The sequence below is a fragment of the Pinus tabuliformis genome, chromosome 9 (genome assembly GCF_031772625.1).
Source record: "Pinus tabuliformis cultivar Carrire ecotype Pingquan chromosome 9, CPIR1, whole genome shotgun sequence".
In the NCBI taxonomy this organism is placed as follows: domain Eukaryota; kingdom Viridiplantae; phylum Streptophyta; class Pinopsida; order Pinales; family Pinaceae; genus Pinus; species Pinus tabuliformis.
The window spans coordinates 1,208,941,859-1,209,013,947 of record NC_142307.1 but is presented as its reverse complement, the minus strand read 5'-3'; the positions used below and the strand labels follow the sequence as shown (position 1 = coordinate 1,209,013,947).

Here is a 72,089-nt window from a genome sequence, read left to right as displayed (position 1 = left end):
TCCCGTCGTCACCAAAAATTCTGAGAAAATAGCTGATTTTAAATCAGCGATATCTCCCTCATCTGGACTCTGATTCGACTGATTTTTTTTTTTTCAAATCGGGTATTTTTTCACAAAGAATCTAGATCTGCAATTAGTTTTTGCTGATATTGCCCCAAAACATACAGATCTGCGCCGCAAACTGGCTGCCCCCAAAAAAATGCTTGCAACACCACTGATTTTTAGATCAACGATATCTCCTTCATCCGGACTCCGATTCGGCCGATTTTTTTTTGAAATCAGGTATTTTTTCACAAAGAATCCAGATCTACAATTAGATTTTGCAGATTTTGCCCCAAAACGTACGGATTTGATCTGAAAACTTGTCGCCCTAGAAAGTTCCTACAAAAAATTAAATTTAAAAAAAAAAAATAAATAAATTCTCCATTTTTGCCCAAGAAATTGCTCTGATACCACTTGTTATAGATCTGATCTAAAAATATAAGACAATGCAAATAAACTCAAGAAAAACAAGATCTGAATATAGATAAATGCTTCTTTATTAATTCAACCCTTAAGGTAGGGCAACACCATACATTCACTCCTTAAGGAAGCATAACACTCCACAAGCCATATGTCTGTTCATACAATAATCCTTCACACCTCTCCATGTGGAGTCTCTAGCCTCTATATAGGCCTCATACATACAATACCATGGGTCATTACCATGGTTCTCTCATACCATCGAACTAATACCACGGGCCCATTACATTATTAATAAATACTTGTGGTCCCTTACTTGATACGGGTTAACCACCTTATTTATTACTATGGCCCATCCCATTATTACACTATTACCTTAGGTACCTCCCTTTGTACCCCATATTATCCCCCCTAGATATATAACAAAAATAGTATCCTTTTTGCAAGTAGATGAGGTAATTTGATGAATTCTACAGGATAACACAGCTTTATTTCTGCAAGTAGGTTAGCCTTTGTCCATTCATGAATTGAGTAGTTATGGTTTTACACTTTGAGTCAATGGAATTTTGATTTTCATAGCTAGAAGTAATTTCCAATTGTCCTTTTATCAAACTTTCAATCTAATTCAGTAGGAGGAAGGGTCTTTGAGAACTTTTTGTTCTAATGTCAAACCTGAGGGTGGCATGAGTGGAATCCTATCTATTGTGCATATAGCACTGTCACCTCAAAGTTTGTATGAACCTCGGGTTGATAATTTGTGTTGAGGAGCCCTTGGGAGTTGCAACATTCTTGGTGCAATACCAGGGCTCACCAAGTACGAGAGGCAAGGGAATTCATTGATACCATTAGATTAATGGGAGGGTGAGAATTGTAACTGTCATCAAATTTGAATGTAAATGATGGATTTTTGCTATACATAGAACCTATTAGAGTGGAAACAGTGCACATGGACTTAAACATAACTTGTGATATGGTACTTGATGAATCTAAGTGTAATCGAATAATATCTATACTATATGATAAAGAATGGTGATTATAGGACCTAGAACCTATCAATGTGGAGATATCGTAGATGGTAGTATACTCCACACTATTTGTATTAGTTGGGGGTATACATGCTAACGAATATTAAGTGGGTCAATGGAAAAAACGTACTACTAGAACACAACAAGGTAACGTCATATAAGAGGAGTTATAGAGAATGGTGCATGTAATGCCCATTTATTTGTGTAAGGCACAAGGGTAGTTGGTGCACAACTTAGGTTATCTTTTCTATGCATGTTCCTTATAAGGAGGGGGAAGAGTTCCCTAATTTGATGGGGTTAGAATTATATGGGATGACATCGGTGGACGAAGGAGGTTTCATAATTTACCTAACATCAGTTGACTAGGAGTGATATGACCATGAATGCCATAAAGGGCATAAGGAACTCCCTAAGTGTGAGTGGTGATTGGAGAAGGTAAATTTTGTCTAGAGGTAATAGTACCCTTAAATTTTTGGCATGTAACTTAGTCATTGTAGTAAATTTTGGTGGTGGAGTATGTGCCACAAGTGACAGAAGTGACTAGGAGGTAGTATTGGAAAAAAATAATAAGTTAGTTGGAAGAACCATAGAATGATCAAGGAGCAGGGAATATAGATACCAACAATTTATGGGTATGTATGAGTGTAATGCACATATACACCATAAATGGAACAACAAAATGTAGCCTGAAGTTGGTTGTTCTTTCCTTACTTTCAAATGTTAGTGTTAGGATTTTTATTCGTGACCTTAGGGTTACCCCTAGTATTAGAAATTAGATTAGGTGGATTGGATCTTGGCCGATGTCGATTTTGATTTTGATTACCTTTATTCATTTTCTCGTTGTTTCTTCGATTGAAATTTTTTGTTGCACAAAATATTGAGTCTACTGGGAAGAAGGAGGTTTAACCAAATGAACATCAACCATGGATAAGGGGATTTGTCGAGGTGCGGGCCTTAGAGGAGGACTGACAAATGGGTATTATGAATTTTTAGTTGGATGGTCACCATAATAAGTATGAAGATTGTATGACATTAATGAACCACAATTGGTGTGTTAAACATTACATAAGGTGTGTTCACATGCTAGGAAGCTTTAGTCCTTGTATGGGACATTTTAGTAAGAGACCCAACATTACCATCTATGGCATGAGATTACCCTTGAATGTGTTACTCAAGAGGATGACATTCATGGGAATCAAGAATGACTAAGCATGAATATCTTGATTAGGAATATATGAGGTCAAAATTTTGTGCTTTAAGGATGGTCTGATCTTTTGCTTGTGGCATGGTCATGGACGCATCTTTGGTAATGAAAGGGAGGGGAAATTTTAATCAATCCATAAGGAGCTTGTATTTAATATTTATTTTACATGAGCTATATTTTATATGCCACTCGTGGATGTGATACACAAATATGTGTGGTAGAAATTTGATGAAAATGAGTGAGAATTCGTACTCCAATATCATGACAAACATATGATTGGAAGAAAAACAAGAAATATTCATTAGAGAAATTTTGAGGACTAAAATAGGCCTCCTAAGGAATATTATAAAATAGTAGTGGAAATAATAAAATGAGATTAGATTACCTCATCAAGTTTTGGAGGGAAAAAAGAAAATATATATATATATATATATATATATATATATATATATATATATATATATTTTCAACTTACCTCCATATGATTTTACTCAAATTTCGAATGGGAGAATTCGTTGGATGCATAATTTAACTTTTCATCCAAGGAGTTCCCATGTTTGCATACTTTCAATGAACCCTACTACACGAAAAATGTGAAATACATGGAAAAACGTGATTGAAAGTATGCAATAGGAGTACTCCTTAGATGCAAAATTAAATTTTGCATCCAATAATTTCTCCCACTTTTGAGTAAAATCGTAGGGAGATAAGTTGAAAATACGAGTTTAAAAAGGCAGTTTTTTTTTTTTTTTTTTTTTTTTACCTTTTTACTCCAAAAATAGTGAATCATCCCCCATGGTTGACATCAACATATTGAATCCTATTAGTTCTTATAAAGTTGATTTTTGTTGTACATTTTTGTTTTGAGGCCCATTTTTTACCTCAAAATTTCTCTAATTATGTCCTACTTGGTTGTTCTAGTGCGCTCTCATGGGGTAGCTACCAAATGGTATATCGAAAAACAAATCAAGGAAAACACCACCATTGAGTCCATAACATCATTAGAGAAATTTTGAGGTAAAAAATGGGCCTCAAAACAAAAATGTACAACCAAAATCAAGTTTATAAGAACCGATATGATTCAATAGGATGATGTCAACCCTGGGGGATGATTCACCATTTTTGAAGTGAAAAAAGTAAAAAAGATTATAAATAAATAAACTACTTTTTCAACTCTTATTTTCAACTTATCTCCCTAAAGTTTTACTCAAATTTCGAGCGGGAGCACTCATTGGATGAATAATTTAATTAATCATCTAAAGAGTAACCATGTTGCATACTTTTGATGGACCTTGCTACGTGAAAAATGAGAAATGAATGAAAAATATTATTGCAATCACGTTTTTTCGTGTATTTCTCATTTTTCGTGTAGTAGGGTCCATCGAAAATATGAAACATAGGTACTCATTGGATGAGGGATTGAATTTTGCATCCAAAAAGTGCTCCCACCTGAAATTTAAATAAAAGTGTAGGGAGATAAGTTTAAAATACGAGTTGAAAAAATAGTTTTTTTTTTTTTTTTTTCCCTCTAAAATTTGATGATGTAATCTAATCTTATTTTATTATTTCCACTATTAATTTATAATATTTTTTAGAAGGCCCATTTTAGACATCAAAATTTCTCTAATGAATATGTTGTGATGTTATTGGAGGAGCACCATAAGTGAAAGGACATGACATGATTAGATGGATATTCTCTCAATGGAACCTCACATTTTGGAAATTTAAAAGGTGGATCGGTTATCATGGGTGGCCACATTATGTTATCTAGGATAGGATTATTAATGAGTTTATCCAATTTTGGTCAACTCAAGTTAGCCATGTGCAGTAGGTTAAGTGGAAGGGGGTACAACCATCATAGATGGGGAGGCAACAAATGAGTTAAAGTGGGTATATCTCAAATAATGTAAGCTAGTAGAGAATAAGCTTGACAATTATAAGTTTGACATGGATGAACTCAGACAAGGAATTAAAAGAGATCCAACATGCCTTGTTAAGGGGACATAAAGGTCAAGGATTCCTCCTAATAAAGGATGAAACTCAAATTATAACTAGGCCTTCAGATTGCTTTTAATATATGAAGATGAAACCACAAAGTAGAGGAAAATTGCATGGCTTTTGAAGGAGAAGAGCATTTTTCCTCTCTTTTAAAGGAAGACACATGCTATAATACTAGAAGTGATCAAGTTGTCAAACTCCTTCCCTAGCTTTGCCAAAGAGGATAATCAAGCCTTGACAAAGGAGTTCGGGAGAAAAGCACTTTTGAAACTCTATAGAGCTTTCAAAAGGACAAATGGGTAATTCTTCTTAGGCTATTATGATTTTATAAAGGGAGAATTTCGAAGGGTGGTCAAAACAACAAGAACTTGAGGGAAAATGTTGGGAGCCTCCAATACAACATTTCTAGAATCGATCCCAAAAAAAGGTAATCCTACAACTTTCGAGAAGTTTAAGCTAATGTAATTATGCAATGGTATATACAATATTATTTCAAAGGTATTGCTAAGAGATTGAAAAGTGTTCTCTCAAATCAAATCTCCAGAGAACAATTTGGGCTCTTAGAGAGAAGGCAAATTTATGAGGTTGTTGGGGTTGCCCCAGAACACTTACATTCAATAAAAGTCAAAATTTAAAGATCGATGGTGATGAAAGTGGCTATCCAAAGTTTATGAGAGGGTAAGTTGACCTTATATTAGACTAATTCAATCTATTTAGGATTTTTCTTTTGCCATCAGTGTTTGTTTGGATAATGAGATGCATTTTATTAATATCTATTGGTGTATTATTAAATAAAGCAACAATCTCTTTCTTCGGATCAAGGAGGGACTCAAACAAGGGTGTCCGCTAGCCCCCTCTCTTTTAATAGATGAAGGATTAAGTAGGCTACTTAAAGAAGCAAAATAAAGTAGTCATATGAAAAAGGTTCATAATGAAGTATCATGTCATATCACACATCCATTGTTTGTAAATGATATCATGATTTTTTTATGAAAGCACCACAAGAATCATTGAGAAATTCAAAGGCATCATGGATTTATTCTGCAAAGCAACTAGGGATTATTAATATTGAAAAATCTATGATGACCTTATGGAGTATATTTGGGTAGAGGAAAAAACCTTTATTACTCAACTATTTCCTTATAAGATCATTAATCTAAAACGTAATATATTAAGCATTTAGGTTTCTTTTTGAAGCCAAAAAAATATAAAAATTTGATTGGTTGTGGTTGATAGCTAAAATGCAGAAGAAAATAAACACCTAGTGCAATGGATGGTTCTTCACAGGAAGTCATTTAGTTTTGGAAGAAATAGCTCTAGAAGTTATTCAAGTGTATTGGATAACATTTGGCTAGGTCTCAAAGGTATTTCCAAAATCATTAGGAAACGTTGTTATAAGTTTACCTAGTCTGGAGACCAAAAAAAAACATTGATACATACCTTTTAGAAAATGTTGGCAAATCAAAATCCAATGGAGGATTTGGCCTCAAATATATCTCTCTTTTTTAGTCGGGGTTTTGATTAAAATCTCTCTCAATCGCCAAAATAATGCCTTGATAACCTAGAAAATTGTTGTTTATGCTTTCTATCTAATTGGCAACTAGTTGAGTTGAAAATTTGGAAAAGGGGATAAAGTGTGGATTGGTGTCAACCCCTAGGTGGAAAGAAAAGGTATACATAGACTTCGCTTTTCAATGATTTAAAAGTTAAGGAATAAAGGTTATTTTTCTTTTAGACAAGCTACAAACTGAGTAATGTCCACTACTTGGCACCAACAATGGTTATCATGGAAGAAATTGGTTTGCGGGCTAAGTATGTAAAAGAATTGAAAACATATGCCAATCTCCCGATATGCAGCAACATTAAGCTCAAGGAAGAAGAGGATCAATTGATTCGGGCTTTAAATCAAACTAGAGCTTATGTTTCTATAATAGCATACAAATCACTAGCATGAATGAAAGGAAGACCGGTAGATATGGTGGTGGAAAATTGTTTGCAAACTAAAACACCCCAAAAAACAAGATCATTTCATGAACACAAGAAGGCTCCAAAAAGAAATCTTCTTCAGAAGATTAATTTTATAGGGCCATGATGGTGCTATCAATGTCACCAAGCAAAAGAGGATATAGTTCAACTCATGTTGGAATATCAATACTCTAAAGAGGTATAGAAAGAGGTGGAAATATTAACAAGAATATAGAATCTCTAGAAAGGACAAAGCCGTGAGACCCTACAGTAAAAAATGAAAGATACATTTTCCAAATATCAGAGCACTTCCACTTAACATATTCAAGGGAGTATGTCTTGCTATAAATCTAAAAAAAATTGAAGACAAAAAGGCACTTCCTCTAAAACATTTGTCCAATCCTTAAATATTTTAAATGCTTATCCATAGATGCAACAAAATATCTCATGTGCAAAGGGAAGTGGTTATAGACAAGGATATTTCCATGATATTTTGTTGATGGTGCCTCACAAAGGAACCCTCTAAGAGAGGCTCAAGAGGCATACTATACTTATCTTCAAATTACAATATTTCTTATAACATTGGAATTGGTCACGAAACTAAACTATTGACTTTTGTGAATAAATGGATTTAAAGCATATCCTAAAATTTGCATAAGAATATGGTGTGACCCAATTACACTTTTTTGGAGACTCAAAGGAGGTTATCCAATGGATGCACAAAGAAAATGCTCTTAAGGAAGTTCTCAATCCACTAACATCTCTCATATAAATATTTATCTCATATTTACAATAACAAGAGCAATGCTACAAATGAGCTCTCCAAAGATGGTGTGGGGCTAGAATGAAAAAATTTGATCATTTCCCATGTCGATAATAGACATACTACATAATATAATCATGAACCATGGGCCTAAATGTTACCATTATAGTTTCTATCTCAGTTTTGTATAATGGTAAGCTTTCACTAATCTTTAGATGAAATATTAATGTATTTTATGTCTATCATTTTATTCTTTTTGAATAATATATTGATGTAATTGAAGAAAATCTTATAGTTTTCGTTGATAATAGATTGAACATAAGAATTTCATGGAAAGGACTTAAAAGGGGCATCTGACAATTTCTTCTTTATTACTTATTAAAATAATGATTTTTTTCTTTAGAAAAAAATCAAATAAAACAAATTAAAAACAGTGTTCGATGGGGAACACTATTTGAGTTATATTAATTTACTATTCAAATCTTCAAACTTCTTTTTTTATTATTGAAGATTGTTGTACCTTGTTATTCATTAAGAGAGAAACAAATTTTACAACATATTATGAACAAATGAAGCCATGCTTCACCAAAAGGACTACATAGGCGGTAAACCCATATTTTCCAAACAACAAAACAACTCCCAGGAAGCTATAAGTATTTTCTAAATATCCATATAGAGATGGATACTACCAAATTAACTCTGGAGTATTAATGATTGTTTATGCAAAATTAAACTGCCTACTAAATCTAGCAAAACCAAAAAAAATGATGATCCAAAAAATGCACACAACAAACTAAGTTATCATTGTCCAACACAACATTTACAAAAACTATTTAGCCATGACTTTCTAAGTGAAAGAAAAATTGTAGACTCGATCTTGTCAATGGATTACTAAAACCATGTGATAAGAGCAAGTCTTCCCCTTCCTGTCAAAGTGGTGCCCTGTCATTCTTCATAAAAGATGAAATTGTTTTGCATGGTAAGTACCATTTTCGATAAGGAATCTTCTTGAGAGTTCCATTCTCTATGAATGTGCTGAAAGGAGAGATATTGAATTTATTTCCTCATCCATAATCATGTCCTTCTAGAATGACAATTTTAACACTCATCTAGTTGAGAGGGAGTGTTAAAATTGGCAACTAGGGCCAAATTCCATGTGGGTCATCTTATTAATGGCCGCTGATATTTTTCTTGGATCCCTCTCATCGAGAGGTGTAGGATTGATCGAAAGATCATCTGATTCCTATAAGTATTCATGGAGATATGAAATTATTTGTCTTATGGGACAATTCGTCAAGGTCGGCCAGCAACCAAATAAACCTCGCTTTAACATCTTCTCATTCTAGTAAGTATGATGACACACTTTCAAGCAAGTTCAATTATGAAAATGAATTAGCAACATTAGAATGTCATTTTCAACATATAAAGTGAATAGAATACTCATAGCTAATGGCAACCATCTAAGACGTTAGACACGCACCCGTTGATTCATCCCTACTAGAAAAATATTCCACATACCTACACATCTCCATTTGAACATCAAGTACATGAAGGGTAGCGCCAATCATGTTGCAAATTACGTCAATCACCCCCTGGTTGTGGTGCTAACCATTTTTATTGACTCTTGTGGGAATGAGACCTCTAGGTGACCATAATTATGTCAACCAAACAATTATACATTTAGAATCACCACATACTTGCAAATAAAAATAAAAATAAAAAATTGTAAGTTGCAGAAAAGAAAAGTGCCCAACAAGCAATTGATTTTTGTCTTAGTGTTCGTTCCTTATCTTATATTCAACCAAAACTGGAATGAATGAATTCCTGAGATTTTGATAAAGGAACTCCCACCACATATTCTTGCTTATTATGCACCATCAAAGACCCTGATAGATCAAAATTGTGATAGCAAAGGATATCTTATATTTATGGCAAATTTGGTTTTTGCCATTTTCAAATATTCCCTGAAGTAGCCCACAATCTTGTGTATTAACTATTCAATTTCGAAGGGAAGATCTTCAAAAATGTCTTTGTTTCGCACTTTCCAAATTTGCAAAACTATAAATATTAGAATTGTTTTTATGATTTCCCAGCTTTGTACCCCGCAAATGAAGACAGGGTTAGAAACAAAAAGAAGGCTCGGTGTCCTGTAGACTTAGGACATTTAAGGTGTCATTCCAAACATCCTTTGCAAAGGTGCAATGTACAAATATATGGTCCACATATTCCGACTCAGCGTTACAAAGATTACAAACATTTGGACCAATAAATCCCCTTCTTTGCAAGTTATACCACGTGAGAATATGATTACCCAGAGTGATCCAACAAAATCATCTAAGCTTTTTTAGGCAGGATCCACTTCTATAATTTCATGTATCTTTGTGATCTAGAGAGCAAGGGATTGAATCATATGCATTCCTAGTTGTTACCTAGCCTAATGAAGAATTCCAACTCCAGAAAATGGAGTCTTCTTCATTTAGTATGATCCCATTAGTATACAAGCCCCATACAAAGTGATCTTGTTCAACTACTAATTTCCCTTGAAGACCCAGATCAAAAGAGTTTTTTCAGTATCTAGAAGAGAATGTAAATGAGTATGATCTCTTAACATGGCTCATCTTATACAACCCCTGTGTGTTTAAGCCTGGGAAATCAGATCCGGAGAGAGTTGATAAAAATCAGCTCCTCCTATGAAGTGATCCTTTCTGAGGATATCTTCTTAACCTTTCCCACCTTCCAGGAAAACCACGAGAGGAGCTAAGGGAAAGAATCCAAAAGGCATTTCCAAATGATAGAGCCAAATTTATATCTCTTTCAGACATTGGATCTCGTCCAGTCAATGACATACCTGTTTTTAAAATATTTTTCCTTGATAATGAGATTTCAAAGACTGGAACCAGTGAATGCTATCCAGAGACTCTTCATAGAGAGGGCTAAGCCAAACCAGTGCAAATTTTTGAAGCCCCAACCCCCAAGGCACTTTGGTTGAGATAATAGTTCCTATCTAGCTAGATGTAAACTTTCCTTTTCCTTTTTTCCATCCATAGGAAATTAAACATCCTTTGTCGTATTTTCCTTATAATAGATTTTGGGATCTTTGAGAGCGTTAGCTAATAGACCAAAATGCTCTCCAACATCGACTTAACTAAAATCATTCTACCTCCCAATGATAACCACCTATAACACAAGTTACCTATTATGCTTTCTACCTTTTTAATTAACCAGGACCAGTCTTCCAACTGGACACAGATAGATTTCAAGTAATAGCTCTGATATATGAATCCTTTCTCTAATTCTTCCACTTTATAGGTCAAAATGGTGTTAATAATGGCTAGGATCTCTTCCCGAGTTTCATTCTGTAGAAAGGTAGATCTATGGATGATGAGCTCCATGCCAGATGCTTGGAAAAAAAGAGAAATTACTCTGGAAAAGGTCTCCTGTTCAGTGACACTACCTTCCCTAAAAATCAAAACATCATCCACAAAAAGCAAATGTGTAATATACAAATACTTAGACACCGTCACCCCTTTCAAAGAGCCATCTCTTTTGGCTTTTATGATCAATCTACTCAAATATTTAATGACGAGTAGCACTAAGGATAAAGTGGGAATCTTTGTCTCAACCCTCTTGTGCTGCTAAAGAATCGAGACATAGAGCCATTCACTAGCACTGAAAAAAATCGTTGATTGAACACATCCCATTATCCATTTGGTGACCTTCAAGTCTAGACCAATTTGGAGGAGTACCATCCTTAGGAAGTCCCAATTTATTCTTATCATATGCTTTTACCAAGTCCATTTTTAAAATTAGGGCTTCAACCTTTTCTTATCTTAATAGAGTGTAGAGACTCTTGAGCCACACCAATGGGGTCATTAATTTGTCAACCAGTGAGAAAACCAAACTGTTCCAAATGAGATCATTTCTATGAGCTTATCTTTTAATATGTTGAGATGATCTCTGTAATAACTTTGTAGATCAAATTGCACAGAGAAATTGGCATGAAGTCATTAAAGGTCTCTAGTTTGAAACATTTGGGTATCAAAGTAATGAAGTGGCATTTATCACTCTAGAAACCATCTTCGATGTTTTGTCCTCTTGCACTACCTTAAGAATGTCTTCCCCCATCAATTCAAAAAAAGCAAGGTAAAGCTCAATGGTCCACCTGTCAGGGCCTGGACTTTTATCCTTTGCAGAAGATTTTAAGGCTTGATTAACTTCTTCCAAAGTTACAGGGCCACCAACTTTAGTCGAGTCATCCTCCGAGAAAAATCCAGTAAAGTTTTGGATAACTCGAAGTTGAGTTGCAAGCGTATTACTATCAAGGTCTTTGAAAAGAATAGAAAAATGATTCTTTACATCCATCTCCAAATCCCCTTGAAAGCTTCTTATAACACCATCTTTAGTCTTAATTTCCCATAAAGAATTTGAAACCCTCCTAAAATTTGCAACTTTATAGAAAATTTGAGTGTTTCCATCTCCATCCTTTACCCAAATTTCTCTACTTTTCAATCAACATTCCTCCTCTTCAACTTTTAAAATCTGGCCGTTTCTCTCTTCTAGTGTACAAAGGTACAATTCAACTTCTTCAGGAAATTTTAAGGTGATACATGATTGAAAAATGTTGTTGTACTCCTGTTCAATAAAGCACAAATCCCTCTTCCTCTCTTGTTTTTTGATCTTTTCCCGACACTTGATCTTATGTTTAAATTCCTTCATTTTGTCCACCCAAGATTCCATGGCAGAATTAGAAGGTCTAGCTGACAAGTCCTTCCAACGGGACTTCACCAAAGAGATGAATGAATAGTATTCCAATCAAGATTGGTTGAATTTGAAAGGATATTTGAGAAAATAAGTTTCAAAGTCCAACTTAAGGAAGATTGGAAAGTGGCCAAAGATACCTGTAGTGCGAACCCAAGACCGAAATTTACCTAGCCTATCAACTAGGGACTCAGCTAACAAGAAGTGATTAAGTCTTTTAGCAATCTCTCGATCTCCCATTCCTCCAAGTAGGGGCTAAGGGAAAGGGACATACATCAATAAGATTCGAGTCCTGAATTCGTTGAAAGAAGACAAGAGCTAAGGGGTCAATCATTAACCCCCAATATTTCACTAGCAGAGGTAGTGAAATTTAGGGACCCAACTAAAATGAGAGAATTGTCCATTAGTAAACCATTATCATGTAGCTATATCCAAAACTCCTATTTATCCACATACGGCCCATAACAATTAACAAACATGATAGGGCTATCCATAACTCTTAAAGTACCTTCCAAAATAATATCAACCTTTGAAGAAAAGTTCTAAAGACAACATCCCTTGGATTCCACATAACTAATAGACCCCTAGAATGCCCTGTTGAATTTGTAGAACATATCACCCAAGAAAGATCTTGTGAAACTCCTCACAAGCTTTTTCCCCTGACACCATAGTTTCATGAGGAATAGCCCCAAGTTTTGTAGAGTCCACCAACTTTGGAGCATTTAAATTTTGAGGAGTTAGAGAAGAGGAAAATCGATTAGAGGAAGGGGGCTTATCAGAAAATTGCGCTGAGGAACTAGAGGCTTCAAGATATTTGAAAAGACAAAATGTAAACAAAGAGGCCTAGGGAGAACCAGGGGGTCTTGAAATTAGATTATGACATTTCTCCAAACGCTTAGGACGACAAGGCTCACCGGGAATACTAGTTTTCCTACTCAAAGGGGGTATTCATTATACAAACAATATAGAGCCTAATTTTTGAAAGTTGGATTATCAAACACATTATGTTCAAACAGATTCGTAACAACAGAAAGAGAAGAACAATGTTTGATTTCATCCAGCAAAAGAATCTCTTCCAAGGTAAGATACTTAATTAACTTAGCTAAGAATGCTTCTTAGAGGGCAGATTCTTTCCCGGGAATTGCAAGAGCACATTCTACCCAAGATTTTGGCCCAAAAACTTTAGGCTTATGAAACTCTAATCGTTTCTCTTTTGTGATCAATTTGGAAATAGAAAGGGCTCCAAGGCTCCATGCCCAGGGTGGAAAGAAGTCCAACAGAAGTAAAACCTTTAAGAGGAGAAGGTGCATCCCCACAAATAGTGAGTGGAAACCTCATTGTGTTTACAACCACATATGAATTTGAGACAAAAGGGAGGTCTCCCTCCAAATTGGTAGAGTTTAGAGGCACAGCGTCTGAGCATTTTAGACAAACTACTTATGGTGGAGATGAGGATACCACCTGAGTCCCCAAATCAAGTGTGGAACCGATAACATTTAATTCACCAAAAACCTCATTGGGATTTTCAAACTCATTCTATGAACAACCCCAAAAACCCTACCAAGTGTTTTCCTCCCTTACAACACCCACAACATCCTCTTCAAACTATTAAGCATCTGTCAAAGAGAGCAAGGACCCCCCCCCCTGCCCCCCACCGCCCCCACTCAAGAGACCAACTGGTCTAAGGCAACCCCGGAAAGAAACATCCCCTCTTTGAGCACAACCAAAACTTCACACACCCAAACCTGAATTAGGACCCAACTCACCAGGGACTGCGAATTTATCTTCAAAACCCATAAAAGGACACTGACTGATATCAAGGTCGAGGACAAGATTATTTTTGTAACCTTTACCCAGAGTATCCGAACAGTTGGCTTTGCAATGCCCTGGGTGACAGCAACACAAACATCTAAATGGGACTTTCCAAATGTCCAAGGGTTGATAGAACAAATTATCCCCTTGAGAAATCTCTAACTTTGTCGGAAGTCCCAAGGACACATCCAATTCTAACAAGATCCACAAAATCCTTTTATTGAATGCTACCAAAGACAAATCATCAAAATATATGAACCTGTCAATGTTGTTAGCCACTTTTTCAACAATTTGTTGGGTCCACGGCTCCAAAGGAAAACCTACCAACCGGAATTTTGTAACTTACGTTTCTCTTAAAACAAGTTATAACCAATATGCCACCTCTGGAGCCAAAGATTGCCACATCCAATCACCTAAGGCTTCTTGAGGATCAATTCAAGGTCTTTTTCATCTAGTTAATGAAAGTGAAGCCAGTTGGTCATGAGCAAACTAACACTCGGTGCAAAGCCAAGCAGTGGCTTCAAAGTTTGAGACACCCAATTTAGAATCGGCTTCTTACTAGGGGCAATATAATTAAAATTTCCCACCAACGCCCTTTTCACTAGGTTAGTCACTCTATTCTTGTCTATGTCACAACCCAAAGAGTTGGCTTCTCAACACGAGCTCTCAAAACTTTGGATGATCTTTTAACCCTTGCCACTCCTTGGAAATTTGCTTTGGGGCAATGAGGCACAACTTTCTAAACATGATCAATACCCTAGGCTTGAGCGCTCAACCCACCGGACCACCATCCAAGTGTGTTCCAAAAGCCCCCAATTCCTCATGCTTAGCATCACTAGGGTTTTTTGTAAACTTCACATGCTCAGAGGTCAAGTATGAAGATAACAAAGAAAATAGTTCGAAGGATGGAACTTTACCCTAGGTCCAACACTAGCCCAAGAGAAATTATGGTTACCCAAAGTCCATGCCACCTTTTATCCTTTTGCTGCAATCTCCAGTGACCAATGCGTCTTATTCACCAAACCCTTGCAAGATTCAGTAAATTGCGCAAAGCTTGCCTATGGTTGGTGCTCTTCTATGTCTAACACATTTGCCGCCACACCTCTCATCACTTTACCCATTTTATGTTTATTATCTTCATCATGCACCATTTCAAAGGAAAACCAACAATTTCCATGTCCAATGGCACAAAACATGTCATATTAAACCATCCATACATATCTCCAAGACAACTCTCTCACTCATTCTCAACCATACAGACAATCCATGCCCTCTAATCTTCAGGCTTGAGTATCTACTATAGTCTATTTTGCTTAGTATTAATTAGATTCTAAAATGATGAATGATGAATTTTAATTTTAATTCAATTTAGAACCTAAAACGATGGATAATGAATTTAAATTTTAAATCAATTTAGAATCTGGAATGATGAATGATGAGTTTAATTTTTAAATGAAAGTAGATTCTAGAATGATGAATATGGATCAATGTATTCCATTATTCAATCTCATGATGTATGGATGAATGTATTTATGCTTTCATTATTGAATACGAATTTGAATTATATGTATATATAGCCCTGATGGTTAAGCTCCCAAACGAGAAGTTTTTTATATTGTTGCTAGTTGTTGTTGATCACAAGATCGACTATCTTTGATTCGCTTCGAGTGAGGCACAATAATTTCGGTCAACAATCTAATCCGATTTACCATCCATAAAATGTGGGGAAGAATTATGAAGTTCTTCGTGCTTTCATTCCATGTATTATTATTATTATTATTATTATTATATTCGACAGTGTAATCCAATTTACCATCCACAAAATGTGGGGAAGTATTATGAAGTTTAATTTTTTCTAAAATTTGAGAATACTCTCATTCATCACCTGTGCATCTCCCCACACCATCGTCCCTCTATCAAAAACTCTTGGAACATAAAATAAAAATACATACTCTAAATATGTTAAGCATTGTAAATTCTAAAAGCACTAAAAAGTCACAAAATTTATTAAAGAAAAAATCCCAAAAACACAAAAAGACAATTTATTAAATAAATAAATTTTAAAAAGAAAAAATCCCAAAAACACAAAAAGACAATTTATTAAATAAATAAATTTAAAAAAAAAACAACAAAAACGATGAAGAAAAACTTAAAAAACATTAGATAAATCCGTCTTAAACCCAAATCCTATTAAAGATTAAAAACTCACAATTTATTAAATAAATAAATTAAAAAAAAAAAAAACAAAAAACGATGAAGAAAAACTAAAAAAACCTTAGATAAATCCGTCTTAAACCCAAATCCTATTAAAGATTAAAAACTCAAACCCAATTCTATTAAAGATTAAAAACTCATTGCAAAGACAAAAACATAAATTTATATCAACCACAAACCCTTTTCCAAGAAGTCCACACCTCAGTTTTTTTATCTCTTAGTAGTCCCACATTAAAATGAACCTGGTGCTTCATAACCAATTTCAAAATGAATCTGATAACATGCTTAGAACCAATTATGGTAGGTGAATAACTCTTCGGAATCGTCACTTGAATCTAATGAACATGCAACAAAAGCCCTGTATCCATTTTAGTGCTTTAAGATCAGAAGCTTTGTATATAATTGTTACGACGATTTTAATAAAATGTGAAACATATATCATATTTACCCCGACTCGTATACAGTTTACCCCACGTGAATATGGTAATTGGAATTAAAAGAACATGTTTCATAACCACTTCAAACGTGGTATCCCAACCTCGAACTGCATCAAGGTACATTTTCACTGTATCATTTTTTTTGGTCGCTACGCAGATCTGATAACATTGCTGCCAATAATTAAAATAAATCCCTTCCAGAATCCAGTGGTGATATCTAAGGGATTATCATCACCACGCCTCTTTTGTTATGGTTTTTAAGATATAATGTATACTTCAGATTTATTTCATGTCCCTGGTTATTCACGCATACAAAGCACGACTACAGATTAAGAACTGGCCAAAGATCCATATGCCCATATGTGTTGTTTAGCACATAATACAACAATAGACTCGTCCCGTACCTGATCCCAATCTACAATTTCTTGGATCTCCTGAAAACAGATTTTAGACCAAATTGCTTCTAATAAAAAAACCAATTTGGGTGTGTTTTTATATTATCCCATGGTAACAAATGCAGGACCATGAGAATTATGTTCTCAAAACAACATGCCATGTCTATGCATCTTTGACGTAAGTTGCAGCGCTATATTCTGCAGTGATCGCGCCCAGTTGAGTGTGTCATAATAATGATCCATTACATTTGAATTGTTTATCGTTCAACTTATATATTTTACTTTCGAAAATACTTGATTCCATGACAATTTTCCATTCAAAATGTACTCACTAAATATTCACGAATTGCTTGAATAAAACTCTGCGATACTCACATCAAGAATAACCGAGGATTGAAACATAATTGAAGGGAATTAATCTCAATTGAAATTTCCCGACTTTCCTATCGAAGATAGGAAAATACTTTGCAGCTAGCTTCTAACTTTGGTACCAGGTGTTGATCAATACTTTGCTTTTGGCCCTTCACATACAACTATTGATCGACATTTTCTCCTGCCCCTTCACTACCAACTATTTATCAACACTTTCTTCTAGCCCTTCGAAGGAATATCCCATCCTTTAAGCTATTTGAGCATGATCCCTAATTTTCGGTTGAGCAGTCTCCAAGCGTATTTACTGAAGAATGCTGAAACGCAGACATCAAAATAACTGAAACTGATATAGGAAATAAGAATAATATTTTCTGTAGTGGCTGAAGACTATACGACCAAGGAGGTGACACCTTGACATAGATCAGGAAGCTACAGACCTTCTGACCTTAACATTTGTAGTTCGACTTCCATATATTAGTGTAAACAAAATGTCTATTGAAAAATTGAACTGTGGGATCTATAAAATTTATATGAAAATAATATTTACGTAGAAAACATCGGCATCGAGATCTATAAAAGTTCAAACGAAAACAATCTTTAGTTAAAAAGCATCGGCAACTATGGCCTGTCACAACTTGGGTTTGTTCCTACAGAACTATAGAATGTTGTCTTGTCATCTCACAACAGCATAAAAGGACAAATTCTACTTTTGTCAACATTTTCGGAAGCAAATTCAGACGTTTCGGGTGGACATTCCACCCCACCCATTTAGCAAATGCTGATCATTCCTTAAATAGGCCAAGCATCTAAATCAAAGTCAAAATGGAATTAATGGGCAAGAATGTAATAAATTATTAAATAAATTAACAACAGTCAAAAAGTATAATTAACATGGGGGGTTTAGATTAACGGTCAAATTAATTAATTAGAAGGGAGCATAACTTAGAAAAAAAATTGATATATTAGGGATAACGGGGGTGTGGGGTATTGTTTGACCGTTATTAATTTATTCAATAATTTATTATATGCTTGCCCATTAATTCTATTTTTGACTTAAATTTAGATGTTTGACTGTTAATCAGCACTAGCTCTTATCATCCTTCAGCTTTCTGGTTCTTGATGATGAGTGAAATATCCAGCTGAAACGCCGGACAAGGTTAATCTATTACACAATTTGCTTCCCGAAATTTTGATAATATGAATAACTGTGGAATTCTCTACGCACACATTCTACTTTACTTGAATATGGTTAATTGGACTTCTTATAATGATCTCTAACAAATAAGATAGTTAAAATGGCATTACAGCTCAAACCAATAAATTCTAGAAATCATGGCATGTTACTATTTATGACAACCAAATCTAGGTTGTGTCGGTTAAGTTGATTATGGCAACCAAACCTAGGTTGTGTCGGTTAACTTGATTAGGGGGAGCATCTAAAAACACACATCAATTATTGTAATCAAAAGTTTAGTCGACATTAGCTTAAATTTGAAGACTGCTCCACACTATAACAAAAACCCGAGAGATATACATTCTGTAGAACAGAGGCTTAATCAAATATTTGAAGATAAACATTCTCGAACAAGAAACAAAATAACTTGAAGGCGCCTAAACATCTGATATTAACTCTCATAGAACTTTGCTCACAATTCTAAATAATCAAGGCACCTTTTTGCAGTACCTATTTCAACTTGCTACATCCAGGCAGTTGAAGTATTGCATAGCTTGCGTACAAAAGAATTGGTAATCTCGGGAGACTAACTACACGTTACATAGTTGACGAATTGCTCTACAATCTATTATGATTACAGGGCAGGATGCTGCCATTTGTCGGATTGAGATGCCTGCTATGATTCAGGTGCTTGAGATAATCGGGGTTTCTTCTCTATCATTTCATAATGTAGCACATGGTTATCCTGCAAACATAACAACAATCAACTAAATTAAAATCATCTGTATTTTGCCAATCCTGACAGCAAGGCTCTGACCATCATAAATCCAAAACAAACGCAAGATAACTATCTGTAACTATTGCAATGGAAATAATTTAATCACCTTCTGTACATAGTCCCATATATTGGGATCAAAAAAGTAATAAGAGCCCCGCTCATATGTATTTGTCTTGACAAGTGACTCAATTTGCGGTACATGTGTTAACCACATACCCGATTCCTTGTCAAAGAACCAACCCTTTCGACACCTACATATTGACAAGTACCATCCAAAGTTACTGATATAATTTGAAACAAAGCTAACGTACAATTTCCATAAAAACCGTACTGCCACCTAAAAAGGCCTAGATATAATGAAAATAAAATCATCCAGAATGCACTTACAGCTCACTGGCAGCAAATAGCTGAGCTTCATCCTTTGGCATGCTGCAAATATTCAGTAACATCATTTTAGGGACAAAAAATATACATCTGATGTCACCATGATTTAAATTTGCATGACACTTGATAAATAAGGCACAATAGGAATATATTATTTTTTGTTGTCAAAGAGGTATGCCAGTACCTGTAAAATATATAAAAAAGAGTCTCCACACTGAACCTAGCAAAGTACCCTGGCTGTATGCAACCCAAATTCAAGTTCACAATCAAATAAAATACAAGAGAAAATAACACAAACATATGAACGGTTTTGTCAATTACAAAAGCTGCTCACCTGCAACCTAGGAGCTTGTTGAGAATAGCATTGTGGCAACGTATACTCAGGCTCTCCTTTTGCAGGCCCATCAGCCCAAGGGGAGGCAAATGTCCTATACAGATTATCTCTTGAGTTTAAATTTAATCCTAAAGTCGTAAGATCTATACCCAAAGCTAGCGTTGTTACATCAGGTTCACTCATCCTGATTACACTTAGAAGACCTAGCAATCCAAAATTATCAGAAGCACCTTGAAGCCCATGCATGGATTTCAGCAAATGCTCCTTTGATGGTAGATTAACTGATGGTGCATGTCGGAACTGAGAGTGATTATGATGATGATGCTGATACTGCTGAAGAAGATGATCATATGAGCCTATGCCAGGCATTATGTTTGGCGGAACCCCAGACCTCAATCCAGGAACAACCTGGAACCAGCCACATAAACAAAACTTAAATTGCCAAACTAAACTCAAGTTCATTCAACTTCATTTGGGTTGGGAAAGCAATTAGTTACTTTACCTGAGAGTGGTATGAAGCTTGGCCATGCGTAGATGGAAATAGATCAGAACCATGTAAATGCATAAGGTCTGCAGAATTGGCAATAGCTGCAAATGACCCTCCTGCACTGTTTGTTGATAGTCCAGATCGAATTTCTTGTTGTTGCTGCTGCTGATGATGAGAAGCATATGACCCTCCCAAAGAAAATCCAGCAGATCTCCCCATCTAAATATGGTGAGAACCAAACCTAAACATTTAGTAATGATGATTAACAGTAAAAATTTCCACCAAAGGGGCATACCAGACCCTATTGCATTTAAAAAGGAAAAGATGTTAATCATGTGCCCAAAACAGGGCTTTTTAAAATTCTGGACGATGGACTTCATCATACTTACTTGATAATGGTGTGACTGCATCAATGCTAAAGCATTTTCATGATGATCCTTCTGATGCAAATCCATTGCAAAATCCACATTCCCTCCTACAGGTAGACAAGAACACAGAAGAGACCCAGTAAATACAAAATTAAATCAGAGAATGGAGATTAGGGAATTTCAATTGGAACTGTCAAGCTCTAAAAATTATTCAACACCAAACAAATTGAAAGGTCTGAAGCTAAGTTGCACAAAACTCTGGGAATTTCTGAAATGGGTATGGCTGGAAATGTGAACCCCCAAAAATGAAAATGTAACCCAAATTATCACACACACACACTACAAATAAGTTAACAACACATTATCTTGCAAAGAAAAAAAATGAGACACATAAATGACATTTTATGTGCTAAAAATGAAATAAAACATTAAAGACAATAATTGATTACATATCATTGATCATAACAATCATTAATAAAATTAGCTAACGAGTGAATAAAGTTTACGAAAAATGTTAAATCAAGTGTTTTTGGGCCATATAAGGGGCACACACCCTTCTTAGGGGCTTAAGCAGGCCAAAAACAGTGATTTACCTTGTCAAAATGTCACAATTTTTGCCCAAAACACCGCCGGTCGTACTGCGCAGCATTTTGGAATCATGAAATGCTGTACGATACAACCCGCGGCATTTTGGGGCCATTTTGGGTGAGTTTTAGTGTTTCAGTACATTTTGGGTACCAGTATGCTGCCTAGGGAGGGCATTTTGTGCTGTGTAGGTCTGAAGATCTCTGTGCAATAAAAAAAAATGGCAAGATCGTACAAAGTCCCATAAAGCTGCAAAATATTTTATAATATTTTACCATACTAGTGCCAGAGTTTTCAATAGTATAACTTGGAAAATGGTTAAATGTATGAATTCAACCACCAGACCCCAGCCTGTCAACATTTTGGAGACCCAGAAATATGCATCCATGGTTCACATAGTACTTCATATACTATCAGCCCCTTGGCACATGAAGACTATACAATGCATTGCTTGACTTATTGAAATGGGAAGCTTCAGCCTCTCTAACAAGTGCCCTATATACACACATGGATGCCTTTATAAACAGACTACTACAACAGACACTTGAAAGACGATAAACAATAGAAATGAATAATTTAACAGTTAAAAGCAAGGCTTTCGAATGCAAACACACTCAATGAACTACACAGCAGTATAATTTAAAATATGGCGATCGTAGTATTTTAATTTTTAAGCCACTCCTAACCAAGCAATGAAAAAAAATTGTTTTCATTCACATTCGGTTAAATGATGAAGACAAAAGACGATGCTTGTATGAAGAGCCAAATACACACCTTTAAAACCCGGTAATGCTGGGAAGTCTTCATTTTGAATGCTGAACTCTTGGTTTTGTTGAGAAAGAGAATTAACACTAAGACCTTGCTTTCTTATTGAAGCTGCAGACCACTTGTCACTTGTAAGTTGTCACCCTGAGTTATAAGACATAAAAGTATACACACACGAATAAAATGAGATTAACCATGACCCACCTAACTGCCCTTGTGCCCCTCCACTAGAATTGGGGCGAGAAGTTAACTGAGGGAAGTCATTGATGTCAAACGGTGCACTATCATTTGAATTGAGATCATTTGCAAGACCCATGGAAACTTGATGGCCATTGCCCATGATGGTTTGCCCAGTATTAGCTGCTCCTAGAGAACTTGAAAATGTACCTCCAAGTAGAGAGACCACCTGCGTTGAAGCTGAAAAACGGATTCAAGCCTTAGTTTCATCTTGGAGGACACTTGTTACATGCGTACAGTGCCCTATATTGGTTTGGGATTATTTATTGACCATTCAAATGAGTTAAATCTAAAAGGAATTAATATAATTCTATCTCACCCAACTTAGATATATACTTGCAGAAAAAACCAAATGAGTCCTATAGTTTCTAGTATCTCTTGTAGAAAACAAATGAGCACTATAGTCTCTATTTCTACTGAATATAAAAACAAGCATACTTGAGAATCATGGAAGAAATTCAAGGATTCAGAAGCACAATCATTGATAAAAAACATAAAAGCTAAACATGATTCAATATCACTCCCAAGAGAAGAAGATTATCAGTTACATACAAACTACGCATGGGGTTTTTCCTACCTTTAGTGAAACTATCTAATAACTTCTAACCAGATAAACATCCAAACTTTAAACTTAATAGTAACTTTATACAATTCTGGCATATTCAATTGAAACCTTAAATTAATTCATATTGGAATAGTATAGTATAGAGTCTAGAGCAAGGACTCTACTCTCTCAAGTATTCCCTCTACGCAAACCCTACATATTTCAATAAGATTGTTGACTGTTCAATCCAATGTGAACTCTTCAATATAGTTGATTGACGATCCTATCAAATATTCTTTTATTTCCATATTTTCTTGTTTCCATATTCTTTCACCAGGGGTTCTTGTTCTCTTACTTATACATCCAACCAGCTTGGACATTGCTGAATCCGAGTTATGCTTTCTTCAAAAGCTCATGCGAAAAACAAGATGTGTTTTTATATATGTGTTAAGTAGTAAGCAACCCCGTTTATCATTTAGGGATTGTAAATGGATCATATGGGAGAGTTTTGTGAACTTTTTTAATGATAGCGAGCTATCTGGTTTGACTCTTAGGTAGACTTTGTCACCAACTTCAAGTGATCTTGTGGTGCAATGCTGATGTTCATATAATTTGGATCTTGATTGTGCTTCCCTATTCTTTTTGCAATTTCTTAATTCTTTCTCTGGCCTTTACATTAAGATCTTGGTTTTCCCTGTCAATTGCTCTGTGGGTGCTCTTATTATAAGCAAATCATGAGAACAGTGATCTTTCTTCTCATCGAGATCGTTTGTAGAGCCATATATTTCTGTTTGTTTATGCATCAACATGTGATCTTCGCCACAAGAATTTAGTTGGGTACCTATGTGATCTTCACCACAAGAATTTAGTTGGGTACCTAGAGTTTCGAACAGGCTTTTCAAAATATTCTCTTAACTTATTATCAGTCATTCATAATGGTCTTAGGCAAGGGATAGATAATGGGACAATAAACTTGGAAGTATAATCAGTGTACCATGCTGTGGGAGTGGATTAGGCTACGAGAAATTATTTCCCAGAAAATGATTTTTGCAATATTGCTGATGGTTCATCAGGTAAGCAATGAATCTTTCCGTTTAGGGTAACCGATCTACAAATACAAGCAAATGGCCATTTTGATTTGCTATACTTGGTTAGCTCAACCAGATTCCACCAATGTTGCTGGGCATTTGGACAGTTCCATGCCAGCAGGTGCCCAATTTGAATCCCCTTGGGTGATGTGCACTAGTCCACGTCAAACCCACGCAATGGCTCTGCTAGCCCATCCACAAACATGAAAATCCTCCTAGACTCTGACAAGTGTGGCACCATCACAGACAATCGCAGAAACTCTGAGATGTAGGTTTTTGCGCTCTTGATCTACTTGAGCCTAGTCAACACCCCAAAATTCTCCTCCAGATCCTTCCTCTCAAACTGTTCCAACACCCTCCTAGTGAAATCATCATAGGCAGTCACCCCCACATGCCCCAACATGGTCAATCCATGGAACCACAAGTCACGGGCTTCCCCTTCCAGATGCAACGTGGCAATCTTAATTGCCTCCCCTTCTGTCATTTGGTTCAGCTGGAAATAAACACCCAGTTTTTCGACCCATGCCTTGGCTGAGCTCTTGGACCCATCGAAGGTTGGGAGAAATAGCCTCCCCACAATGCGTTGCAAATTTGTTCCCTGCATATAACCCCCTCCATTTTGTCCCTTGGACTTCTTGTTGCCCTTCAACTGACAGAAACCTTTGAATGTGATGGCCCTCCCAAATTCAGACCCATAAGACCGATACTCTACGAAATAGTCCCCATAAGGTGCTTCCTCCTGCTCTGGCTGTCCACCTGCTCCAGATTGTAGGAATGGAGGAATGGTGGATCTAGGGGGTGTATTATGGATCAATGGCATGTTGGCACGGAGAGATGCATGGTGGTGTGAGGTGCAAGATCCTTCTCCAAAGTGGAGATCCCCTTGGACTCCCTTACCATTGTTGCCATTGCCATTTCGCTGGCCCATTCCTTCAATGTTACAAGACAAATCCTGCACTGCCTTTAGTAGGAGTTGGGAAAACTCCTTCTCCTCCTCCCTTTTGTCTCCTTCATTATCCCCCATGTTGGTTTCCTCTACCTCTGGTTCTGTAGTCAAAGGATCAAGGGTGATCTCTAACTATCGTTCTTTGCTCCTGTACCTCTGCGTCTGGTATGTCACGTTCTACCTATCCTCCAGTGTCATAGACTGCGCTACTCCCACAGGTTGTGCCAAGTCTATGAGCTTTGATACCACTGTAATATCCCTAAGGGAAAATTAACAGTAAATATTCAAAGCAAAATAGACAAACACATCATAAAACCAAAACAAACAATCAAACCATGAAACTGCTTCCAAAACAGCGTTGTATACTCATTTTATTAATGGAAAGAGGTGTACAATCAAGGTGTTGGAATGAGTGCACCTGGGCTTGCTCTTAGCAAGCTAGCAAAAGCGCGCAATGATCCCTAAATCTCCCTCCTCCAAGCTCTGTCAATTCGGCCCAAGTGTTGCATTGTAATTCCCTAGAAATGGTGTTGTTGCCTGAAATGAACTGCTGCTAGAGCCCTCTCTACTGCTCAAAAAATTCCGGAAATTAATTATGGCCTCTACTCAAGAAACCCAGAATAACCCACGAAGGGTTTGGCTAAAGCTTGACCCCGGAATTTCAACCTTCTTGGACTTGGCTAGCTCTCATGCTGGGTATTTCAACCCTCCTATGAATTTTGCTATTGCATGCCCCCAAAATGCATGCAAACCTTGTTAGAAGGCTTCCCGAGCCTTCCCACCAAATTTCCTCCTCGAACTCCCCTAACTCCACAAACTCCCGGAGTGCCTCTAGCAGTGACTGCGCAATCCATGTGCTACTATAGCTCTCCCCGCTGTTTTAGATCGATTTCCTGTTGCTGGTACGAATTGGGCTGAAGAAAAACTCCCTCTTAGGGCTGGCACTCGAAGTCCCCCGAAGCAAGCGCTGGGATTTCCGCTCAGAAACACCTATTGTGTTGAGCAGCACATCCAAACTTGGCTCACTACTCAAGCATGCTCTTGTCAAAGACAAATTCTGAAAATGATAAGATGGTAAAACAAATTGAGTGCCCCTCCTTCCTTTTATCGACTTGCCTCCAAGGTTGCCCATGTGGGCCCACATTGACTTTCCCTCACCTTTTTCGCACCAATGAGAGCATAATCTCCATATGGGCCGAAAATCCCTTTGTGGTGGCCCCCAAATTCCACCAAAGTTGTAATCTTTCATCGAACATTATAGTTAGGGTGCTCCTCATGCCAAAAATCAAATGTGGGTCCCCTAGGCCCACTTTCCCTAAGTGAAACAATGCAATATGCCAAAATTGAGCAAAATTTGATATTCCCTTAGTGAAACACTAAGTAGAAATATCACACCTTGCATGCAGCCTAGAATTTCCAATCCTTAGACCAAGCATGAAAAGCGTAACAATGCCCCTCGTAAAAAGGTGTTTGACCAAAACCAAGGGATTTCCTCCGAGGGCTTATCATTGAACAATTTAAGTGGAAACCACCAAATATAATGTTAATGAAATGACAGGCATGTCCTCAATGTCTTTCCAAACAAAGCAAAGTTGATGATCTCCCATGTTTTCCATATACTCTCTATGCCACAAACAACCTTTTGATTTTCAGCTTAATTGGTGTAAATAGAAGGGTTTGAAACTTTGCATCACTTCAACTTCTTTTACTCAACACAACCCCAAGTGAAATGCACTTTCACACAAGCACTCCCAACTTTTGTTTCCTTACCCTACCAAGATGATCCACTTCATGTTTAGGTTAACAACAATTAACCCTCTTAATAATCATCCTATTAATGACGACCAAGTTGAATTTAACCTTCCATGCAGCACCTAGAATTTCTAGTCCCTAGACCAAGCATGAAAAGGGTCCTTTCTTTTAACAATGCCACTCTTAGAAAGGTGTTTGACCAAAACCACGGGATATCCTCCAAGGGCTTATCATTGAAAATTTTAAGTCGCAACCACCAAATATAATGCTCATGGAATTATAGGCATGCCCTTAATGTCCTTTCCAAACGAGGCAAAGTTTGACAATCTCCCATATTTTCCATATACTTTATGCCACAACAACCCTTTGTTTTTCAGCTTAATTGATGTAAATAGAAAGGTTTGAAAATTTGCATTACTTCAACATCTTTTACTCAACACAACCAAAAGTGAAATGCACCTTCACACTAGCACTCCCAACTTTTGTTGCATTACCCTACCAAGATGAGCTACTTCATGCTTCATGCATAAGGCTTGATGCTATCAAAAGAAGCCAATCATACCCATACCTATTGAATCTTTGGGGCTGCAACAGAAGATCCAAAGAACACGATGAAACCCTTTCTTCCCCTAAAGGTCAACCCAAAAGAGTTTCTCAAGCCTCTGCAAGGTCACACCAAAGGAAACTCAACAAGATGAGGAATAAATGTGCATGGTAGCATGGAGCTTGGAACATATCTGTTATCTAGTTGCTAGTGTCACGGACAGTGTTGCAAGAACGTCCCTACCAATTTGTCACGAAGATCTCCCTCTGGAGGGAAACTATAGTAGTTTCTGAACTGTTATTTCTTCAAAGTCATTATTTTTGAGGTGATGTTTCCGTATTTATTGATGTGAATATTTATCAATCAAAGATTACGTATCTTCTGTTTATGATGTTGTGTTTTCTCTACTTTCATAGGCTACATTTTTTCCATTTGCAGTAGTACTGCTCCTATAGTTTTCCCACTTGCATCAAATGGTTACAAATGGTTTTTAAGGGTCTAAACATCAAGATAGGCGTTTCTATTAGCCTTTTCTTTAGGCAACCTTGCAAGACATGTTTTGTTTCATTCATGAACTTATCTTCAGTGGAAGGTACATAAGACTTTATCCAGATTTATACCAACTTGAAAGCAATATGTATCTGCTTGGCATTATCATTTATGTATTCAATATACTTCTCTAATTTAATCATTTCATATTGTATATGCTGTAATGGTTCAAAATTTTGAAGTATATATTTATACATTTCAGGAAAGTAAGTGTTTTAAGCATCTTAAACTTAATACCTAAGTTAATAAATTTTACGCATAATATCAGTTGATATTTAATTTAAACTCCATTTCAATAAGCAAAAAAACTTCATACTCGAAAATGAATATAAACACCCCAAACCCCATGTCAAGGCCACGTAAAGATATAATAAAAACCTAAGCAACATAGATACTGGAGCAGAAGCAGTAAAATAAATTCTAATAACAACAAGAGAACATGATCACAATAACAGAAATTGTGTGGTAGAGGACAAAGAAGTAGAAATGATGATGACACCAATAAAAACAATACACACGAGGTATTCCTCTGTTCTATTTTTCCCTTTATTATTGCCTGCATATTTGTTCACCTATCACACCAAACAATAATTCCTCAGGATATCTTATTTGTTTCTTTATTCATAATTTGAAAGCTCCAGTGGTGTACAACTCATGCATGCAATTGCTGCTTGTGTGTACCATATGAGGTACAATCCAATCACTTGTCAAGCCTGTGGTCTATCTGTTATACGTTTTGGAGCTTTTCCAGTCGAATTTGCCCATAATCTGGCAGGGATTTATTGCAATCACAAGTTTTAGCTGTGAACTCTCCACAACCCGTGTGCCCCAGGAGTTTTTCGGGGTGTTGAATCTATTTATGCACTCAAAAAACGCAATTTAAACAACAAAAGATCACGAATTAACTGAAAATTGTTTCACCGATTTCCAGCCAAAAAATCCAAACCGTATAATAGTTAGACAATGACTTTTTCAAGTATATGACTAGATCATAAAACATTGACCCATATTAGCAACTGTATGTTCAAGATTAGGTGCTGCACATTTTGACTAACTTCGTCAACTGTTGTTCATTTATCATCAATGATCTGTTCTGGCTATGGACCAAAATTGCAAGAAATTGCAAACCAAACCTGAGCACAAGCAAGCAGAATAAAGAAGAGACTTTTAAATTCAAGTTATAAGCAGCATTGTTCAGTATGTTTAGCATAATGATAATCTATTGATAACAAACCTTGTTGGGGAACGCTGTTCATCGGTCTACCAGGCCCTTGTACCCCAATACCTCCAGCTCCAGCGCGACTCGATCCTGATACAGGACTTTGCCCAGCACCAAGATTTATGGTCCTCCCAAGGTTGCCTCCAGCAGCTCCAGCTGCACCCATAATGTTCCCAGCAGAGCTTGTTATCCTAGGCCCTGCATTGCTTGTAAGAGGAGATACTCCTGATCCTGGAACAGTTTGCATCATGATCAACATTACTGCTGAAACAAGGAATGAGCCTTGAGCATACGCACCAATCCCATTCATGCTAGTCCTAAACAAATAATATTTTGCTGTTCATACTAATAGTGAATATAATAACTTCTGGCTAGACTAGTACCTCCTCGGTTTGTTATCCCTGTATGGCCATGCAAACCACCATGTGATAACTGCTAGAACCAAACATGTCATACAGATAAACGTCAGGAAATATTACAGAAGGTCACAATGTTATGTTTCTAGCAAACATTCAACAAAGCAGTCCCATGGGAAATTAGAAGATTATCTACTAACTACAGCAAAATTGACCTATTGAGCACACCATCAGAACTGCAACAAGTAGACCTGGGAGAGAGCAACTGGAAGGTTGTTTGATGCAAAACGTCCCGTAGAAAGGCTCCCAGAGGGTTGATGGACCCCGCCAGAGGGAAGTCCTCCAAATCCCGAATTGCCTGTAGATATAGAGGTTGGCATGTTTGGCATACTGTAATTACCATGCACATTATGCAATCCCTGTATACTGCCAACTTTAATGCATGACATACATTGTCAGTTGCTTTCTTGAAGCTAATCATGGTTATTAAATATATCATTGAAACGCATTACATATCAAATGAATCCTCACCAGAGTGATGGAAAACAGGGTTTGATCCCGATTGTGTAGAAAATGTTGTCGTGAAAGGCCAACCTGTGCTTGTAGAATCCAGCAAGTTTGAGGATGGACTATTCAGCATAGACTGCAGACATAAATTTCCATAGACCAGGTAAGATGCAGCAACTACACCTCATTCAAATTTGAAAGAAACCAATTATATTTGCTAATTTTGCTAAAGAAAACCACCAAAAGACCCAAGTACATCTTTATCTTAAGGAAAGTAATTAATTATATAACTGCAGTTTTTTATTAGGCTAAGATTAACCCTTGTATTTGGTCGGTGGCCACCATAGGTTTCTGTGTAGGGCTTGATGAGATCAGCAGGACCGGTCACACTGCTGCACAGCAGTAATAGGCTGCCTGCCAGAATTCTGCTCATCCATCTCGATGGCCAAAAAGTAGTCCACTTCTGGAAACCACCAGGTTTCCCCTGCCTAAACAGAATACCAAATGTGGCCCAGGAGAGTGTTTCAAATGGCCCTCTGCCTGCATCTCCAGGATCTCCATTGGAAGCCATGGCAGTGGCTCCTTCCCTCCTCCCAATCCCTCAATCTTTCAAGAATGTTGTTTGCCTACCTAGGGCTGCTCATTCCATATGAAGGAAGACTCGTCAAATGGGCAGTTTCAGTGTGGAAATTAATGAATCCACTATAGAAAGGATTAAGGATTCTATCAGAACATATGAAAGCAGGACACTCATCTCTAGATTCAATGTCTTTTCGAATGGCCCTATGCCTGTGTCTCCAAGATCTCCATTAGCAGCCATAAAAGTGGCTCCTCCAGCGAAGGATAATCCTACTTCCATGCTCCTGAAACCTCAATTTTACAAGAATGTTGTTTGCCTGCCTATAGTCTTTCATAAGTCATTCCATGAGAAGGAAGGCTCCTTGGACAGGAAGTTTCATTGCGGAAATAACTGAATCCACTTCGACCTCATCAGTTCCAACAGAAAGGATCCAGGCTTCTATTGGAACATGAAAAAGAAAGGGACTGATCTGTAGAAACAACGGCTTTTGGCCATAATCAACCACCTCAACTCCAGTCTGGGTAAGATTGCCAAACTTTCCCCTCTACTTGTGGGAAGAGGAGGCCTTGCAAGAAATTGGAAATTCTGTAGGTAAATTCAATAGGATAAAAGTCAAGAGCAAATGGGTATTACTTTTACCTATGCTAGAATTTCCATAGAACTGTACCTAAGCAAAGGTCTTCTAGACAATATCATCCCAAACTTTGAAGATATCAAATGGATTCAAGCTCTCCCATATGAAAATAATATGGCCTAAGAGTGTAGACTCCGTCCAGAGACAGGACATCTGAAGGGAGCATGTCCTACAGTCAGGTATAAGGATAAAACCAAAAATGCAAATGGAATTAAGAAAAGAAAGGGCGCTCTGAAAGGCAACCAGAATAGACAGATGCACTAGAAAATTTTGGTGTTAAAAAGGAAATCACTAAATATCTCCACCTGCAAAGTTTATCAGTTACAAAAGATTTTATAAAGCAAGAGCCAGCATTGGCTGAGTTAGCAAAGCAAACGATACATCTATCGAAGTATCAGCATCATGCTTGCAAATTTCAGAAGTAGAGCCAAGGATGAAATCAAACAAAACACAAGCGTAAAAAATCTAAGCTTTAGTACTTAGGCTTTTGGACCTCTCAGTCTTTACTACCTACAGGTATAGATGTGGCAGCTTGTATATTTGCAATTTTAATGTACTATCTTTCTGTTAAAAAAATAAATAACAAAAATTATTTGATTGGCACATCAGAAGACAATCCATCGAGGGGTAAATGATATATCTGTATTAACATTGGATCAACTAAGCACCAAGAGCTAAGTTACCAGGATTCGGATACGGATACGGATCCGGATTCGCTAGTTTTTTGAAAATCCAGGATCCGGATACAGCAAGTACAAAAAATATAATAAAATTAATAATAGACACAAAATATATACTTCTTAATATATTTTTGACTTAGACATATCAAAATGTTAAAATGCATACCTCAATTACTTCTCTATAACCTTTTTTTGGTCTTAATCATTTAAAAAAATTATATTATGCACTAGTATAGAGTGAGACCTACAAATTGTTTGATAACTTTAAGAACCTTTTACTCATAGAAATCCAAGCAATTTCAAAGATATAATGGCTATCATAATTTTATAAAATATATAAAGTTGAAATTATAAATTTGAAAAATGTGATTGAGGTATTCTCTACAATTCTAAAAGTTTTGTAGCAAAATTCCTTTGCTCACGTACTCAAAGTTAGCATCGATGGGAATATAATCTATATGCATTATATTTGCATGTGAAAACAAATACTATAAGTAAAAATCAAATTTCTCATAGTTACACTCAATTTTTGTAAATAAAATTATATATTGATACATTTTTATATATATTAAAGCTAAATCATTTTCATTCATTTTGTGCTTTTACCATATATTCAAGTTCATCTTTAATTATCTCTTCAAATTAACAAATTGTTGTTTTTTAAGTTTGCATTCATAAAACACCATCATTAGTTTACGCCCACACACCTATATTTTAAGATTATTAAGACAAAACTAAATTTAAAATTATATCTATATATCTATATGTATATTTAAATTTGTATAAACTTTATATATCATTTTAAATTTTAAATTAATTAATAAAAATTAGAAAAAAAATATATTTTAAAATAAAAAAATATATGTTCAAATTCCAATCTATAAGTCAAAACTAAATTATAAATAAAAAGCAATATAATTTAAAAAATACATACCTATATTTTAAGTTTATTAAGACAAAACTAAATTTTTATATATATATATATATATATATTTGAAATTTGTATAAATTTTATATATCGTTTTAAATTTTAAATTAATTAATAAAAATTAGAAAAAAAAATATATGTTAAAATCCCAATCTATAAGTCAAAATATAGGTCTATTTTGATTACATTTTGTTCGAAAATCACTGCCAGCGACTACTTCCCCCTGGCTTCCCTCCATTCGAATCTTGACGCCACTAGCCGTCTTTCGAGTTTTAAGTCAAGAGCCATTTCATGTTGGACTGACTTGTCTCCGAAACTTGGCATTTCTGCATCGTTTCCATCAACCGATCGATGAAAGTTTGTAATTTCGGACGGATTTTGCAGCGTGGTGAAAGCTCGGTTTTTTTGTCTGTTGTTCGTTCGCTCTCTGCAGTGTCAAGGAAGAAAATAAAAAACTTTGCGGAACTATCTACTCTACGTCTATCTGAGACCCATGAGACCCAAATGTGATTCCCGCAGACACCACGAATGTCTACAAAGTAAAAACAGCATGGCAAAAAACTTAGAAATCCGGAAAAGTGACACGGGATCCGTTTCCAGATTTCAACATCCGTTTCTAACAAACATTAATACGCCACGTGCCGGTTCTTGGACGTATTTAGGCGGATCCGGATCCGAATCCGGATCAGATCCGTGGATCCGTGGATCCTGTACCCCAGAGGGCCGGATCCGATAACTTAGACCAAGAGGGACCAAAAAGAAATCAAGATTCAACTCTCCATGCTTAAAAGGTCCAGACTTAAAATGGCTCTACAATGAGTTTGCATTGTGTGTGTGTATATATTAAATTCGAATCAATCTACAAGTAGCAACCAAATGAATCATACAAAAAACTTAATGGGTGTTACCATCATCAAAAATCTGTTGCTAAAGCTTCACGCTTGGGCATTGTCAATTGCATCATGATTTCATGGTTGCATTTGTAATGTCCTCTACAAATAGGACTTATTACCCTATCCATCCCCGTAGGCTATAGTCCTCCATAAAGGGAATAAAAACCCAAAATACTCATTGTTGGGCAAATTTTGGGTTCGTTGGGCTAAAGAAAAAAAACAAAACTGGGGTTGAGTGAGGTTCACTCAATCAATTAAAAAGGATTAAACCCCTTAGAAAAATCTATAAATAGAGGAGGCTTGAATTCATTTTGATCATGAAGTGTGGGTTTAAGACCCTTTTTCTCTTGTCAATTTCGGTGGTGAAAGATTCCACCCTAGTTGACATCCTCTTGATATCTCTCTCTGATTTGTGCAAAGATTCTATCCAAGGCAGCAAAGATCGGTGAAGTTCAATTCTGTTCTATCTGAGGCAGCAGAATCCTGTGGAGAGATCTTTGTTCCTTTTAGGGCAATCGAAGATCTGAGAAATTAGTTCCTGTTCAATCTAGGGCAGTGAGGCCTTGTGGTATTGGTCACTGTCTTGAATCCTCCTGGGCAGCGGGTTCTGTCAATAATCAAGAGATCGGAATCTGTTTCATTCCCCTTAATTTTGGCAGAGGGCTAACAAAGTTCTTTTTGGGATAGTGAGACTACTGTGATTATCGAGTTCATCTGAAGCTTTAATTATTATTATTATTATTATCCAATTTTAAGGTCACGGCCAAGCCAAACACCAAATTGGTGTATGAGACCCCTTTGTTTGTGGGACAAGGGACCCACCTCAGCGCAGTGATTTGACTGCTAAGTCTTCAAAGGCATACATACTCTACCCCTCTCCGGTTTTGAACCTGTGACCTCTTAGGAGGAAACACATGCTCTTAACCATTAGGCCCACATATTGAACGAAGAATTTTCTGGGTTGAATGCGTAGTCTGTTATATAAAAATTAGTCAATTAGTAGTTATTAGGCAAAGACGCACCCAAGGCAGTATAAAGCCAGGGGCCTCCCACAAATTGTAATCATCTTCTATCCGTTTTAATAATAATAAATATGAATTTGCTGAATATCTAAGTTTGTTTGTGCCATTTGGTATCGTAGCCACCGTTGTTGCCACTCCTATTCGTTGTGCAAGTCGTCGCTCCTTTCATCGGCATTTTGTCCCGCTTCTTGCTTTGCTCTGCTATCTACCCCTGCATTTGCCTATCTCTTGCCATATTTCTTCGAAAAATCCATTCCCTGCGGTCGTCCGATACAATTGACGATGTCGTTCTAACCGTGCATGCCGCATGTTCATTGACTTTACCACTCCACAAATCCATTGTTTCCTTCCAACCATCTGACAGTCCAATTCCATCGGCCGCACCTAGTCCCAACCATCGGTTCAGTTCTCCCGACCGCATTCTCCACTACACGCCTTACCACTACGCTGTATCTTGTTTCCGTTCCCGACAACCCTGACACTGCTCAATCTTTGTTTGTCCTTCGTCCTCACATGTTTCCCGACATCCCCACCGTTTGGCCTATCAAGGTTGCACTTGTTCCCCACCACGACTCTCCATATTTGTTGATTAAATTATATATTTGTTGGTTAAGTTATATATATAGTTTAATTATTGTATAATGTCATAATTATATTATATAGTTTATAACTATATAATTATATTATATAGTTTATAGCTATATAATTAATTAATTTAATTTAATTATTTAAAATATATATATATATATAATATAAAATCATTAAAAATATATATATATAATATAAAATCATTAAAAAAAATAGTTCAAACTTCAAATTAAGGAAGAAAGACTGGCAGACAAATATACACCCCCACAAACCCATTCAATGTCATCGATGACAATGACTGATTTCAGTTGATCTTGAGAATAGGATTATGAGCCACTCTGATGATTTTAACCAAAACTTAGTCGATCTCGAGAGTAAAGTTACCAAACATTCCGACGACATTAAGAAGCTTCAGGATATGACAAAACAGATAGAACAACAGCGCGGGCAGAACCATATCAAATCCGAAATGAATCATAATCAAACAATGGCAATGTTGACTGTTATGTGTGACAGGATGAAGATTACACCCGAACAACTATTCCAAGATGATGGAGGTAATCAAGAATACAATACATCAAATTCAACAAATTCAATAGATTCTCATGAAAAAACTGCGTCCCCAAAAAAATAGAAAATAGTAACGCGCCTTTTCAAAATAAGCAGCTTTGGAATTCATTCACCAATCAATACCCTCTTTTCGCTCCACCATTAGCGACGTATCAACGAAGAGCAAAAATCGAGCTACCTAAGTTTGACGGTAACGAAAAATGCAACGTTGCGTGACTAAATAAAGCAAAAGAATACTTCAAGATTTACGATATTGACAATGATGACGAAAAAATTAGGCCCGCTTGCATGAAAATGGAAGGCGAAGTATATAATTGGTATATGTGGTGGAAGAAGACGACACTCACTATTAGTTGGAGAAAATTTAAGGATGTGTTCTTTAAAAGATTCCAAGACGTCAAGGAAGAAGAGTTATTTTCAACACTCATCGGGTTACGACAAAAAGGAGATGTGGATGAATACACTCGAGAATGGGAGACCTTAGCAACACGACTACCTGGGTTATCAGAATCTCGTCTAATCCAATCATACATCTCCGGACTTAAAACTCATCTACGAGTAGAACTTGAGCTTCATGGCATTACGTCAATAAATGTAGCAAGACAAAAAGCAAAAGTTGCTAAAAAGAAATTTGAAAAGACACTGTGGTCAAAACCGGAAAAAGTAGATTCGAAACAAAGAATTCCCCAGTCTGTGAATACGGATAATACAAGATATGTTCCACCACATCTTCGTGAAGGCAAAAAATCTAACGTGGAAAGGCAAAGGATGAAAGAAGGCAAGTGCAAACGTTGTGGCGAAAACTGGGACCCTAAAAATAGGTGTGCTAAAGGAAAAGAGACAAATAACCTATATAACTGTGAAGCAACTAATGATTCAAACAGTGATGCCCCAAAATTCTCTCCAGAATTAGATGACGAAAGTATTTTGCAAGTGTCATTATCGGCTATGACAGGTATATCACAACCCCGGACTTTAAAATTAAAAGGAAATATAAAGAAGAACAGCGTAGTGGTTCTCATTGACTCCGGTAGCACCCACAATTTTTTAGATTCAACCATGGCAAAGAGACTCAGCATTTTCACATTTCCCATGCCCAACATGAAGGTCATGGTAGTCAGCAGTAAGAAGATTGAAATGGTAGGGAAATGCCATAAGGTCAAATTGCAGATTCAAGACTTTAATTTAGAATCTTCGTTCTACATTGTACCATTAGGAGGAGTAGATGTGGTCTTAGGTATCCAATGGCCACAAGCCCTAGGCACTTACTCTGACAACCATCAAGAGCAGTTTATAAGCTTTAAATGGGAAAGGCATAGGTACAAGTTATACAAATTCCAAGCACCAGAACAACAAATCGTGCCATCATCCCAGATGATGAAAATGATTCGAAAAAGAGCACCAGCATATGTAGTGCAATGTCACCAATTAGAAATGTTATCTGCAATGTTGCACGAAGCGGGGGCGAAGCGGAAGCGTTTTTTGGAAGCAGGGACGCAGAAGCATCATTTTCCAAAAATCTAAGAAGCGAAGTGTCCACGGAAGCGTCTGCTATATATATATATATATATATATATATATAATATTTTTTTGCATTTATACTCAAAACAAACATCCCAAATACCAAATTAATTGTAGAAGACATGAAAACATGCATATTTTTGCATAAATCAAGATAGATATAACATCCATTGTACATTAATGATTAATTATTCGAGCATCAACCATTTAGATGCATCAACCATCTAGAATCTAGATTCTTCTCCTCTTGTCTAACCTTTGCCTCTACCTCGATTGTCTAGGGATATTAGTCAACATTGCCCAATTTTGATCAAACTACCTAATTCAAGACTTAAAATATGGTGGAAAAAGCTTAACATGCTTGATCGATGATTTTGACTTGATTGAAAGGCAATTTTTTGCTAAGGGCGTGCCGCATGACAAAGGAGTTCAACAATTAACACCACCAACACTAGGGTACATATAGGGCTTGGTGCTCTTGATTAAATGCTAATCACATACCTTCATACTTGATATAATCTAATGAAATGCCACAATCCCATTGATCCTAAATTCCTGAAAACTGTTAAGTTTGCTGAATTTTGAATAGGATATGAAATTCTATTTTCTCCATATTTAGTCCAATGAAGTTGGAACCACTCTCAAACATCCTGAGTCATTTCATGGTAATGTTAAAAATTTAAGTAAAATGATGAAAATGAAAAATAAAGGAGAATGTCACTTTTACTTTAAGAATTTAACATTACCATGAGGGAGCATCTGCTATATTTATATTTTTTTTGCCTTCATTCGTCACCCTAACCCAAGGTGGACCCACCCCCAACAAACAAACTTACCTAAAATTTAAAAAAAAACGATTTTCTAAACGCTTTTCCGGAAGCGTACACTTCCTCCTCCGAAGCGCCACGCTTCCGACGCCCGAAGCACCGTACGAAGCGCACTTCGGCGCTTTGGAAGCGGCGCTTCCGTACCACGCTTCCGAATTTCCAGGAAGCGGCAAAAAATTCGAAAGCATTGCTTCCGGCCAAGCTTCCTAGGCGCTTCCGTACGGGACGCACTTCTGGGCTTGGAACCTTGGGGGGGGGGGCGCTTCGTGCAACATTGGTTATCTGCAAAAGTGATCAGCGAAGAGTCACCAAAATTACAAGAGCTAATAGCCTAATTCAGAAGCATGAAAAAGTATTCCAAGACCTGCCCATGAAAATGCCTCCTAACAAGGAAATTGAGCATACAATAGAAGTCAAAGCAGGATCAGACCCCATCACATCAAGCCGTATCGATATCCACATCACCAAAAGAGTGAAATTGAGAGATTAATCCAAGACCTTTTAAAATGTGGGATCATCTCGAAAAGTAAGACTCTACATGTTGCTCTAGTGGTATTGGTAAGGAAGAACGATGGATCATTCAAGCTATGCATTGATTATAAAGGATTAAACAAAATAACGATTACAAACAAATTCCCAATTCCCTTTATCGACAAAATGTTGGATGAACTACATGGCGCAAAATACTTCTCAAAATTGGACTTTAGGTCAAGCTATTACCAAATCAGAATCAGGTTGGAAGATATACCAAAAACTATGTTCCAAACACACGAAGGTCACTACGATTTTAAAGTAATGTCCTTTGGGTTAACCAATGCACCAGCAACATTCCAAGCCACTATGAACGAGTTATTCCGTCCATATCTTAGGAAGTTTGTATTAGTATTCTTTGATGATATTTTAATTTACATTAGAACTTGGAAGGAGCACCTACAACATCTGGATAAAGTTCTTACACCACTGAAAGAGCATCAATTCTACGCCAAGAAATCCAAATGCACCTTTGGGAAGGAAGAAGTAGAATATCTCGGACACATAATATCCCATGGAGTAAAAGTGGACCCTAATAAAATCAAGGCTATAAAGGCATGGACCAAACTATTTTATATATCCAAGCTAAGAGGGCTCTTAGGATTGATTGGATGTTACCGAAGATTTATTAAAAACTATGCACATATAACTACACCTCTAACAAACCTAAGAATTCATTTCAATAGAATGAGGAAGCAAGAAAGTGTTTTGAAGAATTGAAGGAAGTTATATGTCTAACGCCCCAGTATTGGAAACTCCAGATTTCTCTAAACCATTTATCATTGAGTGTGATGCTTCCGGGTATGGTATAGGTGCAATATTAATGCAAGAAGGGCATCCAATAGCTTTTGAAAGTAGGAAGCTCAATAAACGAGAACGTCTTAAGTCCACATATAACAAGGAAATGCTCATTGTTATGCACGCACTGGCCAAGTGGAGACAATATCTTTTGGGAAGTGAGTTCTCCATTCGAACAGACCATAACAGTCTCCGGCACCTCCTTCAACAAAAAACACTTTCTGAAGAACAACAAAAATGGATTGAAAAAATTGTTGCCTTTGACATGGAGATGCTACATAAAAAGGGAAAAGACAATGTAGTAGCAAATGCCCTGTCTAGGAAGGACGAAGAACCAACATTACTTGCAGTCTCAATTGTTGTTCCTGAATGGCTTAATGAGATTCGAAGTGAGTATGCCAAGGATCCAGAAATAACTGCGATAATCAATAACCTTCCAGACAACTCAAAATTTGAATGGAAGAACGATATTCTATGGTACAAAGGAAGAATCTATCTGAATTCAAACTCCAAGTTTAAATCCAAGATACTCAAGGAGTCACATGATTCACTATCAATCGGACATGTAGGATTCTTTAAAACTTACTACAATGCACGTCAATCATTCTTTTGGAAGGGGATGAGTCACGATATTCAAAAATATGTAGCAAAATGTGACAAATGTCAAAGAAATAAAAGTGAAAATATTATGACACCTGGATTACTTCACCCCTTAAACATTCTGAATCAAAAATGGGAAGAAATATCAATGGACTTTATTGAGGGATTACCTGTATCTAAGGGCAAGGATAAAATTTTTGTAGTAGTCGACAAACTCACCAGATATGCTCACTTTATTGCAATGAAGAAATCAAACTCGACTAAACAAATCGCTGAGATATTTTGCAAAAATATTTATAAATTACATGGTTTTCCGAAAGTCATTGTGAGTGATAGAGATGCCAAATTTAAGGGTAATTTCTAGAAGGAATTGTTCAACTATATAGGAACCTACCTAAATATGAGTTCCGCTTACCACCCTCAAACAGATGGACAGACGGAGGTTATCAATAAATGTTTGGAAGCCTACCTAAATTGTTACGCTGCAGAAAAACAAAATAAGTGGGTTCAATGGTTGCATCTCGCTGAATGGTGATATAATTCTACTTATCATACATCAGAAAAATGACTCCATTCCAAGCTTTGTATGGGTACGAACCTCCGAAATCAAAGGATCTAGCTACCGTCTAGACAAATCTACCAGCTGTTAAAAACCAACTAGAAGAAACCCAAAAAATCGTCCAAACCCTAAAAGAAAATTTAAATAATGCAATAAACTGTATATAGCAACAAGCTGACCGAAACAAAACCGAGAGAGAATTTGATGTTGGAGAATGGGTATTTGTCAAGCTCCAGCTATACAAACAATTGTCCTTGAAACAAAAAGGAAAAAATAAATTAGCACCAAAGTTCTATGGACCATACCAGATCAGCAAAAAGATCAGCCAAGTTGCATATAGTTTAAGCCTCCTGATAAAAGTCGTGTTCACAACGTCCTCCAGCTATATACCATATAAGCGTGAATATATCAAAATGACAGGAGAATAATACATATCAGCAACAAAATACACAATCAATGTGGCTCTAAATGTCCTCTAGAGTCTAAAAGCCATGCTACAAGCTATTGAGCCACTAGCCTACTACAAACCATTGATCAACATGATCACCCATCAAACTCATCACCACTACTAGGAATGGGATCATCAACAAGAGCTACATAAACATCATCTAGCTCAAAGTCTTCAAACTCCTTGAATTCCACAACCTTATAATATGGTAGAAAAATCTTTAACATGACTAACCAATGATTAAATGCCAACCCCACACCCTCATGCGTGATAGCATTCAATGAAAATGTTGCAATTCTACCAATCCTTAAATCCTGAAAACTATTAAGACTACTGAATTTTGAGTGGGACATGAAATTCTACTTTCTCCATATTAAGTCCGATAAGGATGGAACCATTCTCAAACATCCAAAAACAATTAATGGTAATGTTAAAAGTTTAAGTAAATATCTATTACTTTAAGCATTTAACATTACCATTGATTGCCACCATTGTTGCACTGACTTAGGGTTTTTGTTTAGGTTTAGGGTTTAAGAGGGGGGTTGTTTATAGCCAAGGGAAGTTGTTTTGTTAGGGAAGCAGCCCCTGGTTTCCTCCAAAAATGCTTTCAAAAAACCGTCGTGGATCCTATGAGTCGTCACATGGGTTGGGAAAGCTAACCAATTAGTTAACATCAAAACCAACCGGTTTTTACTTGTTAAGTATCAAACTAGCTGGTTAGCATCAAAACCGGCTAGTTTATACCAAATAGGTACTAAACCGACCCTTTGATCTGATTATATTGCCAATTAGGTTTCAATCTTGATCTGATCGATCAATTGACTAGTTCTGATTCGGACTGACTAATTTTTAGAACTATGGAGGAAAGAGCCACCATGACTAACAAATGGCCTTGAAGAAGGGCCATCAACTATGATATGTAGTTGATTGGGCCACCATGTGATGTGTCATCAATGGCAAAAATAAATGCTAAAAAAATCTCACACCTCATAGTGATCAAACCTATGCTCGCAAATGGAGCATTCGAAAAGCACCCTAGAAAGTGTGCTTCTTGAACACTCCCTTCTAGGAATGCTTTTTTGGATCATGTTTCCTTGTAAAAAAATCACTCCCTACCTATCCAATGAGTGTTTAGGGAGCACCGAAGGAATGTCACTCCCTGAACGCTCCCAGGACACTCTCTGGAGCTAAATACGCTCACATGTGAAAGGGCTAAATTGGCTACTTTTTTGGCTTGTGGGAACCAAGACATGATTCTGAAAGGTCGATTTAGGCATGGCTACAATTCCTTGGTGGACTAAAATATACATTCACTCCATTTGATCCCATTTAATTTCTCATTTTACTCATCTTTGCTAAGGTTTTGAATGTGTTGTTTGTTGCTTGCAAAGGAGCATATTTGTGAGAGATTTGAAGGAAGATTGAAGGCTACCATTTGTGAGATCTTGGAAGGGAGATTGAAGGTTGCTGCAGTTGCATTCAACCACCATTGGAGAGTTGAAGAGGTATGCTATAATGCCCACTCTTGATTGTTTTAAATTTCTTTCCATGTTCGGTAAACTAGTATATTTAGTATGTGAAATGCTTGAATGTTCTCTTTTACTCTTTCTCATTTCTCTTTCTCCATCATTCTAGCACAACCAACAAGTTATTCTCAAAAGTTAATTAGTATGATGAGCATGTCAATGTGGTATAACCTTTTGGTTCCATTTTTTATTATGATGGTGGTGTTGGGACGTCAAAATACCAATGATGATGATGAAGAACTAGAAGTAGGTTGCACATACCATGGAGACAAGTAAGCAATGGAAGGGATGATGATAACAAAAATGACAGCCATGATGGACAAAAACCCAAAGATATCTCACCACCCTTGTGGAAGTATGTTACAAATCTTGGGGGAGGGAAAGGAGGTGAAACCCCAACATTTATATGCTCCAATTGTCATACAACTTACACAAGTTCATATACTTGTATAAGAAAGAGATCTCTATGGGATTACGCCATGGGCATGAAGGTAAGGCTATAGGAGACATTCATGAGCATGTTCCAATCAAAAATAGAAACAAATACAAGAACAAAGAGGAGGCCGCACAAAATAAATCCAAAAAATGAAGGGTTGAATATGAGAGTCAAACACCATGCTCCCAAGGAATGTTCAATGGTCAATCCCCATCCACCCATGCTAACCAATTATTGCCTATCCATACAAAGCATAAAAATGTTATCAAATTTCCTTGACCAAGGTTGTACGGGTGGGATGTGAATGCAAAAAAATCATGTTTCTTTGTGCATGTTATGTACCATTCAATGTTCTTCACTCACTGTATCAGCATGAAATGGTACAAGCCATCATTGGTGCCTCTAACTAATACAAGAGCCCTAGGTATGATAAAGCTAGAACCATAGCACTCGACAAGGAAAGAGCTAGAATCCATATTGCTCTAGACAATTTACAAATGACTAAAATGAATATGGGGTATCCCTTATATCTTATGGTTGGACAAATTTTAATGCCCAGCTACTGATAAAAATTCTTGGTCTTTTTGCCAATGGTGTAATCTTCCTTTCAACCATGACTACTTAGATCATCATAAGATTGGTATTAATATTGTAGAACCCTTAATTAAAAACATCCAAGGGATTGGGTTGTACATATGTCCTTCAAGTCATCACTAATAATGTTGATAATTGTATGCCAACAAGAGCAATCATTGAGAATATGCACCCCAACAAATTTTGATTAGGTTGTTTGGTTCACACATTTAACCTCTTTTGCGCCAAGACAATTTACAAATCACTGGAACGACTATGAGGTATCCATTGTAACTAATGCTTGCACAAATCTTAAAGGCAGGCCATTGATAAATATTCTTGGTGTATTTGCTAGTGGTGTGGCCTACCTTTCAACCATGACTAGTTAGATAGTTACAAGATTGGTATTAATATTGTAGAACCCTTAATTAAAACCATTGAAGATATTAGATCATAATGTCATTCAAGTACTCACTAATAATGCTTCTAATTGTAAGGCAACAGAAGCAAACATTGAGAATATGTACCCTAACAAATTTTAATCCAGTTGTTTGCTTCATACATTGAACGTTTTGATGCATGCTAGATTAAGGACCGTGATTATATTTGGATTTAACGCATTGTACAAGAGAGGGAAGAAAATAATAACATTTATTACCAAACATAGCACCGTCCACAACATTTTCCACAATCCTTCTAAGTTGGAGCTATTAGAGAATGCAAAGACCAGATTTGCTAGCTATTTCGTCACCTTCAGACACCTTTTTGAAGGTAAAAAAGGCATTGGCTAGTATGGTCTCAAGTGTTCATGGCAAGGTTTAAAAAAAAAGTTGTATCTACATCTAATAAATATAAATTTTAGGAGGCAGAGGATACAGTGCTTGATGGTCAATTTTGGAAATAGGTTAGGTATGTTCTATAGATAACCAGGGGCGTTATAGTATGATTCAATTTGTAGATATATATTAGTCGGTGACTGGAGATATGTATCAATAGATGGACAACATGCTAGAACAAATCAAGGACATTGTTGAGACGAGAGATGTATCTTGTATGATCAAATCCATAAACATGTGGTCAAAGGGTGGAATAATCTAAATGTTCCACTCCATGCCCTAGCATATGTCCTTACAACCAAAAACTATTCTTCATCTTGGTTGGCCCAACCAACACCTAGGGGACAAAACAACATAAAGATCCAAAGGTGTAAATGGGTATGTGCTTGCATTAGACAAGTTGGTTCATGATGAGGAGTGTGCTCACATGAAAATCCAATTGAGCAAGTAAATCAATGAATCTGGAGTATCTGGCAACTATATGCAACTAAAGATCAAGATAGGTTGAATCATATCACATGGTGGGACATGTATGGCTCCTCTACCACACATCTGCATAAATTGGCAATGAGGGTGATTTAACAAGTTGTTAACACTTCTGCAAAGAGGTGTTGCAACTTGGAGCACCTACAATTTCATCCATATTATGAAGAGAAACAACTTGGATGCAAATTGGGCAAAAAACTAGGTTTATGTGCACGACAACTTGAGGTTATTGTCCCATTATTAAGATGCGGCAAAGAATGATTAAACAAAAGGGATTTAGGCCAACAATCCAAAGGAGACTAATTTGGTGGATGGAGTCATAATTTTAATGCACTTGGAAGCTAAACTTTTGGGTGATCATGATGATGACCATATTCATGGAGCTAACATGCAACCCCCATCCACTAGTATATTTCCAAATGTAGGAGTTTTGCCTTCGGCTTCACAATGTCCAACTTTCCATGGGATCCATGTAGTTGTTGGTCAAGTTCCATGAATGATGATTGATCATTTCATGAAAATCTTATAACTACTAGATATATGTGTACTACAGGGTTGGTGCTTTAAGGATCATCATTAATCCAATAGTTAAATCTATGTTTTCATGTTTTATGCAATTGATTCAACATTCTACATGCTTCTTTGGAATATATATGTATGAAAATACATTAAAATATGCATTATATGATAAAACCCTCTTAAATGCTTCACCATATAGGGATTTTTGAAAATTGCACTTCCGCTCCTGTTCTAACTCCCAATAGACTTGGATCAAACAAATCTTAGTCTACAATCACTACACAAATCAATCATGTTGATCAAACGAGTTCTAGCCTACCGCCATTACAAGATTCAAATGACAGTGATTGTTCATGAACTTTAACATTTAATCCATCATTCGAATCCAAACCACAGGGGGTGCCTTACCCTCTTTGCAATAGACAATCTCACAACTAAATTGAGACTCATACACATTGATAATTTAAGCCAAAAGCTAAGCACAAACATCAAAAGGTTGAGATGAGATCACTAACTGCACAATGAAATGACTACATACACTACACTCACTATGAGATGATTTTCAATATGAGATATGGCCAGTGCCACAATTACCACCATTGAACACAAAAAGAACGTTCTGAAAGTCAATTTGCATAGTAGTAGAAACTTTGGAACAAGAAGTCCTAGAAAATCTCACCATCAAACCCTCAAACATGGAGTGAAACCATGATAAGACCTTTTATATTGTCCAAAATACATATGTCTAAATACTTAAGCCCAAGAATCCCTTTTAGTGGGACACCAAGGCACCCAATCTCTCTAAGATGACACCAAAAAAAAACATAAAAATGGATTTCAATTTTGAAGAGCCTAGATGCTAAAAAGATGGATTATGTGCCCAGAATCACCCATTAAGTTGATAATCTAATCAACAACCATCATAGAGGATACTCATTAACCAACAAGTCAATCCTAGTGTGTTTGCCTTTCCAGGAATGGTTGTAGAGCATCCCATGCCTCCCAAATACCAAAGAAAACAAAAGAGCTTATGTTTTCCATCAATTAGGGTGATGGGCAAATCCTACATGCTAAATCCACTCTACCCACTTTTGCTATAAAAGGTCCTACAACTGATGTAGTTCCTAAGAATAATGTTCCATACTTAAAATCATTCTAAAGATTGTATAATCCATTTAACATAGAGAACAATACCCAAGGTACAAACATCAATAATTCAAAATACTCCCTTATTTATAAGCATGCAATGGGAGATCCAATTTGCTCTTTGGAATCCTCTCTTCCCTTCAAAATTATCCAACAACAAGGATCCCAAGCTTCTTCAATCTTTCACATCTTGTGGTTGAGGGGACCAAGCATGATAAGTAATAAACATGCATATCAGCCAACACCTTCATATAAATTTGATATCTTTTGCCATATGAAATGGCTTTATAGCCCATTTCACCACCTTCTACTTAAGCCTCTAACTTACCAACTGTCATAACTCTTTCGATGGGGCCTGGAAGGCAAAAGTGATGCTCAAAAACTTTAAATTTGCTAAAGGTGGATCCACAACTAACCCAAATTCTCCAACCATAACAGAAGCATTTCAAGGCATTGCCTATAGGCTTGAGGTTGTACAAAATATATCCAAGAAATCCAAAGAATTTTTGAAAGATTCAATGTCGTCTTCTATCACAAGGAAACATTAAGTTCCCAGTATCTCTCCTACACTTGACTCTAAGAGTAGTTATTTTAACACAGTGCCTAACATTTCAAGTGAGTTGCATCACCCACCATGAAAGATCTAGGAAAAAATAAAATAACCAATGGCTTATGTATGTGATTATGTTTTAGTTATTTGTTGAAATATAAAGGCTGGCTTATGTATATTGTAGATATTTGGTAAGCTAAGTATTCGAAATTATTATTATATAGATAATATTTAATGTTAATGATTGATATTAATGTTTTAGTTGTAAATATTATGATTGCTTTTGGATACTATTATTATAAGTTGGATGTAAATGAATATGAATCCATCTGGTTTTGAAAAGTGAGAATCTAGATACAAGTAAACGTCATATAAAATATACATGCATGTCTCTAAAATGCAAGCTGCTATGAAAAAACAGATTAGGCAGGTCCAAAACGGATCTGAATCCCCAGAAATGCAAATTTCAAATTCTTCAAAAGGGGATCCAGTAACATCCTTATTATATGGTGTTTTTAATATTAAAAGTCTATTATTATTGTCGATATTGTTCATGTTGTTATGTCAAAAATGAATCAGCTTCCGCAAACATTTGGAATCTGGATAAGACTAAAAATGTCACAATAAACAAAATTAGTGGGCTTCGGCAAACATTTGGAGAATACTAAATTTTCTATTAGTTTTGAAAAGAAAAAAAGAGTCCTTGCTAAAACCTAACAGTACATACTTAGATTAGTTACAGAATCATTAGAAATATAAATGAGACCTTTTAATGTTAATGGAAGATGGTTTAAACTCATGGTTCTTTGAATAGACTTTGTTCAAGTCATAACAACAAAATAATGTCATCAACAATAATAATGTCATAAAAATGAAGATTGCAGCAAGTGGTCCCTGTCTTTAACGAAGATTGTTGCTACATCTTATATTTTAATTATTTGTTTAAAATATTAAACGTTACCATATACAAGTTAAAACTTAAAAGGCAGGCTAGTGTCAAAAATATTATGATATCAATAATAGAATATAGTTAACGTTAAATGTTTGATTTTAACATCATATGTATTATTTCTGTTAGTAATAATAATAATATACATGGCTATAATGTGAATATGTATTATTATTGTTGATGACATTATTTCATTTTTATGTCTTAAAAAAACTCTGTTGATTACAGATTTCAAATAACCACAAGTTTAAAGTCAAAGGATCTTAGCTCAAGTGGTTTAGTGAACAATTGGTTACCCCCGCTATGTGGGTTAAGTCTCCGGAGACATGTTGTAACTGACCCGTTTGTGGCATTTACAAAATAGTTGTATCTGGTGTGATAGTACCATCCGATCTTTCAAAGTTACCAATTATCCAGAAATTCTCATTCCGGTTTAAGAAATTTAAAATATAAAATTAAAATAAAAAGAACCATGAGTTTAAAACCATCTTCCATTAACATTAATAGGTCTCATTTACATTTCTAATGATTCTCTAACTAATCTACTGTTGGGTTTGAGCAAAGACTCTTATTTTGTCAAAACTAATAGAGAATTTAGTCTTATCCAAATGTTCGCTGAAACCCGCATACTCAGTTTTAGTGTGATTAATGTGAACAATATGTTCTCTAAGAGTAACACGAATGGACCAGCTTATTTGGCCTTTGTACAGAAAGGCACATGAACAAGGCAATTCCTAAATGCCTTGAGTTTGGAAGGATTGGCAGGAGTCTTTAATAGGTTTAATTTTTAAAGATGTTTTCTAGTTGTTTGGCCAGTACTCAAATTGGTGTTTACGTGCTTTTTCCTAAGAATTCTGGAAATTTTATAAACTTAAACTGGTTAGCTTTATGAATGTTCTGAAATTGGTGTTGATGTGTTTTTTCCTAAGAATTCTGGAAATTTTATCACTTAGGATGGTTAGCTTTATGGCAGGTTCTGAAATTGCTGTTGATGTGTTTTTCCTTGAGAATTCTGGAAATAAGGTCAGTTGGCTCGAATCTTTTCAGTGTAATCAGGATTAGCACTTAGGATGGCTAGCTTTATGGATGACTTTCCATATTTGCATTAATGGCCTTCCATTGGAGAAAGTACTTGAGAGCTTCAATTTCCATAGTATACAGGGAGGAGACTAAGGTGTAGGCCTTGGAAAATAGAGCAAAACAGTGCTACTGCCTCATATTTTCCTCCATTAAGTGGTCAGGCAAGCAATGACATCAAAGAAAATTTTGAAAACTAGTTAAAAGAAACACGACAAGCCCAACGTATTCATTCTTAGACAACTATGATGTTTTCCATGACGTATGTTCCTCTAATGAGAACCATTTTCTCGTGGCTATTATTTTGTAGGAAACACTCAATAGCTTTATGGGCTTCCAACATTTTACCTTGTTAACCTTAGAATTTAATTTTATATTACCCCAATATATCGCTTTCTATGTATCCATTGTAGACTAACTTATATAGCCCAGCTCCTGTTCATGTTCAACAACCATGAAGTTTGAAAAAAAAATCATGAGTGCAAAATGATCTGATAAAATTCAACATTAAGTTCAAAAGACATATAATTTTAAATTCAAATTTACTCCGAATTTAAATGAATTTAATCTCACACACACACATGCACATTATGCATAGTGGGTTGGCTCAATTAGTTCAAACAAACTATTTCAAGGCAAAATTGAAAATTTACATCTAGTGAACTCCCTTGGTGTTACCAGGTACTATTATGGTTGACAGTTGAGGTACTATTTTGAGGAAGAAGTGAAGATCTACAATGTTTTCCTTGCAAAAAAAAATCAAACACACAGAAAGACACACATATACATACATACATACATACATATACATGTAACATAACATATACATACATACATACATACTGATTATATATATATATGTATATGTATATAGGTTTAAACAGATTATTTTAAGGCGAAGTTCATCATGAGGTCTCCATTTCTAGTCTAATTGGGGTTCAAGACCAAATGAGTCTTGCATGACTATTCGAAGGCCCTCAAGAACTGCAAGGTTTATTTCTCATGTTAATAGCCTCACTAATAATGCACAAAATAGTGGCATGCCTTGAGGGCACAGCCAAAATGCTAGTATTAGTGGATATCAAACAAAACTATGGGCATTTCAACACACCTAATAGGATTGTGAACTTAAGGAGAAGCAAATATATCCATGTGCTAAAGACAAAGGTATCAAAACAAAGCCTAAAACAGAGTTGCTAGAGTATACAATAATTGATGTATGGACGACCTATAAACTTATATCATAAGAGTTTAAAGGGAAGCATCCTTCAAGTAATTTTGGGACCTTAAAGAGGGCATGTGGTCACGCAAACAGGGAGACCTACAACATAAGGTCCTCTACAAGCTTTAACTCAAAAAAATTTAAAATTCCAACTTAGAATGATGAAGGGAAAGTCCATGCAAGGGCTTGGATTCTAAAATTCAAGACCATACTTCGTCATCAACCTAATATATGAGAAAAACATAATCCATTTTGCAAGAATGCACTTAAGAGAGATTTGCCAATGGTTGATGGAATCAATGGGTAAAATCTACATCAAAAAGATAAGGTAAAATCTACTTGAGTTTAAAAATTTAAGGTAATGATGAGGTTTAACATATGCACATAATGTTCTGAATCCTGCTAGCACAATGGTTTCGAAGGGCCTCATTCTATATGGCAACCCATGTTCAAAACTCCAATATAACCGAGAGTGAACACCCAAGATCCCTGCCACATGCGATCCCTGATTGATTTTGACATCTTAGATGCCCCCGGGCCACGATTACTTAGACCATAAGCTAGTCCCACAAGCATGGTTTTATAACCCAACCAGGTTGAACCATTACCCGGTCAAACCAGCCAGTTAATTAGGCTTGGAGGTTGACCCGACCAATGACCCCAGTTTGGGGCAGGGGAGACCCTGATTTGGTACCAAACCAGCATAAAACGGTATGCACCAGCTGGTCCCATCATAACCCAACCGGTTCATTAAACAGCCACACGTGTACAGCCACGGCCTGACAGAATGGCGGTTTTAGCTGGCTGTGATTGTTTTTTTGTGGAAACTAGGGGTTGTTCCCCTCCAAAATCTAGTCGTGCAGCTCAACCAGCACATGCTTCTATCAGGTCTAGTTTTGTTGCTGCTGTTATTACTAATATTGAAGTTGCAAAGAAGTCTAAGGAGTTCTCAAACTCTGAGCCAGATGATGTTTATGCAACTACTGCTGGCGGTGCCATGTCTAATAGTGGTGATGAGTTTGATGGGGAGTGATCATGTTGATCACTATTATGTAAACTTGTAGTAGGCCAATGGCCCAATAACTTGTAGCATTGTTTTTTAACTCTAGAGGTCAGTGAGAGCCTCACTGATTATGTAATTTGTTGCTGATATTCATTGCACTAGGTGCCATTTTGATATATTCACCCTTACAAGGTATATAGATGAGCAAAGCAAATATTGTCTCCACTGGTTTGGAATTATGGTTTTAAATCTTTAAAATATTTTTTTCATCAAAACTTAATTATTTCATGTATTTTTTAAAGACCGATTCATTGAGACCTGACCAATCCAATTTTTTCGATTCCGGTTCAATAATCAGTTTGATAGGTGGACTGAGTTAATTCCTGGTTCCAGCTTTTAAAACTATGCCCGCAAGTAATGAACATGTTAGCAAACAACAAAAAACAAATGCACGCAATGTTACAGTATTTCTATATGGATAAAAAGTATTAAAAATATGTAAAAATCTGTTGACCCATGCAACCTTGATACAATAATTAAGCCATGTCATATGAGGGGGTATCATGTAGCAAACCTTCTCTTCTAAGTTCACAATATTCTACCAATGAGCCCAACAAAAACATCAAAGCTGAAGCATATAACAAAGAGACAAGTGGGCATAACTTCAAATAGAAACCCTCTAGACACCCCTCAAAAATATGAAAACTATAAAAGAGGGGGTTTCAATGTTGTCCAGGATGCCTTTACTTTAAAAAATGTGATACTAGTTGGTTGATACTATGCAATTAAGTTTTCCTTTACTCTCATTTATTTCCCATTCAATAATTCACTCAAATCCCAAAAAAGCACACAAAATCAAAAAGAATTCCTTATTCTTTATCAAGGAACAACAAACAAAATTGCTCTGTTAAGTCAAAGGATGGCATGTTTTTCCCTTTCTACGAACTTATTCTCGTATCTAAGGAACATGATTTTAAATGTAAGTCTAGTGCACGAAGTAATTGTCAACCAATGTTATGAGAACCAAACTAAAACAGGTGAAACCAACCAGTCCGACCGTTTTGGGGCTTAAACCAGTTCAATCAATGGCACCGAACCAGCGTTTTTTCACTGAATTGGTAGGTTTTGTACAATGCAACCAAGGACCCTCCAAATGCAAATGGTTTGGATTTAGATGGATGTACATGTGTGTGTGTGTGAATTTAAAATTTGAATATTTTATGTATTTTTCGGTCAATCAGATTTTTGGTTCAGCTTTTTCCAATTCCAATCCAATCCAGACCGATACCCGGTTCGGGGGGGTCCACCAGTATGATTTTGATAGCATTGTTGTCAACAAGAAACAATGAGTTGAACAAGAAACCATGTGACACATTGAAAAATTATGGTTGATACTTTGCAGTTAAGTTTTCCTTTATATGATGAATGTATCCTCTTTTTTTCCCATTCTATAGTTCACTCGAAACCCAAAAACGCACACAAAATCAAAATCAACTCCTTATTCCTTATCAATAAACAACAAATAAAACCACTCACATTAATTCAAAGGATGACACAATTTTCCCTCTCTATGAACCTATACTTCTATTGAAGGGACACCGGTTTAAACATACTAGTGTTGCACTAATCGCCAAATAATCGCAATAATATCATTTTATCGCGATTTTTTCAAAACAAAGATAAAATCGTGGTTTTTTTTATAGCCAATTTTTTCGAAAAAAATCGCAATTTTTATCCAAAAAATAGTGGGAAAAAAAAAAAAATATATATATATATATATATTATTTTTTTATGAGGAGGAGGAGGTGACCCAAGCTACCCCTGTCACCAGTAGAGGACGTGGTCTACCTCCTCTAGCTCCTAGTTCTTCAGCTTCTAGAGCACAGCAGAGTCTACTGCCAACTCCACCGACATCTACATCTAGAGGGGCAAAGGAAATCAGTAGTATTAGACTTTAGTTATTTGGTTCATTTTATTGTATATGACATTATGACTCATGATATGAGATACATTATTATATTTTTTGTTGATATTTTGAGGCTGAGTTGGGACTCGGGAGTCAAGACTTACTATTCAGGACATGATTCATTGTTATGTGTGATGTAGCACTAGAAATGATATTAAACATCTTATATATTAGTTCTTTTATCATATTTATGTGTTAGTGTATTTATTTTATGTTGTAGATGGTTTAGATATTAAAAAAAATGAATATTTTTGTATGTTACGAATTCTACCCGATTATCACCGATTTTTTCCCGATTTTTATGATTTTTTTCGATTTTTTCCCCGCGCCAAAATTATCCCGATAATGATTAGTGCAACATTGAAACATACTAAGTCTAGTGCATAAAATAATTGTCAACAAGAACTAACAAGGTGAACTAGAAACAATGTGCCACAATGACAAGTTTGTGTCGCTTAAGGGCAACAACTACTAGGATCATAGTTTATGAATGCAACCTTTAATATCTAGATTGACCCTTTGATGTCTTGGACTGAAGTTGTAAATAAGTGGTTATAGTGACAAGAGTCAAAGTGTAAAATTGACCTCGTGCATAGATATGCTAGAATGAATTCCTAGTGCCGACCGCAATGTCAAGCCCAACTAGTGAATTTTTTATAAATATGTTTTCAATATACAATAATATAGGCTATGGTATTCCAAGTATGTAAATATTATTTCAAATTGTTAAATACAAAAGGTCCAAGGCTGCCTAATAAAGAGAACAAGAGGGGTTATATGTCCCATTGTCCAGTGCCCACTAGAGGGGAAGAGGAAAAGGAGTCCAAGGGAATGACAAATAATCCTAAGTTTCTTAAGTTGCCTAAGTTTCCTAGCCTTCATCTTTTCACCGTGTGCAATATAAAATATCCCAACCACCAATCATTGAATGCAAGTAGAAGTCAACCTTCCTTAATGATATGAGCAAAGGGTTGAGTACAAGTCTGGAGGATTGTCAAACTCCATCCCCATATGGCTTCAAGCCTTGTTAATACTTAAACTATCTCCTTTCCCATGCAATTCGAATTGACCAATCCTATCGACTTATATCATTCAATTCAATATATTCTATTCATCCATTTGATTGCATTCACTCATGTTTTCCCATGCTATGTTGGGGACTGGAATTTGAACCTGTAAATGACCAGGTAGAGCTATGGAAGAAAAACCTATGAACCAAATAAATGAGAGAGATGGAAGGTTGCAATGGAGAATAGAGGCTGGGTTGATAGGAAACCATTCCCAATCCATTGTAGATTATTTCAAGGATTATTTCTCCTTGAGTGCTCAAGAGCTAGGATTGAACTATATTGTGTTTTTCTTCAAGGCAAACAACAAATTAGACTCCTTTTGCACAAACAGAAAATACCAGAGAGGTAGAAGGGTTTCTTGGGAGACTACTGAGCAAAGAAATGAAAGGCCTTCTGATGTGCCTAAGGAAATGTTTAGCAAAGAAAGGGTATAATCACAATGTTATGTAGGGATGGAATTGAAGGTTTTCTAGAGAGTTCTATGTTTAACACTTTAGCTGGTCCTAAGAGCAATTAGTTTGGGTGAGTGACCTAAGTGACCTTACCCTGTTTCTTTCACCCTATTGGCCTCGATGACTGATTTGGAGGTGGCATCCACAAACGATTGCCTACAATTGGTGGAAAAATTCTCAAGAACAATGAGTTTCCTTGGACCAACCTGTTCAAAGACAATTTTTCCATCTTTGTTATGAATCTATGTTTATAATTATATTAATAGACTAGTGATTTGCTTATATATGAATTGGAATGGAATCCATGACATTGCATGTTCGCTTGGTTGTAATAGTCCGAAGTGTGTTTCAATGGATTTCAAAATACCCATATTTATTTGGTTGGAATTTTACATTCTGCATTCAATATTATGTCATGCATTCAAAGATGAAGGGTGACGGCCATATTCAAGAACCTAGCAATAGTCAAAATTGAGTCAACATGTAGTGAACCCCAATACTCTTGAAAAGTGCACATCTTCTTTGGCTACAAACCATGCATTTTGGCAACTAGTTGCCCTCATCTTAATTTTCTATGTTTAATAAGGTGTAGAAAAAATACGAATAAATTGTAGGATCTTTTGTTCAAGCCTCAAGGAAGATAGGGATTTGAAAATATGCCCAGTTGACAGAGAGTTTTGAATTATATTGGCACACAAGTATAGTGAAAGCCTTGTAATCTCATTAGTGTAATTCAAAAATATTTCTTCTTAAACAAAGGAATATTTATGCTTAAATAATCAAATCCTTTGTAGGGTGTAGCTGACAACAACAACAACAAAAAGATTTAAAAAAAAAGTTTTCAAGATGAATGATGAATTATTGAAATGCAAACCACAAGAGGTTAACAAGTTTCGCAAAAGTTTGGACCGGGGATTATCTTTAGCCCTTGCAAAGGTTTGAATCTCACAAAAGTGGTTGGCTCATCCTCGTATGGATTCACAGAAAGCACAATGAAACACATGCACTACTATAGCATAAAGTTATGAAAACTTCTTCAGCAAATTGGAAACCCCGAGCTCTAAACATGACATTCTTGTACTTTAGACACATTCATTAAGAAGAATATAGAAATAACTTTGTGTAAGTTATGTTTGAAATACAAATTCCAACAGAAAAACGTAGAAATGCATTGTATTGCAATATCAGATTTGATTGGATTGTTTCTAATCTTCAAGTGAGTAATAATAGGAGTCAAGGAAGAGTAGACAACCTCTTTAACAGTGCCATCATGACGAAATGGGAGATACATGTTTGATTTGCACTCAAACATTTGCTTTTCATGACATTTCTCAAATATGTACTTTCAGCATTGCTCTTTTGTCATTGACGTACCTGCTCAGAATACTCAAGAGTTAACTCATGTAACCACTCACTAGTACATGCTTGCATCCATCAAATAATACAATAAAGTCACCAAAAATAGATTACAAAATTAATAAAGTTGTGCCTGCTTAAGTATGACATCCTATAGCAGTAAATGGGACTATTGTAAAAAGGGTGGGATTCCCACAGATGCCTATGTTCAGACAAATTTCTGAGGTATCAAATGGTGATCTACCACATTGGTACAAATCCTATTTTTGAAGTTCAAAATGCCTGATTTGTAGTTAATTTGTTGATAACCTAAAATTTAAAGCTAAACTCCGGTATTTCAAATAACAGATCCCATATACTGTCATATAAAATTATTTTGATCTTCCCCCCCCCCTCCAACTGCCTAGACCACTACATTATTACCAGCATGCAGCAACACATGACCCATAGTAATAATCCAACGACTATTGTGATGAAGTATTTATAAAACTCATCTCGATTTTGACTTGTGAGGTCGGGGAAAAGACACAATATTGTTGGCCATTCTCAATAATATTAGAATCCAGGAAATTGCTATGCCGCAATATTATTCAAACTTTCTCTAAATATTATCCGGCAAAATTCCAAGCAATGGATCCGCCCAAATCACTATGAACATCACTAACGACAGGCACAATGTAATATTGCGAAATGATAAAAAAAATGACCGAGTTGTGCATGATCTAATAGACATACAGTCGGAGTGGGCGATAAAAGAGGCCAAAACTTTAGTATAAGATAAATAACGATGAAATCATGACATGGCGCCACTCATTTTCTTGCTGCACTGTAGATGAAACCTAGTATATGAGGCGAAAATTGCCTCACACACAGAAATATCATAAAGCTTTGGGCGAAAGAAAAAAGGAATGATATACATGTGAAAATGGTTGGGATACAATAGGAACAGAATCACGCTATGTAGGATTTGAACCAACGAGATTCGATTTTGGGGTCAGGTGCAAGTCCACATTGACTTTGATATAATAGATAAGCCCAACTCACAACTTTTTAACCAAATGATTGCACCAGAGACACTGATAAAAACACTTGCAGATTGAGAAAGGTGTGAAGATAAGAGGAAGCAAATAAAAATAATAATAACTACTATCGCAAAAACTCCGAATGGCCGATCTGTACCTCAATGACCACAAATCGAAAACGAGAGCCCAAAAAGACTAGTACTTATTTTCAGATTAATGGAACAACTTGTGGGTATCCACCTTAACTCTCTGAACACTTACTTTAAGCCGTTACAACTGCATTTAAAGAGCAAAGTTCTAACCTCGCCACAAAATGCGGTAGAGAAAACTAAAATTAGGAACCTCCCCAGACATAAGAAACAATAAGCTAAACAGGGACAGGAAATAAAAAGAGTTCTACAGTACCTGCAAACTAACGGCGCGCTGTACACTCCACGTACGCTTGATACCCCCGCGGCGAAAATATTGCTCCCAGTAAACGATCAGATCCTAGACCACAGCAGTAGAGTAAGGGTTTCTCTATTCAAAACTTGCCTTGACTCGCTACCCTGAACTGACCAGCATCGATTTACAGGTTATATTTTTCAAATGCGAAAGACAAAAGAAAAGACCGAAAGTCCTCTTCTTCCCGCTTCTGTGCAGAAACAACCCAGTCTTCAAAATTAGCAGAACCCTCGCCCCCCAAAAAAAACCTTGTAAGTTACTGAAAATGTCGAAGCTCAACAGCCAAAAACATGGTCCCTGTATAAAATTATGTGGCCATCAATGCCGATCCCCTGTTCTCACTGCCCTAAAGAGTCCGCCGAAGCCAGATAAAAAAGGCTCCTTGAAGACGATTTTGAGGAGGAAAGCACATCGATGTCGAATTTAAAGGATATAAAGATCAATGGTTTTAAAGGATCACACCAGAGATCTCGAAGAGGGAAAAATTATCGCATGAATTTCGTCAAACATTTGGGGTTTGGATTGATTTTTACGCAGGTCGTGAACGGGAAAAGCTGAAAACCCCTAAGATGAACGTCCGAATGAATTAAAAAAAATTAAATGATGACTTTATAGGCCACCGGCGCTACCAGTCATCACCGGTGCCTCCCGTTTATTCCTCTTTAGGCCGCGGCCAATGGAAAAAGCGAGTACTACTGAAAAAGGATACAACGTAGGCCGACCTCCCCGTGTGTGGGACCCGCTCATAACCTCCGAATCTGCCACGTCAGCAGAGTTGGCCTTCAATATATATTGCGCGGTAGCTGGGGAGGGGCTTTTAGCGATTACAAGGGTTAATATTTTCGTTTTTCAATGGTTTTAGATATTATCGTCATATAGAAAGAAAGAAAGAAATTGTTTTAACGTCTACAAAGCTAAAGATAGCCTATGGGACAAATTGCTTCTTCATCTGCTTGATGTATTCGGCCCTTTTTTTGTGAAGCTTCACAATAAATGTTCCCATCTTCTCGACAAACCCCTCGTTAAATAGATTATCCCAAGAGCTAGCTACCAGCATATCTGCATAACTTTCCCTGTTGTCTTTGAAGGCCTCACATTCTAAAATGAAATGTTTTTCTGTTTCCACTTTTCCGGAAGAACAAAAAATGCATTCCCTTTCCTCCCACACTTCCTTTGGCCTTTTCCAGCGCCCTGTTTCACAACGGAGTTGATGAGAATTAGTCCTTAACTGAGCAATAAGAATTTTGGCTCTCCAAGAGATATTGGCCTCTATGTATGCTTTTGGTTGATGATTATGAGTGGGATTAAACACTTCAATATAGTAATTTTTCTTTCTTCCTAGCTCCTTCTCTCAAGTACGTTTGTGGAACTTTTCCATAACAAAAGCTTTCATCTCTTTGCTGTTTATAGGGCACGCATTCAAGCAAATATCCCATTTACTAAACCATTTGTTATTTTGCTGCATCCAAGTTTTTTTGCTCTTGCACAATCTATCATTAAAGACAACCTTAGGCCATCTACCCTCTTACATTATATAGCAGCTAGCCGCTAGTGGTGGTTTTAGAAATTATGGTCATATGTTACATAGTAGATAGTAGCTAGTACTCGTTGCCTATATGTTACATAGTAGCTACTACTAATTGCCTATCATTAATAGGAAAAGACAAAACATAGTTTACTAATCACATCCCTAAATCTCTGAGCATATTCCCAACCCGATTCTTGCTCATATTGTGGAATTTCTTTAATCTCTGCAATTTCCTGTTCTTCTAACTTTGGCAGCGGAAACTCCTCTCCCTTATGGTCTTTTCCCCGGTAAGCTGGGTAAAATGCATGGCCATTGATATTCACTAAAATACAATTATTATTGGTATACTATTATTATTATTTGTATATAGTTTATATAGGTGAGTGGTTGTTTAATTTAAATATAGTTAAATTAAAATATATGTTATTTTTTATTATTAGTTTAGATCTATTTTAAAACACAATTTTTATTATTATTTGTATATAGTTTATATAGGTGCATGATAGCTTAATTTAAATATATCTAAATTAAAATATATGTTATTACTAAATATGTTATTTTTTATTATTAGTTTAGATCTATCTTAATTTCGGATTTACTAAGCTTCGAGAGGGATCAAATCTTTGTTCACCTTAAAAAAGATTTGCATATCAAGAGATTTAATCCGGAGTTAAGATTGATCTAGGCTCATTTAATTTCCCCCTTTAAATAGGTTATATTCCACATGAATACCATAGGTTATTTTTATTTTTATTATTATTTTATTTTTATAAGGTTATTTTTATTTTGTTATTTTATTTTGACCCAATTAAAATGTTTACATTACATTATATTAATATTTGTTTAATTTAATCTCCCCCATTTTTTAGTCTTAATTTTGATGACGCGACCAGGGAGCTCTGCAACTGCGAGCCTCAGCTCCTCCACGAGATCCGCTCTTTGCGGGCTCTGAAGCCTGCGATTCTCCCCGCTCTCTGCGGCTTCTCCTCCCTGCGGGCCTGCCTGTATTAGTCTTGATTCGGATCTAAGATTGTCAGTCGACTCTCTGGCTAGGGCGTGGTCATTGCTGCGTGGCTGCCCTTGTGGCGGCCGGCACCAAGCCAGACCATATGGAGACACAGGGCCAAGATCCACCTTTTGATCCTGTCGTTCATGCTTTTAATCAGCTCCCGGCAGGCTTGCCTCGAAAAAAAGAAGTGATGCCTCAAAATTCGTCAAGAAACTCGATGAAATTCCTGAGATCTCTTTGCCTCCGGAGACCCCCATGCAAGTAGCTTTGTCGCTGGTGGATCGTGGACTTATTGGCCAATTCACGGGACTTTTGCCCTCTCTGAAAACTACAGAGCAATGGGTCAACAAGAATTGGGCGCCACTGATCAATCAAAGTGTTACCTCATATTTTCTGGGGCGAGGGTATTTTCTGTTCGAATTTACCTCCAAAGAAGACAAAGATCTAATCTTTCGAAATGGGTCGTATTTCATGGGCCCTCAGGGTCTCTACCTGAACATATGGACCCCGGATTTTGACCCGGCGGTCGATGTTCCCAAGGCTGTTTCGATATGGGTTCGTCTCCCAAATCTGCCAGTTCACTGTTGGAACTGGGACTCCTTGAAACACATTGGAAACTCCCTCGGGAAATTCATAGATCGGGCAAGCAACAAGGATTAGTATGATTGTGCCAGGATCTGTGTAGAGGTAGATCTAGAGGTGGATCTACCAGAGGCAATCAAAATCAAAGTCGGCAGCTGGTCCCATGTGCAGATCTTGGATTATGAACAGCTGCCATTCAAATGCAAGAAATGCCACGTTTATGGGCATTTCGCTAGAAACTGTCCGACCAATGCAGAGCCAGAGAAAGGGAATGAAGAGGGCTGGAATCAAGTCAAGCGAGCAAGAGCCAACCACAAGGGGCAGAAACAGGGTGGACCCTTCGGCAAAGGAAATCTCCAGGCTAATGCCCAGAGGCCCCCTCCCAAAAGGCGCAAGAAAACAAATTTGACCCTCTAAGCCAACCGACAGAAGACACCAAAGGTAGAAATCCAAAAACCAGACTCCTCAAGTAAAAGCACACCTCCAGCTTCCCCCAAAGAAGTTGAAAACCCCAAAGGCATGACCCTAGAGGATGAGGAAGAAGAGAAGGAAACTGATGAGTCAGAAGAAGAAGGAGAAATAGGAGAGTCCCAAACCTCGGTAAGAAGATCTACAAGAGGCCGTAAAACAGACAAAGAAAAAAGAGAGCAGCAGACCTACAAAGACAAGTTACAGGGCAGCCAACCAACTCTGGAAAAACTACTAGCCTCAAAGCCCAAGATGGTGAAAAATCAGCCCCAAGGCTCCAAGGGAGCCCACCAGAAACATAAATAATGAAGGTCATCTCCTGGAATTGCAGAGGTATGGGGAGCAAAGTTAAGGAAGAAGCCATAAGAAATCTAATAAGAACAGAAGCCCCAGACATACTTCTCGTCCAGGAGACCAAGCTGGAAGACAAAATCTTCCTGCAAGCAAGCAAAAATTTGTGGCCCAAAAGTGAAGCAAGAGCAATCTCAGCCAGGGGTGCCTCGGGAGGGATTGGTACACTATGGAACTCCAATAAATATGCACTCATCTTTGAAGCGAGCAACACTCATTGGTTGCTGCTAAAAATGCAGAATCTTGACACAAAGGAAATCTTCAGCCTCTTCAATGTATATTCTCCAGTTAATATCCGGGAGAAAAAGGATTGCTGGGACACTATAAGACGACAGGCAGACTTGACAAATCTGGAAAATACAATCATTGCTGGAGACCTCAATCTCACACTTCACTCGACTGAAAAAAGGGGAGGAAGTGCAGTCCGAGATCCGGCAAGAGAATGGGCGGAGGATCTTTTGCAAGATTGGGACTTGCTGGACATCAAGCCCTCATCAGGTAAGTTCTCTTGGTCTAACAAAAGAGTAGGCCCTGGACATATTGCTGCCAGGCTAGATAGATTTTTCATTCAAAGCTCTTTCCTGTTACTTGGTCTAGAACCCAGAATGCACATTCTTGCTAGCAGCGTCTCGGATCATAAGCCTGTAAAGCTAGAGCTCCTTGCCCATCTAGATCTGGGCCCTATCCCCTTTCGATTTAGTCCCCTTTGGGTAAAGGAGCCTCTTTTCATGCAAACAGTCAAAGATTGTTGGAGCCAGCCTGTCAAAGGTTCACCCTTCTTCATTTGGGAGGAAAAGCTCAGAAGGGTTAAAGGAGTCCTGAAACACTGGGCCAAAACCCTCTCCAATCCTGCAACAGAAAGGAAAGTCATCAAAGCCACTCTTGCCACTCATCAAATCCACATGGAGAGCGCTACAGTCACAGAAGAGATGATAGATCAAGAAACTCAGCTGCAACAGAGCTACCATAAGGCCTGCTTAGCTGAAGAAGAATACTGGAGATTAAAATCTCGAAACCTGTGGCTCAAAGCAGGGGACAGGAACACGAGTTTCTTTCATAAGCAAGCCCAGGCCAAGAAATGCTTTAATACTATTTTTGAGATCAAGGAAGATAATGACACGCACAAGGAATTCGCAGACATTAAGAAAGCAGCCTTCTCTCATTTCCAAAACTTGTACAGTGATGAACAGGAGCCGCTCCATCACCAAGAGCTGCTAGACATCATCCCTCAAGCAATCTCTCCTCGTATGAACAGGATTCTAGAGGCCAAAATCACTAAAGAGGAAGTTAAAAAGGCCCTCTTTGACATGGATCCGGACAAGGCCCCAGGGCCAGATGGCTTCTCCGCCAGGTTTCTTCAAGTCTGTTGGCCGATTGTTGAAAAGGACCTACTCAAAATGATACAAAAGTCTCAAAATTCTCAGAAAATAGGAGGCAGCACAAACTCCGCTTTCTTAGCTCTCATACCAAAGGAAAAAGGCGCCAACAACTTTAGCAGATTCCGCCCGATCTCATTATGCAACACTGGGTACAAATTAATCACCAAGGTCATTGCAAATAGACTGAAGCCCATCCTGCTTAGAATTATTCCAGAAAATCAAGGAGGCTTCATCCAGGGAAGGTAAATCGTGGACAACTTCACTCTCGTTCAAGAGGCAATACATTCAAGTCTTCTCCGAAAGGAACAAGGTATGGTGATCAAACTCGATTTAGCAAATGCCTTTGATCGAGTTAATCATAGATTTCTTTTAAAAGTCATGTGCAAATTTGGTTTTGGAGCAAATTTCATAAAATGGATCCGGGCATGCATCTCAGAGCCATGGATTGCCCCCCTTGTAAATAGAAGAGCCACTGAATTTTTCAAAGCCTCGAGAGGTCTTAGGCAGGCATGCCCCCTTTCCCCTCTTCTTTTTGTCATCCAAGCCTCTGTCTTCAACTTTCTGTTAGACAAAAAGATGCAAGATCAAGAAATCAATGGTCTGAGTATTGCTAGAGGGGTCAAAAGCATAAACCATGCCTTATTTGCAGATGACACCCTGCTGTTAGGCAGCGCCACCCTCTCCTCTGCCTCTAAGTTTAAAGCTGCCCTGGATGTCTTCAGTAAGGCCTCAGGCAGCGCTCTTAACAAGAATAAATGTCACATCTACAGCTGGAACACCTCGCCCAGGATTCTCTCTGCCATCTCTAGATGTCTGGGCTTTGCAGCCTCTTCCTCCTGGACCTCATTTAAATATTTGGGTCTCCCTGTTTTCCATAAGAGACTTTCAATCAAAGACTGGCATCCTCAGCTTGAAAAATTCAAGTCTAGGATCCAAACCTGGGGCTACTGCTGGCAAGTCTGTCCTTATAAAATATGTGCTCTCCAGCCTCCCATTATTCCAATTTGCTAGACTTCTCGCCCCGGTAACCATTCTAAACAAAATGGATGAGTTTATGCACAGGTTTTTCTAGAAGGGCGGAAAACAGAATGAAAAGAAAATTCCTCTCATCAGCTGGGAAACTATTTCCAAGCCGCTGTGGGAAGGTGGATTGAATTTCAAAAATATATGTCAGCAGAATGTGGCTATGGCAGCAAAGACCATTTGGAGGATCATTGCGCCCAAACCTAGATGGGCCCAGCTGGCTCTATGGAAAAAATATTTCAGAGGACCTCGTTTAAGCTGTCTAGAGAATGAGATCCAATTGCAGAACTCGCCATTCCTCAAGCTGTATGCAAAAGCAGGCCCATTAATCAAAACGCACTCATTCTGGATCCCTGGAAACGGCAGAAAGATTAACATCTGGACTGACAGAATAATGAATATGGATTCTATCGAAAACAGAACTTCCATCAGAGAACTGCGCTCCTGGATGGACAGAAAAGGGTTGTGCACACTATGGGACATATCTCTATGGCGCGATTCGACTTGGGCAGGTTGGAAAAGCGTTGAAGTGCCGGACCAACTGCGCAGTGAATGGTCCACGCTGCTAGAACACCTCCACGGCCTGGCACCCACGCAAATGAGGAAAAAGGATGTGAAAGGATGGGGATCGACTGACAGAGGTTACACTGTCTCCATGGGTTACATTAAGCTAAATGAGAGACCTCACGTTCCCCCTGATCCAGCACCTTGGCAAGGAGTTTGGCGCATTCCCTCATGGCCCAAGATCGATTTTTTTGCTTGGCAACTCTGTCATGGAAGAATTCTAACGTATGATATTTTGCAAAGGAAGGGATTTCACGGGCCATCCATATGCTCGTTGTGCAAAGAAAATTCTGAAACAGCTGCTCATTTAATACTTGAATGCAAGTTCTCCAAGCAAATCTGGCTCTCCTTCATTCAGAAACTGAATCCCAACTTCTTGATGCCTTGTTCCACTATGGAGTTGTTCTCCAATTGGGCAGCCAGATACCCAGGTCCGCCTCCTAAAAACCAGGTAATTAAAACAGCATGGGCCACTCTTCCAAAGATTATTTGCTGGCAGATTTGGCTTGAACGCAATAGAAGAATTTTCAGAAGCACTAAACAGAACAGCAAGGCTTTAGAAATCAAAATTAAATGCCAAATCAAGGAATGCTTAGCTGATATTAAAGACGATACTAATCTCAGCCAACAGGACATTATTTGGGGTTCCCTCCTTGACTTGCAATTCCAACCAGCAGTCAGAATCGCCCTCCCTATCAAAAACTGGCAAATAAGAAAACCTGAAGATGACTTTCAAGATTGGCTCAAAACGCACTCAAGGCACTCTCTCTTCTTTGATGGGGCAGCAAAGGGAAATCCGGGCAAAGCTGGTGCAGGAGGTGTCATTGTGAATCCATATGGGGAAAAAATCCATTCCTTCGCTTGGGGGCTTGGACATACAACCAGTATTTGTTGGCATTATGTTGTACTTGACAGGCAAACAACTCATAGAAGATCAACTCACTTATATATATCTAGATGAATCTATGGAAGAGATATCAGATGACAATTCTCAGTATGACAAGTCCAAAGGGGGAGATTGTTGGCATTATGAGACAAGTGTTGTCCTTGATGGCAAATCACACAAATGATAAATTATAGTGCAGCAAATTTATTTGATAAATTATAGTGCAACAAAGTTTCCTTCATGTAGAGAAAAGTTCACGCACTTTTATGCAGAGAAAAGTTTATTCCATGTAGAGAAAAGTTCACGCACTTTTATGCAGAGAAAAGTTTATTCCATGTAGAGAAAAGTTCACGCACTTTTATGCAGAGAAAAGTTTATTCCATGTAGAGAAAAGTTCACGCACTTTTATGCAGAGAAAAGTTTATTTCATGTAGAGAAAAGTTCACGCACTTTTATGTAGAGAAATGTTCACGCACTTTTATGCAGAGAAAAGTTTATTTCATGTAGAGAAAAGTTCACGCACTTTTATGTAGAGAAATGTTCACGCACTTTTATGCAGAGAAAAGTTTATTTCATGTAGAGAAAAGTTTACGCACTTTCATGCAGAGAAAAGTTCCCTTCATGCAAGAGAAAAGTTCACACACTTTCATGGTTGGTTCATGGTATTAGTCCGACAGTTTTTGATCCTATGGTTTTGGTCCGTGGTATTGCATCCAAAAGTGTTGATCTCACGCACTTTCATGGTTGGTTCATGGTATTAGTCCGACAGTTTTTGATCCTATGGTTTTGGTCTGTGGTATTGCATCCAAAAGTGTTGATCTCACGCACTTTCATGGTTGGTTCATGGTATTAGTCCAACAGTTTTTTGATCCTATGGTTTTGGACCGTGGTATTGAGAAAGGACTAAGGCTATAAAAGAGGAAGGAGATCATTTGGCAAAGCATCTTCTGAATTATTGAATATCTGATAAAGTGCTAGATCTGGAATATGGTGATTGGGTTATGGTGCAGATCTGGATCTGAATGAAGAAGGAACCTGAGCGTAAGGAGAAGGATAAGTTCTATTGATGGGTCAAAATCTTAAGGCTGGAATAGTGGTATCTCTATATGATTTTGATCTATGATATGTGGCACACGCTTGATCTATAAATCTAATAATCTGGGTTAACTAATATCTAAATATTTGAAAGAATGAATTTATAGATCTGAATTATTGATGCATGTTTTATTGTACACATGTTATGATCTGGGTATACTGCAAAGTTATAAGGAAATATTTGCAGATCTGTATGCGGGTTGGCTTTGGTGAAAGCATTGATTCAGTATTGGATAAATCAGAGATTGATGATGCAAGTGTAGTTGATGGATTTTTTATGTTCTTGGATCCAGTCTGAAAATTAATGAAAAGTGGTCCTTGAAAGAAAAGAAGTAGGGGGTTGTAGCTCCCTTCCAGGAGAGACTAGAAAACGAGAGAGAGAGTTGTAGCTCTCTGCAGGTTGTAGCCTGCGTACTGGTAAAGGACTGCACCAGTACAAAATCATTGTAAAAGGAGTTTCTTATTAAAAGAAGATAGAGACATATTGCAGCAGGTGGTTTTCACCCACATTGGGTTTCCACCTTATATCTGGTGTTCTTTTGTGTGACTATTTGCTTTTCTTGTTCCTGCTCATTATTTTATGATACTGACATACAAAGTAATGATCAATATTTGAAGAATTATTCAAAGTATAAATAAGGAAGATATATTGAAAAGAATTTGATAATACTGATTCACCCCCCCTCTCAGTATTATTTCCAACAATTGGTATCAAAGCAGGTCCTTCTGAAGAAGCTTGATCGCTTGAAGGAAGATCTAACATCATGAGCAACTACGAGAGGGAAGCATCAATCAGGCCACCAATTTTTGATGGGACAAACTTCGTATATTGGAAGGTAAGAGTTACTGCCTATCTTCAATATTTGGGTACAGAAGTATGGGACATTATAGAAACGGGGTATACTTTTCCATCAGCTACTCCTACAGATTCAGCTGAGAAGAAGAAATATGAAACAAATGCAAAGGCGGTTAATACTCTTCTAGGATGTCTATCTCAATCTGAATTCGTGAAGGTTATGCAATATAAATCCGCAAAAGAAATATGGGACAAGATTGTTTTGAGCTACGAAGGAGATGAACAGGTAAAACGTGCAAAACTTCAAACCCTCAGGATTCAGTATGAGAATCTCAGAATGTATAATGATGAAAGTGTGGCTAACTATTTCCTTCGGGTAGATGAGATTGTTAATTGTATGAAAAACTTGGGTGAAGAAATAAAAGAGGTTGTTGTGGTTGAAAAAGTCCTAAGATCATTGTCCCCCAAGTTTGAATCTAAAGTATCTGCAATAGAAGAAAAGGAAAATCTACGAACTCTTACTATCTCTCAGCTACACGGAATTCTAACTGCTTATGAAATGAGAAAAGGAGGTCCATCAGACAGGAGAGAAGCTGCTTTTAAGGCTTCAGGCAAAGGAGACTACTATGAATCAAGTCATGTGCCAGAAGAAGAAGAAGAATCAAATTTTGTCAGAAATCTTCAACGGGGTACTGGAAGGTTCAGAGGTAAGCTACCTTTTAAATGTTTTGCTTGTGGAAGAGTAGGTCATTATGCTGCCAAATGTCCTCATAAGGATAAGATTGACAAAGGAAAGGAACCTGCTAGATGGAACAAGAAACAAAATGCAAATAAGAAAAGCTACTACACTCATGAAGACAGTGATGGTCTATCAAATAGTGATGAAGATGAACGAGGTAATGACTATAAACTTTTAATGGCATTTGAAGATGATGATTACATGGATGCTATAGATGTGGATAGTTTTTATGAAGAGATTTCTAGACTTAAGACATGTATAGAAGAAAAGAATATGATCATTGATACTCTACAATTTCAAATTGATGAAAAAGAAAAATATCTTGAAAAGTTAGAAGGTGAAATTGTTGACCTTAGAAAAGAAATTGAGAAAACATTTGCTATTAATCTTAAGTTTGTCAAAGGATCTGAAACTCTGGATGATATCATTAATGTACAGCGTTCTCCGCTAAACAAGACAGGTTTGGGGTATAATGGAGAAACATCTCAAGCATCCACCTCAAAGAGTTATCTTGATGCAGCAAGAAGGAATGAGCAAAAGCACAATGGAGATCACCAGGTAAAGCAAGGACGAATTACATCAAGAACGAACAAAGACTATTAGGTAAACCAGGGGCAATATGTCTTAAGGATGAACAAAAGCTACAACCAGCCACAGGTAAAATCTTCTCAATTTGCTTCAAGAATGGATGACAATAGAAATTACAATCATTTGGCCGGTAGATTTGATAATCGCAGAAGTTTCTTCAATGGGCAATGTTTCTCTTGCCATAACTTCGGTCACAAAGCAGCTCAATGTGTTGCATATAAAACAATCATGACTAGAGAAGCTCAAAAACAAAGAAGTATGATCAGGATTGCAAAAAGGACCTATAACAACTTTTCGGCTCTTGAAAATGAAGTTGAATGTTCTATTTGCAATAACTTTGGTCATGAAGATTCTGAATGCAGGAGCATGTTTCAGCAGACAAAGGAACAAGCCTCAAGCACCAGAACATGGAGAATAAAGGAACCACAAATAGAAAGATGTGGGATAGCATTTTATGCAGAAGGACAAGAAAATCTATGGTACATTGACAGTGGATGTTCGAAACATATGACAGGTGATAAAGAAAAACTTGAATCATATTCTGCTTTAGAAAAGGGAAAGAAAGTTTCTTTTGGAAATGATACTCCTGCAGCTATAAAAGGAAAAGGCACTGCTCAGTTAAAAGAAAAGGTCAAAGCTGGAAATGAATTGTATGTTGATGGATTGAAGCATAATCTTCTAAGTTTCAGCCAGATGTGTGATCAAGGAACCGAGGTGATATTTAGATCAAACAGATGTCGTGTTCGTGATCTTGATACAGGTGAAACAGTGATCAAAGGTAGAAGAACTCCAAATAATCTATACATATTTGAAGAAGGACAACAACAATGCTATTTGAGCAAGGATGATGAACACTGGTTATGGCACCGGAGGTTGGGGCATCTAAGATTTTCACAAATAAGGAAAGCATGCAAATATCAGGCAGTTCGTGGTCTTCTAGATATCAAAATTCCAGACAACACCATATGCAAATCATGTCAGTTTGGAAAGCAAACCAGAACTAACTTTCCAGAGAAGGAAGGATCAGCGAGCATGCCTCTTGAGCTAGTCCATACAGATGTATGTGATCCATTTAGGAAAAGGACACCTCGAGGAGAAGAATACTTGATATTATTCATTGACGATTTCTCCAGGTTTGTTTGGTTAGGACTTATGAAGCACAAAGACGAAGCATTCGAGAAATTCAAATCCTTCAAAGCATTGGTTGAAAATGAATCAGGTTACAAAATTAAGTGCCTCAGGTCTGACAGAGGTGGGGAGTTTACCTCAAATGAATTTTTCGATATCTGTGAAGAACATGGGATAAGAAGAGAATTCTCTACAGCTAGAACTCCTCAGCAAAATGGAGTGGTGGAAAGGATGAACAGAACAGTCCAACAAATGGCTCGTGCTATGCTGGATGAGTCTGGAACTCCCGCAACTTTTTGGGGTGAAGCCGCATATGCTGCGGTTGTTATTCTCAACAAAACAAATGTCCGAGTAAACAACAATCAAACTCCTCATGAGCTCTGGTATGGTGAGACTCCTTCGGTAAAGCACTTCAAAATCTTTGGGAGCAAATGCTATATTAAGAATACTGATGAGCAACTTGGCAAACTTGAACCTAGAGCAGATGAAGGCATTCTTCTTAGTTATTCTCCACACAGCAAAGCATATAAGTGCTACAATAAAAGACTTGGAAGAATTGTTGACAGCATTGATGTAGTGGTTGATGAAAAGGGATACATTCCTAGACAAGTAAATCATGAAAATATCGAAGAAGATGAAGACTACCCTCAAAGACAGAATGATGAAGAAGAAGAACCTCAAGGAGCACCAGAGGAATAGATAAGAATAGAAGAGAAGACTCCATCCCGGTACGTTCAAAAGAATCATCCAGAATCTCAGATTTTGGGGCAGAAAGAAGCAGGTGTACAAACAAGAAAAACAATTGCAGAAGCTTCAAGCTATTTGGCATTACTCTCCTCCACTGAACCACAAAATGTAAAAGAGGCATGCAAAGATGAATGTTGGGTCAAAGCAATGGATGAAGAACTTGAGCAGATCGAAAAGAACAACACTTGGGAGTTGGTTCCTAGACCAAAGGATAAGAATGTTATAGGGACAAAATGGGTCTTCAAAAATAAGTTGAATGAAAATGGGGAAGTAATTAGAAACAAGGCAGGACTTGCTTGTAAAGGGTATGCGCAGCAAGAAGGAATAGATTTTGAGGAAACTTTTGCTCCTGTTGCAAGACTTGAGGCCATCCGAATGTTCCTTTCTCTCTCAAGCTTTCAAAAGTTCAAAGTATTTCAAATGGACGTGAAATCAACCTTTCTGAATGGAGACTTAGAAGAAGAAGTATACATTGAGCAGCCAGATGGGTTCATTCTTGGAAATGATCCAAATCTTGTATGCAGACTGAAAAAGGCTCTCTATGGTCTTAAACAAGCTCCAAGGGCTTGGTACTATCGTTTGGACAAATATCTTCATCAACAAGGTTTTTCAAAAGGATCAGCAGATAGCAATCTTTAAATAAAAATTGAAAATGACAAATGTGTATGTAGATGACATTATCTTTGGCAGCAATGAAGAATCTACGAGTCAAAGCTTTGCCTTGGTGATGCAGAAAGAATTCGAAATGTCCTTGCTTGGAGAATTGCCATATTTTTTTGGCCTGCAAATCCAACAAAAGGAAGGAGGGATCTTCTTGTCTCAAACCAAGTATCTCAAGCAGATTTTGAAGAAATATGGCATGGAAGATGCAAAACCAGTATGTACACCCATGGTCACAGGATGTAGCCTCAGTGCAAATGATGAATCAGCAGCAGTACATCAACCAACCTACAGATCTATGATTGGAAGTCTACTTTATTTGACAGGTACCCGACCAGACATCATGCATGCAGTGGGAATAGTTGGAAGATTTCAGGCAAATCCAAAGGAAACTCATCTTCAGGCAATAAAGAGAATCTTCAAATATCTTCAAGGGACTCAAAATTATGGCTTATGGTATCCTAGAGATACAGATCTCACACTTCATGCTTATACTGATGCAGATTGGGTCGGAAGCGTGGATGACAGGAAGAGCACAAGTGGTGGTGCATTCTTTATGGGTTCCAGATTAGTATCTTGGTTCAGCAAGAAACAGAGTTCGATTGCTTTGTCTACAGCTGAAGCAAAATATGTTGCTGCTGCATCTTGCTGCACTCAACTCCTTTGGATGATGCAGACCCTGCAGGATTTTCAAATCACTTGTACACTACCT

The 72,089-nt window shown here is 37.1% G+C and overlaps 1 protein-coding gene and 1 non-coding gene across 4 annotated transcripts; one reads left to right on the top strand and one right to left on the bottom strand.

Annotated features, from left to right (window-relative positions):
- Positions 1–18,934: 18,934 nt before the first annotated feature.
- Positions 18,935–58,441, bottom strand: LOC149152890 (putative NOT transcription complex subunit VIP2). 3 transcript variants are annotated; one of them, XM_089445160.1, is made up of 15 exons: positions 57,796–58,441; positions 56,265–56,386; positions 30,047–30,158; positions 29,767–29,941; positions 29,543–29,591; positions 29,175–29,390; positions 22,485–22,697; positions 22,290–22,391; positions 20,952–21,037; positions 20,578–20,781; positions 20,076–20,483; positions 19,926–19,978; positions 19,745–19,786; positions 19,464–19,608; positions 18,935–19,324 (listed from the first exon to the last, which is right to left on the bottom strand). In XM_089445160.1, exons 4-15 carry the CDS (start codon positions 29,902–29,904, stop codon positions 19,256–19,258), a joined length of 1,725 nt encoding a protein of 574 aa, XP_089301286.1. In that variant the 5' UTR covers positions 29,905–29,941; positions 30,047–30,158; positions 56,265–56,386; positions 57,796–58,441; the 3' UTR covers positions 18,935–19,255. The 3 variants fall into 3 exon arrangements, with proteins under 3 accessions (XP_089301286.1, XP_089301284.1, XP_089301285.1); XM_089445158.1 differs by having other exon boundaries at positions 29,767–29,948; positions 57,796–58,436; XM_089445159.1 differs by lacking the exons at positions 18,935–19,324; positions 19,464–19,608 and having other exon boundaries at positions 19,741–19,786; positions 29,767–29,948; positions 57,796–58,440.
- On the top strand, positions 30,047–30,123 carry LOC149152891 (small nucleolar RNA snoR35). The gene has a single exon (XR_016263978.1). It is a non-coding gene; the product is annotated as a small nucleolar RNA snoR35 (small nucleolar RNA).
- Positions 58,442–72,089: the final 13,648 nt, after the last annotated feature.

Excerpts from the sequence above, each read along its gene's own strand:
- LOC149152890 (XM_089445158.1), bottom strand. The coding sequence starts at position 56,324 with ATGTTTGAGTGCAAATCAAACATGTATCTCCCATTTCGTCATGATGGC. Across the intron at positions 29,592-29,766 it reads TTCCAGTTGCTCTCTCCCAG|TTATCACATGGTGGTTTGCA; the intron begins GTCTACTTGTTG and ends TGGTTCTAGCAG. Across the intron at positions 21,038-22,289 it reads AGCATTACCGGGTTTTAAAG|GAGGGAATGTGGATTTTGCA; the intron begins GTGTGTATTTGG and ends GTCTACCTGTAG.